At 28.7% G+C, this 60948-nt stretch overlaps 13 protein-coding genes across 19 annotated transcripts in view; 7 read left to right on the forward strand and 6 right to left on the reverse strand.

Annotated features, from left to right (window-relative positions):
- Positions 1-313, reverse strand: part of LOC123300207 (uncharacterized protein K02A2.6-like) — a 4819-nt gene extending 4506 nt beyond the window's left edge. The window contains exon 1 of the mRNA XM_044882734.1: positions 20-313. Within this exon, the coding sequence (XP_044738669.1) occupies positions 20-266 (247 nt within the window). The 5' untranslated portion in view covers positions 267-313. The remainder of the gene's footprint in view (positions 1-19) is intronic.
- Positions 314-3050: 2737 nt separating this feature from the next.
- On the forward strand, positions 3051-6267 carry LOC123301072 (retinol-binding protein pinta-like). The gene is made up of 5 exons (XM_044883801.1): positions 3051-3183; positions 3595-3766; positions 4144-4393; positions 5284-5497; positions 6023-6267. The coding sequence occupies exons 1-5, from the start codon at positions 3051-3053 to the stop codon at positions 6172-6174; spliced, it is 921 nt and encodes a 306-aa protein (XP_044739736.1). The 3' UTR covers positions 6175-6267.
- Positions 6268-12401: 6134 nt separating this feature from the next.
- On the forward strand, positions 12402-13872 carry LOC123300281 (glycine-rich cell wall structural protein-like). Of its 3 annotated transcripts, none has more exons than XM_044882827.1 (3): positions 12402-12539; positions 12948-13263; positions 13644-13872. In XM_044882827.1, exons 1-3 carry the CDS (start codon positions 12531-12533, stop codon positions 13715-13717), a joined length of 399 nt encoding a protein of 132 aa, XP_044738762.1. In that variant the 5' UTR covers positions 12402-12530; the 3' UTR covers positions 13718-13872. The 3 variants fall into 3 exon arrangements, with proteins under 3 accessions (XP_044738762.1, XP_044738763.1, XP_044738764.1); XM_044882828.1 differs by having other exon boundaries at positions 12948-13260; XM_044882829.1 differs by having other exon boundaries at positions 12948-13248.
- A 94-nt stretch (positions 13873-13966) lies between these two features.
- On the forward strand, positions 13967-19271 carry LOC123301073 (putative uncharacterized protein DDB_G0286901). The gene is made up of 4 exons (XM_044883802.1): positions 13967-13997; positions 16030-16409; positions 16527-18872; positions 18972-19271. The coding sequence occupies exons 1-4, from the start codon at positions 13967-13969 to the stop codon at positions 19269-19271; spliced, it is 3057 nt and encodes a 1018-aa protein (XP_044739737.1).
- A 747-nt stretch (positions 19272-20018) lies between these two features.
- On the forward strand, positions 20019-21215 carry LOC123300643 (glycine-rich cell wall structural protein 1.8-like). Its single transcript, XM_044883241.1, has 2 exons — positions 20019-20080; positions 20159-21215. Exons 1-2 carry the CDS (start codon positions 20066-20068, stop codon positions 21041-21043), a joined length of 900 nt encoding a protein of 299 aa, XP_044739176.1. The 5' UTR covers positions 20019-20065; the 3' UTR covers positions 21044-21215.
- A 1361-nt stretch (positions 21216-22576) lies between these two features.
- Positions 22577-24176, forward strand: LOC123300888. The gene is made up of 3 exons (XM_044883552.1): positions 22577-22624; positions 22991-23195; positions 23873-24176. Exons 1-3 carry the CDS (start codon positions 22601-22603, stop codon positions 24154-24156), a joined length of 513 nt encoding a protein of 170 aa, XP_044739487.1. The 5' UTR covers positions 22577-22600; the 3' UTR covers positions 24157-24176.
- An 802-nt stretch (positions 24177-24978) lies between these two features.
- Positions 24979-26767, reverse strand: LOC123300328 (uncharacterized protein PB18E9.04c-like). The gene is made up of 2 exons (XM_044882886.1): positions 26646-26767; positions 24979-25686 (listed from the first exon to the last, which is right to left on the reverse strand). The coding sequence occupies exons 1-2, from the start codon at positions 26661-26663 to the stop codon at positions 25012-25014; spliced, it is 693 nt and encodes a 230-aa protein (XP_044738821.1). The 5' UTR covers positions 26664-26767; the 3' UTR covers positions 24979-25011.
- Positions 26768-29332: 2565 nt separating this feature from the next.
- LOC123300895 lies at positions 29333-31257 on the reverse strand. Its single transcript, XM_044883559.1, has 2 exons — positions 31239-31257; positions 29333-29771 (listed from the first exon to the last, which is right to left on the reverse strand). The coding sequence occupies exons 1-2, from the start codon at positions 31242-31244 to the stop codon at positions 29397-29399; spliced, it is 381 nt and encodes a 126-aa protein (XP_044739494.1). The 5' UTR covers positions 31245-31257; the 3' UTR covers positions 29333-29396.
- A 5162-nt stretch (positions 31258-36419) lies between these two features.
- Positions 36420-39415, reverse strand: LOC123300072 (retinol dehydrogenase 13-like). Its single transcript, XM_044882545.1, has 7 exons — positions 39265-39415; positions 38539-38673; positions 38048-38213; positions 37723-37977; positions 37340-37508; positions 36811-37018; positions 36420-36567 (listed from the first exon to the last, which is right to left on the reverse strand). Exons 2-7 carry the CDS (start codon positions 38610-38612, stop codon positions 36468-36470), a joined length of 972 nt encoding a protein of 323 aa, XP_044738480.1. The 5' UTR covers positions 38613-38673; positions 39265-39415; the 3' UTR covers positions 36420-36467.
- Positions 39416-40022: 607 nt separating this feature from the next.
- LOC123299879 (eukaryotic translation elongation factor 1 epsilon-1) lies at positions 40023-41020 on the reverse strand. The gene is made up of 4 exons (XM_044882282.1): positions 40890-41020; positions 40636-40824; positions 40481-40576; positions 40023-40229 (listed from the first exon to the last, which is right to left on the reverse strand). Exons 1-4 carry the CDS (start codon positions 40971-40973, stop codon positions 40080-40082), a joined length of 519 nt encoding a protein of 172 aa, XP_044738217.1. The 5' UTR covers positions 40974-41020; the 3' UTR covers positions 40023-40079.
- Positions 41021-42035: 1015 nt separating this feature from the next.
- On the forward strand, positions 42036-52240 carry LOC123299878 (endoplasmic reticulum metallopeptidase 1-like). 5 transcript variants are annotated; one of them, XM_044882281.1, is made up of 12 exons: positions 42036-42136; positions 44055-44209; positions 46336-46681; positions 46874-47254; positions 48178-48480; positions 48663-48892; positions 48960-49140; positions 49468-49652; positions 50003-50158; positions 50225-50433; positions 51571-51689; positions 51749-52239. In XM_044882281.1, coding segments are annotated over exons 1-12 (2613 nt in total). In that variant the 5' UTR covers positions 42036-42135; the 3' UTR covers positions 52096-52239. The 5 variants fall into 5 exon arrangements, with proteins under 5 accessions (XP_044738216.1, XP_044738214.1, XP_044738211.1 ...); XM_044882279.1 differs by lacking the exon at positions 42036-42136 and adding an exon at positions 42546-42654; XM_044882276.1 differs by lacking the exon at positions 42036-42136 and having other exon boundaries at positions 43967-44209; positions 51749-52240.
- Positions 52241-53134: 894 nt separating this feature from the next.
- On the reverse strand, positions 53135-55341 carry LOC123299559 (ATP synthase subunit gamma, mitochondrial). The gene is made up of 5 exons (XM_044881788.1): positions 55219-55341; positions 54711-55019; positions 54311-54630; positions 53845-54142; positions 53135-53477 (listed from the first exon to the last, which is right to left on the reverse strand). The coding sequence occupies exons 2-4, from the start codon at positions 55009-55011 to the stop codon at positions 53876-53878; spliced, it is 888 nt and encodes a 295-aa protein (XP_044737723.1). The 5' UTR covers positions 55012-55019; positions 55219-55341; the 3' UTR covers positions 53135-53477; positions 53845-53875.
- A 398-nt stretch (positions 55342-55739) lies between these two features.
- On the forward strand, positions 55740-59871 carry LOC123301831 (elongation factor Tu, mitochondrial). Its single transcript, XM_044884743.1, has 5 exons — positions 55740-56194; positions 56293-56921; positions 57665-57893; positions 57973-58173; positions 59813-59871. Exons 1-4 carry the CDS (start codon positions 55828-55830, stop codon positions 58167-58169), a joined length of 1422 nt encoding a protein of 473 aa, XP_044740678.1. The 5' UTR covers positions 55740-55827; the 3' UTR covers positions 58170-58173; positions 59813-59871.
- Positions 59872-60948: the final 1077 nt, after the last annotated feature.

Raw genomic sequence — 60948 nt, forward strand, 5'->3', positions numbered from 1 at the left:
AAAGTTTGAGTTAATAGACTTATCTGTGAATTTTGTTGAAGAATTTGGTCTTGCATCACTGTCATTTGGTTTGCCGAAGTATTCAGTATGTGCGATGTAGCCGCCACTTGAGTCGAAATTGCTGCTATGTTGATTGCTGACGCAGCACTTGGTGTTGTGAACAAGTCATCCCGTGTTGGTGAAGGACCTGGTTGATTACCACCTTGACCACCTGGTAAAGGTTGCGGAGTGCCAGCAGTATCAGCACCTCTTCTTGTCGTTGGCATGGTGTTTTAATAAAATGTAAAGACAGATAGAAATATTTGACCAAATATGTAAAAAAAAATATATATATTAAATCTGTAAATAAATATTATTAATAAATAAAAGATATAATAGAGTTTGATTTAATTCCCAATTGACAAGATAACTTTAATGAAAGGAAATTACATGAAGCCTTTTTACTTGCTACCATGTGAAAATAAAATTAAAAATATAATAAAAAAATAATATTATTTAATAAATTTGAAAATCTGTGAAAATTATATTTTATGAAAATAAAATTTCAAAATATAATATAAAATTATATTACATAAAAGGATTTTATTAGAATGTGAAAATATATTTTAAAACTCAAAAATATGGAGAGATGCTGGGCCCTTGAATTAAGTAGATCGTTTTAGGCTGTCTATGCGTTCCTGAAATCCTGTCAATCAGGGAATGATCAAAAAAAAAAATATCATAAAAAGTTCAGTCTTATTTAATAACTTCAAAAATCTGAATTAAACAGTCTTACTATTATTACATCAAAAATACTATTACAAATATAAATACTATTATTACAAATAGTTTATTATCACTACATACAAAAAAAAATCTATCTTTATCACAATAGAAAATTTATTATCATTTTGAAAATAAACTCTCGTACAATACTTTAAGCATAATTCTGCCAATAAATATATATAAGTCTATTATTTTTTTTAAAATACCTCTATGAACATCAAATGTCAAATCAATTGAAAAATATGCGTAGTATTTTGAAAATTGAAGTGATAAACCGTACTTCCACTGTTTTCAAGAAAAATAAATAAAAATGTAGAAAATAATACATTCAAACAAAATGTCACCACAGTTAGTGATACTTTTTATGTTTAGAGGTATCAAAAATTAATTAACCTAAAAGGTTTGTACCACAGAACAGTGTATACTTTGGAAAAATATAAAAATATACAAAATATTAAATTACTGTGAATAAACCGTTAAATAATTCAAAATGGATTAACTGACACTCAAAAAATACTGCCATGAGGAGCATAGTGTCCATGTTTGGAAGGATCATGAAAGATTCTTCATAATACATTAAAACAATGGAAACAACAAATTTATCAAGTCAAGTTCAAAACACAGGCAACTTAGAAAACCCCTTTTTTTTTAAATTAATATTGATTTGCCCAAAGCAACAAAAACGACCCTAAATTAAAAAAAAAACATCATCTACATATAATTGTATAATTATTAAATTATATTATAATTACTATTTTGTATTAAAAAGAAAATATTACCTTGTCTTACATTATTTGATTCAAAAAATACCTGACTTTTTCCTTTTAAATAGATGAAACCACATAGCGGACCGTCTCCCAAACTTTAGGCAAATAAAAATCCAAACAAAATTTAATACATCTCAAGTTTAATGATGAGCAGTTGACTCGACAAAATTTCCATGCAAAAGAGAGTGGTTCTCTTCAAAAAATTTGCGATAACATCTCGCAAGAGAAGGTGAGAAGATAGTCTCATCCTTGTCTAACAAAATTTGTTTTTATATCCTTGTTTCGAAAACAGTCGCTTGGTTAAAAGAAAAAAATCAAGTACCCTTTATTAACAAAAAAAAAAATAATCTCAATGATTGAAGTAAGAGAGAGTACCCTTTAATAAATTTTAAAAAATCCAGAAATTAATTTTATCTCTAATTTTGATAAAACTCAGTATATAAGGTAATTTTGACCCAAAAAAAACAAAAATCGGCTGCATTTGACGACTGATCGATTAGTTTTTGAGATACGGACTAAAATCGATCCAAATATTGCGATATCTCAGAAACTCTGCACCCAATCATTAAATTAACCTAATTTTTATACTTTTTGGATCAAAATAACTCCATCCACCGAGTTTCATCCCCTTTTGAGACCCTCAGGGGATGAATTTCCAAAAATTCATCTTCCTTGTGCTCACTTACGTTACTTAAGATACGTGTGTACAAAATTTAGGATCAGTCAGCTTCCATTCTTGTATATATAGATTTTAGATTAATAATACAATTCTGATATTTTTAAATAAGGATTAAAATATATATTGACTTTGTTACGGATTGGTAATTCTTATTTTTTATTGATCTGATACAGATTAACTAGATCCGTGATTACTTTGGTTACAGTAACAACCAATTATCCTCAGAAAGTTGATTTCAAAAAAATATATTGATTATTCTTATTGTCCTTCCATGATTCATCATTATATGTAGGAACTAGATCCTAAAACCTCTTTATTTTAAAATTTATAAATATCCTGGTTTTGCATCTTCTGTTGTGGGCTTTCTTACCCATAGAGATTATACGAGAATATCGAAAAAAATTTATACACAAATGACTTTAAACTGATTATCCGTAGAATCCTGAAACTGTGATAACATCTAATTATGATACCTCCCTTTATAAACTTCATTATAAGTAGCGTTATAGAAAGTTTTTTCTAAAGAAACATATTGACTATCCCTGAATATTTTTGGATTAATTTGTGAAATTAAATTTCACAACTTCGGAAATAAGTAGAATAATGTTAAGAAAAGTACCTAGATGAATAGAATACTTTGAACAAAACCTAATTATCATATATTATTTAATTAATAAGCGAATTAATTAATTTTTGACCAAAAAAAATTCGGGTAATAAGATGGATTATGAAGGTCAATTAAAAAATTTTATAAATAAAAATAACATTGCCGGTTCAGTGCATATCAGAACAAGAATAGCTTTTAGTTTCTATATTTGTCTTTTTATAAGCATTAAGACATGGATAAAGCTTTAGAATCACAACGAACAAGTGTTTTAAAGTATTATAACAAAAGTGAAAAAGATGTTGAAAGTGACGTGAATATAGTTCTAGCATCTTTGGAAAAACAAGCGCATTTTCCAAAAATTAAAGGTATACTTTCTTAAAATAAATATTTTAACAATTCAATTTTTTTTTAATTTTAACTGCTATCGTTAAACTGAAATATAAAAAATTTGCACTTTTACAATTCGACATGAAAAGAGATGCATATAAGATCCTCTGAGTTCGTAAGGTCCGTTATTTGGAACTTAATTCTATTTGCAAAAATAATTAAATGCTGAAAATTATTTCTTCATAGAAATTTCTCCAAAATATTAAAAAAATTGTCAAACATTCTTAGAAATTAGTAACGCTTCTAAGCATGTTTTGAATTTTCATATTTTTATATTTTCTATAGTTTATATCTAGATTCTTAGTGCTCGTATAACCGTAATTCCGAAAATTTCAGTGCCCGATAGATTAAAAATGCATAACTGAAATACATAATTTTTTTATTTTTAGATGAAAATGAATTCAGAAAAAAAGTGGAAGCATTTCTCGTATTTAATAAATTTTCTATTGAAAAAACAAAAAAAAATTTAGATTTATGTTATATGTATCGAAATGTTTATCCAGATTATTTTGATAACTGGGATCCATGTAGTCCTGAAATGGAAAAAGCCTTCACAGAATAGTAATTATATATTTAATATTATATCTTCTCAACGCAAGTTCATCGTACAAACCTTTATTATTATACGAAAATCTCATGCGAATGGAATTTCTATCGTTGAGGGAGTAAGAATTGATAAAGAAATATTTGGGAAGAATTAATAAACTGCATACTTTGAAAGCAAAACGGATAGTTCTGCTTTATCGAATTTTTTTTAATGTATTTGTATCACCTATTTAATCCAGAAGTGCATTGTTCAAGCAGCGATACATCCACAGGAACAGCTTTTTTTCTCTTTCTAATACATCGTGTTCTTTTTCACTCCGATATAAATACCTTAAATATAGTAGCGAAAAGTAAACTTTAATAAAAATCTACTTTTAATTTATTGTTTTTAGTCGATGTGTACCACTTCCACAACTTACAAAGGACTTAAATCGTATCACGTACTTTGATTTAACAGATAAATTGGGTGACAATTTTGATTTATTTACGTATTTTAAAATATATGTAATGTCTCTTGAAAGTCGAATCCCATATGATCGAAACACAGGAGAAATTTGTATTATTGACAGTTCAAGAGCTAATTTGAACTTGTTCAAGCAAACAACACCAACTTTGCTAAAAAAATGTTTGGATGTTAATCTTGTAAGTATTAAAATCAAAAATTATAAACATATAACAGGTTGACTTTTTAAAAATTTTCTTCTCTTGTATTTCAAAAACGGAATGAAAAATCAAAAACATGAAAGCAACTCATTTTTAGAGGAAATGAAAATACAATATTCAGTTTTTTGTACAAGTCGTCAAACAGGGATCGAATTCGCTTTGTTAAATGGAACTACATTATTTTGTTGCAGATTGTTGTTCCTAGTCTCATAAAAGGGAACTTGCAACTTAAAAATATGACATTATTGAATTTAATCGAAAGAAAATAGGCTTAAAATTTATCGATAATTGTAGGTCAAAGTCATGGACACCGTCGAATGTCCTCTATTGCCCTTGAGCCTTTGACAACTTTTGGCTAAATCATTTTACTATTTAGCATGTTTTCTTTCGATTAAATGCAATAGTGACATATCCTTAAGTCGCATTTCTTCCGAAAGCTAAAGTTTTTCGAAAAGATGTATTGAACAATTGTTAGCTTATTTATGAGGATCAACTTTGTACTTTAAAGTGTTATTTTATCTCTTACGGTTTAGGATCTAAATTGGCTATTAAAGACACACGAAAAACTAAACCAATCTGATATCAGGACATGATGACCACCAACAAACCCTGTGACTTTTGTTTAAGTTATTTTCGTATTGGTTAACTACAAAACGAGATATTTAGATGTATAGATTAAAATGGTCCACCCTATATATAATGAGTCTGTTTAGTTTTCTGATTAAAGTATCTTAAGAATTAAGAATTTTTAAGCTATTTTTTCTTTTCTTCAAGAACTAACAAATCCTAGATGTTTCAGAATATTTGATCGAATTCCATTTTCTCTTTAACAAATTTTCAGTGTATATTCAATAATTTTCATTTTGCAGAAAGGTTATAGTCTACGGCTTGCTGGACTACATTTTCTACACCCACATCCAGCTGGAATGTTTATTATGGGCATATTAAAAGCTTTAATGAAGCCAAAATTATATGAACGCATTCATTTACATTATGACTTAGAATCATTACATAAATTCGTCCCAAAAGAATTGTTACCGAAAGATGTGGGTGGAGATTTACCTGAATTGCAAACACTAACAGGTATTTATTTCACTTATGATTTTCTTAAAAATTGTTTGTTGATATTTTGTCATTGAATAAAGTCAAGAATAAGACAATTGAATACATGAATACTAGGAATTAATAGAATAGAAAGTTGTAGCCGAGTGGTTTTTTGGAACCAGTGCCAATGAAAACTTTGCAATATTTATTTGAAATTCGATAAGAGAAGGAAGTGTAAAAAACTTTCATAAACATATTTTACTTCATTTAAAAACGTGTAACAACAGTAAACCGCCCCGAATTAATGTGTCGCCTCAATAATTTAAATTGAAATGCATTGTATTTCTCTTAGCAAAGATATATCCGAATTAAATACAAGCAAAACTACGAATTTCTGTATTATTAATATTTAAAAATTTTTTTCTAACGTTTCCATAATAAAATACATGCTAATTTTTAACACCTGATATAAAGTTTGCTTTTAACTGTGGGAAATTTTATTGCAAAATTCACTCGTATAAAATATGATTATTATTCAAATTTTTTTATTATTATATTTTTTAGATGAGTGGTATGATGTATTAAGAAAAAATCGTGATAATTTAATAGAACTGTCTAAAATGCGCACAGACGAATCAAAACGAATTGACAAATTAAATGATGATGAATATTTTGGATCAATGCATGGATCATTTAAAAAATTAGATGTTGACTAATATTTACACTCAAAAAGTATTATTTGTGGATTTATTTCAACTAATTACCGATGTATCGTTTCTTACACTAAACAGTAAAAAATTGTTTTTTTATATTTAATTATTATGTTAATAAATACATTAAATTTTTTTCTCTGGCGTGTTTGCATTTTTATGTTCACGGAACTGTTTGGGCTACAGTTTCTTCTCTTGACCTTCTAATGCTACTTATATTTAAGGTTAAACTAAATGTCTTTTCGCTTGACTAATTTTGGCACATACCTAAAGACGCGAGCTAACAACGAGTTGTGCGTGTGGAAGTTTTGCTAGTTATCATACAAGTAATAGTGATAATTCATATAGCCGCTAGAAGGTCCACCAAGAGTTACTTGTCTATTGTGCCTCCGAAAATGAATCCAGCTCTGTACCTTATAAACAACTAAATTTTGGTGTTAGTCTCACAAGGCCTGGAATACCTAAGCAAAATCAAAATTCATTGCCCAAAACCATCTATGCAAGATCTGGCTATAAGAAGATCCAATAGCATGACGTTTTCGAGATAGCAAAAATTTTCTATTTTGTTTACCATTCAGAAAGACCTTTTCATCGATTTGCTATTGTTTCGGACAGTTGTCAAAAAACTAATAAAAAAAAAACATATATCTTTTACCGTTATCAAAGAGCGCTTTTTGACAGTGATAGAACATATGTGATATGCCTTTGATTAAACAGTTTTTTGACTTTCTAAAATTCGAATAGTCTCGTTACTAACATTATAAATGCGAAGGGAACTTGGTGTGTCTGCTTGACTTTCACGTTAAATGAGCAAATCGATTTTGATGGAAATTTGTATGGACTTGAAGGTGTGAGATTTTCAGCCCTTTCGACAATATACTCTACTTGTCATTTTTTTACGTTTTCTATTGGCAATAACATCTACGGCAGACATTGAAGACTTACAATTTCCGTCGCTCGAACCTTGTAGATTCACTTATCCGAGCGCAAAAGAATCTCATTTTCCTATATTACCAAACTTACCTTTATTAATCCTTCAAACGGTTGACAAAATGAACCATAAAATTTTTACTGATACCTTCAGGATTTATATAACAAAAATAAAACTCAAATATTTATATAACAAAAAAATGAAATCATTTTTAATTTAAATCAATTTTTTACTACAAACTGCATAAAATTAGTTTAAGAAAAAAATCGGTTATGGTTATGTAAATATTATATAGATATTAAATAAACCTGTTATTAAACAAGTAAGAGACCTTGAACCAAGAGTTTGTATTGAATCTTTTTGTATTACTTTTTAATACAAATTGAGGGTCAATTAAGACATACTTGATTTTGGACTGTCTTTCAAATCAAGATAAAAACTATACTTTAATTTTTAATTAATGCAAATATATTAACACTCATGAAATATGCTTTGCATATCTTGTACATAAATGCTCTTTTTTATATATCTAATTTTTTACCATGCATATATGAAATATATCAAGGTATACTAAGTTTAGTCCCAAGTTTGTAAAGCTTAAAAATGTTGATGCTACGAAAGAAATTTTGGTATTGGTATAGGTGTTCATAAAATCACCTAAATAGTCCATTTCCCGTTGTCTGTCTGTCTATCTCTATGCCCGTCTTTGGACACGATAACTCAAAAACAAAAAGAAATTTATATCGTGTTCCGGTAAATTGGATCTTGGGTACGTAGAACCCATCTTGTAAACCGTTTGAGATAGGTCAAAAATTTAAACGTAAATGTTTCTTATAGAAAAATAAACAACTTTTGTTTGAAACATGTTTTCGTAAACATTACTATTAATCCGTGAGGGCGCAAAATAGGTTAAAACATTATAGCATGTGTTATGTGGGAATATCAGTTATTTGTGTGTGCGTTATATATGCGCGACTGTGTAAGTCTATCTAAGAGTGCCTATCTTTTTATACTTACTTGACGTAAAAAGAGCTTGCGTTATGAACACTCTCTATACATGGTATTTCAACAAGCCTCGATTTATAAGCCTTTATCAAGGCTAGCAAACCAATGCTTGGAAAATCCATGCTAGCTCATCCTCGATTCCATCGTCAACATCGGTAGCTCCTATATGGGTCAATCAACTTGTTTTAACTTGTGATTACGCCCTTAATAGCCTTAAATCCTAGATCCTGGTCAAAACACCCTTTAAAGAATCTTTATTATCGATTTGATAGAAGGTTATTTCCTAAGGTAGTTCCTCAAAAATATCTATTTTTAGGATGAAATTAATGTATCAAAAATCAACAAGTTCACTTGAAAAATGAGAAAACATTTTGAAACGATGAAATAAAACGATCTACTAGTATCCATAGTTTCAAATAGTTTGATCGAAAGCTATTGTCGTGAGTGTTCATTTAATGACAGTACAAACCTTAATTACAAAGCTATGTCTAATTATGTTGTTGTTTTATGATAATCTCTAATATTCCATGGAATTTTTTTGTACTTAAATAGGGTACAGAGTGGAGCAGAGAAATGTGAGATTTTGAAAATTTTGTCTAAATTATCTGGTAATGACCTTACAATTCATGATATAATAATAAGTAAAAATGCATAGGAAACCCCAGGATTACGCAGTGATAGCGTTGTTTCAAATCAATATTGAAAAAATCGTTCAAGTACTAGTGGCAAGACTCACGATCGTCTTCTTATTGAATGTAAAATTTACAAGGAAATAAAGTAAATTAACTGAATTTTCATACAAACATAATACAAATTACTTAAAAACACAATTAATCTTCTTCAGTAGGTACTTAACTTTCTTAAATGCTGTTTTACATAGTTAAGGTGCAAGAAAAAAGACAACTAGAAAAAAATAATTTGATTAGCTTACAGCGTTTCCAAAATGGTACAGTTCTCTGCTCCACGCTGTGTATACGAGACATATTAAAAACAAACTGATTAAAATAATGACCTAAATTTAAGATCAAAAATCATTTTTTTAATTATAATTGTTGAACTCAAAATATTTAATAAATAAACATTTGCACTCAGTAGTCACGTTTTTGTATATAAACATTCAACAACAAAAAAGTCGTTGTCGGCGATAAGAATACGGTCCTAGACTTCAATATTGAAGAGATTAAAAATGGTTGGTAGTATTTAAATAAAATACAATACTTACATCAACCTTAAAGGCTGTCGCACGATCCTAAAACTGAAAATTCTAGCAATTAGACCGTAATGTGATAACATGACCCATTTTCTCGCTTCTGCTTTCAAAGGGGCTGAAAAGTATATCAATTTTGACTAAAAATTCAAATATTGGCTAAATTTCAAACACCTTTGAGAAGAATGGTCTTATGGGGATCATCTAAAACTCTTTCGAATGCTTGCAGTTTATAATTTTTTATCTCATTTCATCGCTTAGTATTGTTCAAATTGAGGTATCAACATAAAAGTTAACTGCGCTACAGCACTGTATAGAAAACTATGCAAAACCCACCATACATAAAACACTCAAAGCTGCGTCTCAATTTGTGTTCAACTCCTTGAACCTGTTACCCTAAAATATTTCCAACCTGAATCAATTCAATAATGCAATAAAAATTAACGCAGTTTCCATGTAATTGAGAATAAACTACTGTAATGGATACTGTATTCGACCCCTCATTGAATACAGTATAATCTAACAATTTTCTTCAATTAGCAATTTAATGAAGGGTTCAAATAAATTTGAACCAAAGTTTCACTATCAAAATTTTCAATATTGAAAATAAAATTAAAATATTCTTAGAATAATCTTTTCGCATAAAATGTTTTCAACACATTTTATACACAATATTATTTATATAACTTCTTCCGGCCTTTCAAAGTAAACAAATCAATATAATTTTCTAATATTTACACATATTTAATAAATTTGTTTTAGTAAATTAATTAATTGATTTTGAATAGTAAATAAATGATTTTTGTTTGTCGATTAAGCCAAGTTTTAATTATTTTTCAACCTTAATTTTGTATAATACAAAAAGGCCAAGCCGATATTTTTAATTATAAAGATTAAACTTTTCCAATTTCTTATATCATTAAAGCACATTTATTTAAAATTATTTTTCACTTTTAATGGAAATCGTATGTGGAGTTCTTCACAAAACAGATCGCCAACCCAATCTTACATTTCAAATCGTCGATTGTGAAATTTTTTAAAATAATAAGGTTCATAAAACTCACACAAATTTTACAATTTTCAAAAAAAAAAACTGATTTTTGAATAATAAACAATTAAAAATCAATAAAAGGCAAAATTAATGTTCACGCATTGAGGAGTAACGCACAATTTAACATCTTGTTTTAGTTTTAGATTGAAATCCCAGAGAAAATGCATAACGCAATAGCTTGGAGAGCATTGCATCATCCAATATGAAGTTATACTTATATATTAAACAAAATTTATTAAATTCTAAATTAAAAACTTTTTTGATATAATTTTTAAATCAAATTATTGTCTAAGTGATTAAGGATAAGGACTTCTCTTTCGAAAAGAGAAAATTTTTAAAACTAAGGTATTTGCGGCATTCAAGGTCCGCTTAAATTAACAATGCCACATAAAGCATATAATTAGAATTGAGGAGACAAAATATACTTTTTCCGTCTTCCGAGGGGAAAATGTTATCTTTCATTTCGCTGCGCTGAACGAAGTTACCGCTTTCCGCCTCCATCGAGCAGAAAAATAGTATACGTACCACGGGAGCAAGAATTGAGTGTCTCAGATCAAATTTGTCTCCCGAAGCAAGAGCGAGATAATATACTATCCCTACACCTTTTGATTTAGTGCAAAGAAAATAATAGGCTAAAAAAGTTGAAACTTTTAAATATATCTGACTTTTATAAAACCCTTTACTTGAATCCTACTATACTGCGGTGGTTTAATAAAGCCCTATTAAACAAACCCATGCTTAAACACATCCCCGTTCGACGCTGACAAGATGGCGGCTCGATTGAATGTGGACTTATACCGTAATCTTTGAACCTTATTTATCTCAGGTACCTTAATTCCTATAAGAAATTCATTTTGAAATTTCAACACTTCATTTTGTCATTATCATTTCAAATAATTACTTAACGTCAATCCAAAAAATGCTTCGAATACTTGGAAGAAAAGATAATTGATTGTTATTTGGCTAGAAGTTATTATGTGATACTCAAATATCTTAGGTAAAAAGAACAGCGTGTGGTTTCTATATGGGAAAGGCAATTCGCAATCCGTTAGATTATTTAAATAAGTACTAATATCATTCGTTAAATTGCTTTGCTTTAAATTGATTCAATTCTCAAAATTTTCAAAGTCACATTTAATTCGGTGATAAAAAAAATTGTTTATTATTATGATTTTTTAGACATCATTTCGAATTATTTATGAAAGATACATAATTTGTAATGTTATCAAATTCGTTGTATGGTGGTCATTTCCATTGCAATGATAGGAATTCGTACCAAAAATAAATAAAACTCCCTTATGCAAAACGGAGAAAATTTCCAAAATAAACAAAAGCGTGTTTTTTAGTTTTTTTAAACTATTATTTATTTTGTAAATTTTTGTTTTTAAGACTATTATTTATTTATCAAAAATTCAGTAAAAATATGGCGGGAGCGCAAATAAATGTATATATTTTCAGATATGGAAATCATTATTCCTGAAAATCCTAATTAGGATAATCAAATAAACTGACAAAGTTGCTATGTAAACTACTGGACTTGTTTCTTTCTATCAGATTTTATTCGCTCTAAACACTCTCGGGTTTTTGATTTTTTTAAATATTTATTTTATTTTTTAAATTATTTACTTATTTTGAAACAAGTTTCGTAACTACAAAATTATAATAAATTCATCAGGCGCTGAATCATTTTTTTAAATAAATATGTCATGATCACTCTTTGATTACTGTTTATATCTAAATATGGTGGAAGCGATGAGAAGTAAAAATTAATTTAGTTTTACACAATTTCCACATTGTTTATATTATGTTTCATGTCATTATAGTTTTTTGCCATGCTACTAACATATGGCCTGTGATTTGCATCCTCATAAATATCGGGAAGTAATTTTCAAATAACAAGATTTGTACCTAATGGACAGTCTGAATATAGAATCACTTATAATAATCCTTTAGAATCACAATCGTATAACGTTTGTTTCAAACTTGATTAATATTCATTAGTAATAATAATAAATTGATTATTTGGAGATTACAAATCATAACATATGACTGAATTTATTCTGTTAATTTCTAATATATAAAGACACAAATTTATGCTTTAATTATTATTAATAATAATCTGCTAAGTGTAAAATTAGTTGAGTAAAATTAATAGTTTTCATTACATTATGTTTAAAGTAAGTATATAAATTTATTATTATCATTTTTAATAACTTTTTTTTCAACAATAAATAAATAATTACAATGTATAAATAAATTTTAAATCACATAATTTTTTTAAACCATGAAAATATTAAACGGTTGTGCAGTCCTCCACCAAATTAGCAAAGAGTAACATTCATAGTAAGAGTAATCACTAGCTAATTCTTACTGATGATGACTACATGGTAGTCGAAATACGTATTTATAAAATACAAAAAACTGATCTAGGAAATTGGGGCAAAAATCGATAATATTTATATTATTTATTTGCATTTTGGCACATTATTTATTTATTTGGTTTTCTAAAATTTACCATTCTACCATACCAGATTCTGCCTGAAAATGAAAAAACATCGCTTCTTAAACATCGTTTATTTTTTCAGCTTACTGTAGTCTGTGTTATATTAGCATTAGCTGTAATGAGTGAAGGATATGTTAAATCAAACCGTGGTCACGATAACGATGGTGGTCAAAATTCACAGTATCCTAGACAACAAGAAGGCTTAAACGGAGGCCAATTCAACCAAGGTAGTCATGGCAGTGGCTCACAATACCCAAGACCACAAGAAGGTTTAGGGGGTGGACACCAAGGACATGGTGGTGGCTCTCAATATCCAAGACCACAAGAAGGTTTAAATAGTGGATTCCAACAAGGTCATGGTTTTGGTTCACAAGGATCACAAGGTGGTTTTGGAGGTAGTGGTAATTTATGCACTTATTAAAATTGTTGTATTTTATACGCTAAGTTAGAGAGTGGTTGCGATAGGCTACTTTAATAATTCACTCAAAATAATAGCTAGACCTAATAGACAAAATAATTTTATTTATCAATAAATCATCCTTTTATACGTCTTTTGTGAAAAATTATCGATTCGATTCTTTGTACGGTTTAGGAAAACTTAACTATCAAAGTCAGTGTTTCAAAGTTTCTCATTTTTATGTTCTTAATTTTGGTATGATTTTAAAGCTTAAAACTCTTCAAATTTGATATGCTATGCATAATTTATCTGAACAAGAATTTTTAGAGATATATTTCATTCTATTCATGTTTCTAAATTTTTGTTTCGTTAATCAAACAGGTGGTGGACATGGACAACATGGAGGAAACCAATATGGAAACGATCAAGGTGGTTACAAGCGACATGGATATTAATAATTTAATAATTCTTCTTTGTGTTAACATTTCTTTTAAAATAAATTTTTTCTATTAATCCGTTTGTTACTTTCGATTTCTGACCTATTAATAGTGTACCTATTTAATTTATCTCTGTTTTTAAGTTTAATTTCATTTTTTATTTGTATCTTATATATTATAACTCTAGCAAGTTTTTTTCTATCCTACCCATATATTCCTTATTCCTTCATCAAATTCCATGATATTTCTCTCATTTTCAAGCTTATAATGGCTAGATTTGACGAAAAATATACTCACGGTCTAAAAATGTACCGCTTAGGGAAAAACACGCTAAACAAAAAAATAGGAATATAATGGAAGCATTGTAAAACTGAAGTGCTTCTTTCTTCCCATCGCTTCCACCAAATTATGATATACGTATCAACTCTTTATGTTTCTTTATAAAATACTTTTGACTAATCCATTCATTCAAACTGAAAAGGATAAAATAATTTTTAAAAAGTTCATTTTAATTTTAATATAAAATTTGATATTGAAAGCGTGGGGTTCTCTTCTTGCATTCTCAGTCTAACTTTCAAATATTGGGAATTCCACTATTTTTAACATTAAATTTTATATTACAATCAGAATTAGATATTGAATTATTTTATACTTCCAGTTGTTTTTGTTAAATCATTAATCAGTACATTCGAATTTATCTTGAATCGATACTTTTACATAATACAATTATTTTTTCACAGGTAACCAACTTTTTTTAACGACGAAATGTCCGTTTTTATGGATGTATTGTAATAAATTTGAATATCATAAAAAAACAACAACATTTCCTAGATACGAACCTCCACCTGAAACAACTACAATGCATATCATATTCAGAGAATAGAAAATTCTTCGACCACCTAAGTGGTCAGCTAGGGGAATTTAAGGCCCACACGATCATATTGTACCTAAATTTTTCATGATTAATAAAACTCTGACTAAGATTTTTAACCATCTTATAAGATGTAGAGTTTTAGTTAACCTCGAAATCAATGAACTATTAATAATAATAATAATTGGGTTCAATAATGATGCGGTAATTTTATTTAAATTAAATTTTAACACAAGTACTTACAACTTCGTTATGCATCCATAATTTTAGATCTCCAAATAAGTTTATATAATTAATTACGGTTTATAATTAATTATAAATATCAATAAGTAATTAAATATTATTTAGATATTAATTAAATACTGATTAATTTATTACTATAAAAGTAAATAAAATTTGTTAACATCCCTTATTATTAGTTTTTTATTCTTTGATAGTTTTAACTCAAATGTGTTTAAAGAAAAATTTCGTTGTAAGTGTGTTATTTTAATTGTTTAAAGTTTTTTTAATTGTTTTAGTGAACAAATTAAATATTTTAAATGAATATTTCTCAAACCTATCGCAGAAAATTATATGTTCCAAAAAAGCCTTCTATACTTGCGAGTTCAAACTTTCTGTAATTTTTCAATATCATTACGGCCCAAAAACTACGTAAATCATATTCATTAACACGTAAGATTAAAGTGCTTCAAGATGTTGTCCAACGTCAACAATTTTTTGGGTTTCGATGTGAATGCTTTCGAAAATTTTACTATGAAAAAAAAAATAGTCAAATTTTTTTTTCGAATTTTTAGTTTTTTAAGGAACCTTTGCAAAACAAAAATATGTAAACAATTAATTATCTTTTTGAATAAAAAAATCTTTGTCTACGATGATTTGAACACCAATTTCAAGAAAAAGATTTTCGCTGGAAATTAGTTCAAATCAAATTTTTTCGTGGGAAACAAAATTTTCTTTTCAAAGGTGCTCGTTTCAAAAATTAAAACACAATTTTTTTGCCGACTGTAAACATCATTTTCTAAGATAATTTCAAAAACTTTATATTCAAAATATATATAAATTTTAAAATTTGTTTTTTGTACAATATTACTTTTGATGTGTTATACCAGTTGCCAAAATAACAAAAATAAAAATGGTATTTGTAAAAAAATTTGCGTACTACTTTGTATTTTGATTTTTTATCTCCTTATTGGACTGTGATAACTATTAAATCTCTCAATTCTTTTTCAGTGTGTATACATCATTAATTTAATATATTTGACAAGTTTTGGAAAACCGCACAGAACTAACATAATTCAATTTGGACCAAATTTCCATGCTACAGGAGGATTTAGTGATATTCATTTTATTACAAATAAGTTTAACAATGGAAATCAAAATTTTAATTCAAATTATCAAAAATTTAATCAACATTCGTTGCAAAATATTGGAAATTTTGGCAACAAAAATCTGTTTGCAGGAGAAATATCACCAAATAATAATGGACACAAAATAAATGGAACATTTCAATATACCAGTGTAAAACATATTTTCGTAAACACTTGCGCTTGCGTTTCTTCTAACGGAACAAATAACAGTAATCCAGTTGATAGGACTGATGGAAATCGTAATGATTTAGAATCTTCAAATATACGTGCAAATAATGGAAAATCCAATGATTCTTCTATCAGTAATCCAGAAAATAAAATTCCCGATAACTTTTTTGGTATACCCAATTTAATGTCGGACTTTACGAATAACAATACTGATTCAAACAAAGTTGGCATAATAGGAAATATCAATGAAATGAATATCGATCAAGGTAATCAGATTAAATCAAACATTGAACAATCGCAAGAAGTTTCAAGCAATTCTCAAATAAATAACAATACAAAAAGTATTGAAACAGAATTTTCAGAATTTATGAATAATGATAATTTTATATCAAATTCAACAAATTTTGCAAACGAAATTCAGAACGATATTAATCAAATACCATTTGGGACTGAAAATTCAAATGAGATTAATAATCAATTTTCAAACTCGTCTTCTATTACTAATAACTCTTCTATAAATGAGTTTTCTTCTATGAATGATATTAACAGAGTCTCCGACAGTGGTTCTAAAGTAAATAATGAAATAAATTTAGGAAAAGAAATTGAAAATGATATTGATCAAATGTTAGTTTTGAATGAAAATAATGATTTCCCGAATACAAATTTGATGAATTCTACATTATCAATAGATAAAAATTATTCAACTAGCATTAATCCAGAAATAGGAACGATATATTCTGATAATAATACCACTGAACAGAGTCTAGGAAATCAAATTGAAAATGATATTGATGAAATGCTTTCTATGAATACGACAAATAATTTTCCAAACACAATGAATTTTATAACTTCAGCTGATGAAGTTATGAATAACGAAAATAGGTCCCTTGAATCTTCAGAAAATATTCCAAAAGACAATATGTTGCCTGATTCCATGCAACAAAGTATTTCAGATACGACTTTTAATACCAATGAAGATATACTGCAATCTCCAGGAAATGTTCCATTAGACAATACGATGCCTGATTCCATGCAAGAAAGTGTTTCAGATACGACTCTGAATACCAATGAGAATATACCACAATCTTCAGGAAATATTTCAGAAGACAATATGGTACCTAGCTCTATGCAAGGCAATATTTCATATAACTCTCTGAATGTCGGTGGTCAGGCTAATAAAAATGTGCCTCAATCATCAGTAAATGTCCCACAAGACAATATGATGCCAAATTCTTTACAAGGAAATGTTCCAGTTATACCCTCGAACACTGTTAGTCAGACTAATGAAAATATACAGCAACCGTCAGGAAATTTTTCACAAGATAATGACATGACACTAATATCTAGGCAAGAAAATGTTTCAGATTCAAATCCGAATATCGATAATGGACTGGTTTCTCCGAATTCAGGAAGTATGCCACAGATTAATTTAGCACAAAATCCCATGCAAGTGCAAGACAATGTGACACATACCGCTATGGACGACAGCATTTTAGATATACCTATGAATACCAATAGCCAAGATAATAAAGACATTTCCCAATCTTCAGAAAATGTTTCACGAGACAATATGAAGCTAAAATCAATGCTGGGAACTGTTGCAAGCATTCCAAATATTGATGGTCAGGCTAATAAAGTTGTACCCCAATCTTCGATAAATGTTCCTCAAGATAGTAAGATGCAAGAAAATGTTCCAAATATTGATAGAGGAATTTCTCAAACTTCAGGAAATGCTCAAGAGGATAATGTTACACCTAACTTTATGCAAGGAAACGTTCCGAATGTATCTCCAAATATCGATAACCCAAAAAATGGAATCGTATCTGCAACATCAGGAAGCATATCACAGACTAATACAGCATATAATCCCATCCAAGAAAATTTCACCAACGTACCTCCAAATGAAGATTTATCTATGCCGTCGCAAGACGTACAACAAAACAACATGGTTGAAAATAAACCTCTGAATAGTAGTAGTCTGATTAACACTAATTTACCTCAACCATCAGAAACTACTCCGCAAGACAATAAATCACCGAATACTACGCAAGGAAATTTCCCCAATATATCTCCAAATATTAGTAATCAAAAAAATAGACGTATCTCTCCTTCTTCAGAAATGTCACAAAATAATATTCCTTCGAATTCTATGACAGATATTGCATCAGATGTAACTCGAATAAATAATGATGAGAGAAAAGATAATAGTTTGCCTCAAAATAGTTTACAAAACAATTTTAGTTCTATTTTTATCCCAGCTGTATCTTCTAATACTGAGAATACTAGTAATATACCATCTCAAAATTTTCCCGCAAACGGTATCAATATTTCTCAAGAAAATACACCTTTACAAAAAAACAGCACATCACCAACTCGAATGGGTACAAATCCTTATGCAAACATGGGAGGTAGTTTTATAAATACTAACCAAAATAATTTGCAAAATTATAATAATCAAGCCTCAGATAACACCACATGGAGCTCGAATAATATCCAAACTAATTTAGGTCAAAATTTTATGTCTAATATAGGATTAAATAATAACATTGAACAAACCAACTCAACAAGCGTTAATTTAGACCGTACAGAGCAAAATATTCCTAATAGTTTGGAAAGTGATAACATTTCACAAATTCTGAATAATAATGTTGACACCCAAAATAGTCTAAATTTAAATAAACAACTTGAAATAAGCTCTACTGGATCAAATAATTTAAGTAATTTACAATTACCAACTAATAGTCAAAATCTATCAAATAAAAAATTTGTAATTAACAGTGGATTAAAATTTAATTTAGATAATAAGTTACAATGGAACGTCACAAATACTGGAAATCTTTCAAAAAATTCTAACATCTCATTACAGCTTGTGAAACAATCAGAATTTCAAAATTCAGAAAACGTTATTAATTCTCCCAAAATTGAAAATTCTGAAGGTGGTAATAGAAGAGAAATTAATATTAATTTAGGTTTTGGATTAACTAAGCATAGTAATATTCAATCCAATAATGGTAATAATTTAAATAATGGACAAATAAACTTTGGTGGTAAACTAAAAGGGAAGTTTGAAATCGATGAAGATATTTATAGAAATGATAATAATGTTCAAGAAGGGATAAACATTCTAGCTAATGTCAATATTAAAAAGAGAGGCCGTGCTTCTTAATTTTATAAACAAATAAATATTGATTTAGTATACCTTTATACACCTACATTTTTTTTTTTTTTACCCGACTACCCAAGTATAGAAGATACGTACAAAATACTTTTGAAAAAGTATTTGAAATACAAGATGCAAAATACTTTTGAAAAATGAATTTGAAATATAAAGTTTCAATGGTATTTTTTGTTTTAAAGAGTAAATTTTTCGAAAAGAAAGGTAAAGCATTTTGCACAAATGTTGCAAGTGCAAAATTCATTCCAATTTCTTAAAACAGTGATCTTGCATTAATAGGGTTCATTCAAAGAGAATTTGCCTAAAACGTTTAAAAATCTCCCATTTTTATTTTGTTGTATTATTTTTGGTATCCATATTTGTTTCGTTTTCGGAACAAAATAAATTCTTAGCACTTTTCTCCTAAGAATTTTGTTCATTATATCCCCTATCACTATATTATCCGTGTGCGATTATTACAAGACACACGAAATGCAAGGTTTAATTATCGAACTAACTCTATTCAAATCGTCTTCAACAAATTGGAAGAGGAAGTTTCCAGAAACAACTATTTGACAGTCAGTATTGTTATTTGTTTATATAAATAATAATAAATGATAATACCTGATATCAAGATAAAAAATATTTTCAAAACAAGTCTTAAATTATAGAAAAACTTGAATATTTACTTTTTTCAAATTTACAAACCAATAAATTAAAGGCAAAAAAACAGAAAAAAGAAATATATAAATAGAGCCATAAGAAATTTAATTGCACAATCAATTCGAAGATTGAAAGTGATCAACATGAAGTTCTTATTGGTAAGTTGTGTAAAAATTTTCATAAAATCTTTTATAAGAAAAATTAAATTAAATTATTTTTCCAAAATTCAATTCTAGTGTGTCGGTTTCATTGCGGCATTGGTTACTCTACCAATGACTGTGAAGTCAGAAAATCTTGTAGCTAACTCTGGTGTACCATTGGTCCCAGCTGGAAGTATTGGATCTGATGGAGCTCACCTTAGTGGATTCGGTGGTGGCATTGGAGTTGGAAAAGATGGTGCTTATGCTGGTACCAGTCATACAGGACAACATCATGGCCGTCCCTACCGTAGTGCAGAAAATCTTGTAGCTAACTCTGGTGTACCATTAGTCCCAGCTGGAAGTATTGGATCAGATGGCGCACATCTTAGTGGATTTGGTGGTGGTATTGGAGTTGGAAAAGATGGTGCTTATGCTGGTAGCAGTCATACAGGACAACATCATGGCCGTCCCTACCGTAGTGCAGAAAATCTTGTAGCTAACTCTGGTGTACCATTAGTCCCAGCTGGAAGTATTGGATCAGATGGCGCACATCTTAGTGGATTTGGTGGTGGTATTGGAGTTGGAAAAGATGGTGCTTATGCTGGTACCAGTCATACAGGACAACATCATGGCCGTCCCTACCGTAGTGCAGAAAATCTTGTAGCTAACTCTGGTGTACCATTGGTCCCAGCAGGAAGTATTGGATCAGATGGAGCACATCTTAGTGGATTCGGTGGTGGCATTGGAGTTGGAAAAGATGGTGCTTATGCTGGTACCAGTCATACAGGACAACACCATGGACGTCCCTACCGTAGTGCAGAAAATCTTGTAGCTAACTCTGGCGTACCATTAGTCCCAGCTGGAAGTATTGGATCAGATGGAGCACATCTTAGTGGATTCGGTGGTGGTATTGGAGTTGGAAAAGATGGTGCTTATGCTGGTAGCAGTCATACAGGACAACATCATGGACGTCCATACTAAAGAATGGCCACGGCAGGTTAAGAGTTGAGCTATATTCTGCTTATGTTAAGCATTTTTAAAAGTCAAAATTTTATGTTCACATCGTAAATTTAATATATTTTATTATAAATTTGTATTTTAAAGTAGAATTCAATATATATTTTTTATTAAAACGAGATACAGAGTCAATTTATTCCCCTGGTTTTTTAATTTTTTTGCTAAGATTATGGAATTGACCATCTGTCAATTGGGTATGTCAATTCTTTGTGAGTGAATATGAAGTAGAATGAATTTATGATGTTAAACTGGGTAAACTAATAAACTTATACCTTGTTCCACCACTTTGTAGATTAAAGTATTATTACTTCATGAAGTCTGTTCCCAAAATGTTAATATTTTTGACCCAATATCGGTATTAATCAATATATTGACCGGCTGAAAAGCAAAGATATTGAAAAAATAACAGTGATGAAAAAATGTAAAATGTTCTAAATCCTTCCTTAATTAGGCCCAACATGTCAGTAAAGTTAATGAAAAACGGCAATTCATTGAATATATTCGAAATTGAATGTCTTTTAAATTTAGGGAAAACTAAAAAATTCAATAATGTGTTGTTGTTGTTTACAGTTTTGTTTATTTTTTGATAACAATTTTAATAACTCGTTTTAAATTAATATTTATCACACTTATTATGAATACTATTTAGTAGATAAAGTATGCAAATCTGTATGCAAATCAAATAGAAAGAAGGGTCCTCAGGTGTATTTCATAGTAATCACAATAAACTTCTAGGGCTTTCGAATTGATATTGTTCATTTTTATTATGGAATAAAATTGTTAAGTTTTGTAGATATAACCATGATTATTGAATAGCATTCTTACTCCAAAGCATGAATTTTACTTATTCACGAAGTCTCTTAATCAGAAATGATCGATCTCTCATGAACGTAGAAATTACCGAGTTAAGAAGTCCCACATTTCTGCCTTGAAAATGAAAGTCGCATAGCAGCTACCGTAGATATGTAGGTAATCATTTACATGAAATAAGAAATCACTTTTAAATGAAAATATTATGAACGCATAGCTCTTGTTACTTCCAATAAAGCAGAGGAATAAACTGTATCAATTGTGAATTTAAGTAGAAAAAACAAAAATTCATAAATTATTTTTATCTTAAATATGAGAAATTTAGGTACAAAACTTACATATTTAGAGCTTGAAGTTAAAGTGTTTAAAGGAACGGACGATTAATTACTTAATTATTGCAAGAATAACTACAATATTATTGTAATGGAAGATTATGTGGCGAATTTACGATTTTTGCAACTTTAAAATATATCCGTTATAAATCGATATATCTGTTAAGCGAAAATAAAGCTTCAATTCTTATTTTATCTATTCTACGGCAATTTAAAATGGTATTTTTGAGGCATACATCTGATGTACCTAGATGTCTTGTTGTAGGGATAATTGCGTTATGTAAAATAGCTTTAGTTATCTATTCAATTTTTGTTATTTTAATTTTAATTTGTGTAATTTTAACGAAACAAAAATAATTTTGTTAAAACTTTTAAAATTATGACATCATTTAAAACAATGAAGGTAAGTTTTACAATGATACTTTTAATAACTTTTGTTATATTAACACATTATATCACTTAACATATGAGAGTGAGACTATACACTTCAAACGAAAAAATTGCACAAAAGGGGCGTCCCGCTTCTGTGAATTTTTTTCTTCTCTTTCTATTTGTTGAAATGTAGTAGTTAAGTTTAAAGTATTATTTATTCTCAAAATAAAAAAAAATTTATTTATTTTTGAATGCTCCGACTGACCTTAACTTCTTAAGAAGCCGATTATAGTTTTACTATTCAAATTATTTTAAGCATTACATAATAAATACAATTATTAGCAATTCGGAAAAGATTAAATAATTCACTAAAAACAAGTTTTTCATTAATTTGTAGATTTATTTTTTAATAATATTTTGCATAATTTATAATGATATTAATTGTGCTGTTGTTCAACTGGAGAAAAGACATTCTATTGGAGATGATTCAGTATTGTCACCAGGTGACATTGGCAATGATCATAATATTCTACTTGATTCAAGGTCGGCATTATCACAACAAATACCTACAAACCAGTATGGATCCTTATACGGCAATTCATGTAAGTAAGGGAAAACAATAGTTGGATTTGATGTGTGTCAACAAAATGGCAAGGCTCGGCGGGATTATTTATATTGCGACGTCGGATTAACGCTAATATGCCACATTGTCCATACACATCGAATAAGGTTTCTATTCTAATATGAGTAATATGAGACGATTAATTTAAGGCCATCACTGTTTCATTGATGCGTTTCATGAAGCACGATAACGTTATGATGAATGTAATTAGGAAAATGTAGTTTACTACTTTAATTATTCCATAGAAATGAAATAACAAACAATAAAAATGCGATCATCATTAAAAAACCAATGCAGTCATGTAACATAAGGCAGAAAAAACAAATTCTAAGCGAATTCCCTCAGGGATTGAAAATTTTTTTCTTAAAATCGAATATATATTTTTAGTTTTCCAAGAATTTCGGAAACTAAGCGCCTAGAGAAAAAATCACACGGGTACTTTTTTGCTTAAAAAATTTTGTACTTTGCGAGGTTTTATTTGCAAAATGGTCGTTTATAGATATTCTAATTTGTTCAAGCCCCTTTAGAAAAGACACAAATCTCACCCAATCATCAAAAGCTCCCTACCAATCGTGATATCCTTCCCAATAAAAAAGCAAAGAGTTCTTTTTTATCTAATCTTCTTTTTCGTTTACCAATGTTTTATTAAATTTACAGATCTAGGCGGAACAGATTTAAATACACATTATCAACCTGTTTTTATCCCACCTTCGCAGCAATATTCATCAGTAGTTCAACCACCATCATCTGGTTATGGTTATTACCAGCAGATACAATATCCTCGATTGGAACCATTTCCAGTAGGAGGACAATTAACACAATTCCAACGTCCAAAAATAACTATCCCTTATCACGTGGATGGATTTGGTATTCCACCTCCAGGATACATTCAATATCCCTACGCATTATATGAACCACGTCCCCAACAGATATATATTTAAAAAATAAGAATAAAGTATATTGTTTATAACTGAAATACTAAATTAAAATAAAATTACCACGTATTCTTTGCAAGTCAAAAAAATATTTTTACTATGAACAGAAAATATAAAATTACTATTAAAATGGTCAAAAACAACAAGGAAAAATACTGATGTTCTGACATTAGGTAAAATTTGCCATAAATATCTCACATTAAAATCTGCAATTGCAGTGCCATTTCATCCGTGTGTCAGTCATTAATGAGCTCATGCCAATTTTTGAATTAAATATTGATAGTCCCAATCTCATTGAAATTAAATTTAGTACAACAGCAATAAAAACCAAGTTTTCAAGGACATTCCCAAAAAAGGGCATTTCCTTTGTTTTAACAGAATGTCCAATGTTTTCATACACTCTTTTTTTGGGAACGTTATTAAGAGCATCAATAAAGGAAGGTCGAATGCTCCAATAATGATGATACTTGAGAATAGAAAACGGAGTATGAAAAAATTTTATTTGAGAATTCTTTCTAATGAAATATGAAAATTTGTTTGTATATTTATTACTTTTCAAGACAAAATCGATCTTCGTATAATTCTGAAACGTGATACCTTGCTTATATTTTGTTTGATATAAGCTATATTTCATAACAAGAAATTAATTATTTTCTATAGAAATATATTCTACGGGTGAAGTTGCGGGTAAAAACTGGTACTCAATATAAATATAAAAGTAAGAAAGGTATTTTTTTTATATCATTTATTGTCACATTTTTTGGTTCAGTTTTCTTTTATTTACAACATAAAATACAAAAGGTACACAAAATAATATTAAATTACAAATAAGAACACAACATTTTTACTTTCTTATAGAATTTACCAAACAGAACTGCTAGAGCCTAAATTTGACCAACCGCTATTTCCTAAATTTGACCATCCACTTCCTCCATGTGTTGAGTAACTTAAACCGCTTGTTGATAATCCGCTTAAATCTAAGCTGCTGCTACCTAAACTGCCAACAGTTGACAAACTGCTGCCACCAAGATTTGAATAACTTAATCCACTTAAACCAGATGACAATCCGGTGGAGCTCAATGAAGATAATCCACCGAGGTTACTGTATGAGAGACTAGATGAAGCAACATTAGATACAGATCCAACTGATCCAGTAGAAGCTTTGTTAACGTAATACACTTTAGCATCTTTCAATGGAACATAGTAGTATTTTTCACTTTGAACTGATGGTACTTGGTATGTAATGTGAGCTGTGGCTGGTTCTTGTGAGACAACGTTTTTCTTGACATATTGATATGTTGTGACTGGTACAGCATCTACGACAGTTTTCACTACGGGTTTTGTGTAATGGACAGTTTGAACATTTGTGGTAGTTGATGGGGCTGTGTAAACTGGTGGTTGTAGGTATGTGGTGGATGGAATTGGTACTCCATATGATGTGGCTAATGGTCCTGTTGATACTGCTGATGGAGCTGTATACAAAGGATCACCTGGCAGACGTGATGCAATGGCACATCCAACCAAAGCAATGATTACCTGTAAAAATTACAAATATAAAACGATAAATACAAATATGCCATAGTCAAATAATGCAAAACGATCAGAAAAAAAGTTAGTTTGGTTGTTTCTTGATACCAATAGTACAATATTCTAAAAGTTCCAAACTATTGGAGGCAAGTCGGAGGTATATAGCCTTTAAAAGGGATTTTGCTTATATTTTCTTCATATACATACTTAAGTGGAAGAATTTAGCAAACAGAAATAGTCATTTTCCTTGTAGGAATCGATTTGTTTAGGAAATTTGGCAATTTTTTATATTTATATGGAACTTAACTTTATTAGAGATGGCTTAAACTATACATTATTTCGGAATAATTAAAAGAATCCTCGCTTTTCCCAAGACCTTTTGATATCACTTGTGTGAACTAATTTTATTGTGTTTCTTCCAGTAACCAACCCCCTTTGCTGGACTATCTCACTTATCCACCCATGCATAACACTCGAAAATTTGTTTCTTTTAATTAGGAAACCAATTATTTTGGTTTTTAAACCGAAATCGTCCAGTAAAGCGGTGCAGAAGAACTTTTGGTTACAACTTTTAGTCTGTTGTTCCTGGCATTGTCAGCAGAGATGTATTCTCAAAAGTAAGTGTTTCACTAATTTATCGGAAGGTAAAACCTTTGTTTATTCTACTACAAGTTACAAGTTAAATTTACAACATTTAAAAAACCCCCGACAAATACGGCAAATTTATACTTTAAATCAGCATCTAGTCGGTCTAAATTTGGACTATTTTTGATTATATTTTTTCCAATAAATCGATTAGAAATTAGATTCAAATCCCGTTTTAAAATAATTTAGAGACTTTTTTCATATATCTGATATCTCTGAATACATAAACTTCAGAGTAGGTAACAGATAAAAATATTGTTTAAAAACTAAAAAAATTTTAAAAAGTCTGGAGTCTAAAAATTTAAATAAAAAAATGTACTTACAAATAACTTTCCAAACATTGTTAACACACACTCTATAACAAGTGATCAGCTCAAGGAAGTAGTAACGGAGAAATGACAATCCAAAAATGATGAGAAGTTCTATTTATATAAGGAAAATTTTTGACAAAGAATGTTGTTTAATATGTAATAAATTTAAAACCCGGATACTGATTGGTTGTCATCTAAAACGCTTATTATTTGTGTATATTATGATGATACTTACTACAAGAGTATTATATTATTTGCTAATTCAAAATATGAAAATATTTAGATACCGAAAAATCCCATTTACTTCTTTTACAAAAAAAATAGTGATAATAGGATGAAATCTTGAAATATAATTTATGTTAAATACCTTTAATAATAAGTCAATATCTATTTTAAGTAAAAGTGCTTTACTATAATTTAAACAAAAAAATATGTTTTAAACACCAAGTATTTAAAAATTTTAGTTTTAATAAGAAGCTATATTTACAGTAGCTTCATTTTTTATTTTTTGTAAAACTTAAGTAGGTATGCAAGGATTGGATAATACTAGGGATTTCAATAGAACTTTATAAATATATTTTTTGATTAACAAAGTTTCCAAAAAACACAAAAAAAATCCTAGGTCACCGAGCTTTTTATTATCATTTTATCGTTCAAAGTTGGCTGAAAAAATGATGAATCATATAGCTTATGCTTTTCAATTGGATATTTCCTTAACAAAAAATCTTGAGAGTGAAAAACTATCTGAAATATTTAGACAATCTTGTAGTTTATAATAATACCATAAAAATATAAGGTGTTGATATAAACACAAAATTTTAATTTAATTGCAAAAATTTGGATCTTCGAAAAAAAAAATTTCGATAGTTCGAAACTTTTAATAGTTTTAATAATTTAATTATTAAAACTATTAAAAGTTTCCAAAAGAGTGGGACAGCAAAATAAATTTTTTTTTATAACTTATTTTTGAGATATATGTGTAAATTATTAAACACCTTGCAAACTTAATTATGCAAATATACTTGATTTGAACATTTTACTGCCATTTTTTAATTATTAAGTAATAATATTTTTTCTTTTGTAATTTATATTCAATAAAAAAAAAATTTTTGGATCTCATTAATTATTAGATAAGTTTGGTTGTATGTGTTAACATCTGTAGATTACTGGATAGCTAAATCGACGGTTTCATGTCGACTTAGTTATATTTCTAATTTTTCTAATAATATCTTTAGCTGACGAAGGGCAGTAAGGATTTTTTTTTTTAATGATTTTAGAGACAGGTATAGGGCATAGTTTATGTTAATAGAACCTCGATTCAGGATTTTTGGGAGAACCAAGAAATTTTTCACAAACGTTCCTTAAATGGCGTAAGTATGCACTTTGAAGAGATTTTTGGAACTATTTTCTATGAAACTTGGTGAATTTGTAAATAAAAAAAAAAAATGATAGGTAATTTTATGAGCTCTTGGCTTTCAAAAAATTCATTCTTCAAGGGGGTAAAAATATGTGATGAAAGTTTGTATGAATATATGAAAAATTGTCATTTTTTAAATACTTGTATTTTGTTAAAATTAAAGTTGCCCAGCGAAATGGGTGGTTAGCTGCTAGTTGTTTCTAAAGTATTAATCTTGATTATGTTGATTGAAGAATATTAAATTATAATCTTGGAAAATGAAACGCCCAATTCAATTTTTCGATTTCTGGTCATCGTAATATAAAAAAAAATGCAGAAAGATTTTAACTCTCGAATGGGTTGATTAATAAAATATGATTTTTTTTTCGTAAAATTGTTATAGGGTTCATTATTGAAGTTGAATGACTGCAAAAAATCCTATAAACTTATCACCTTCTTCTAATAAATAAATTAATGATTAAAATCAAAAATTATTATTAATTATATTCAACATAAAATATGACAACCTTTTTTGAATATTAATTACTCAAAATTCATAAGTTATAAAAATATTACACCTCCAAAACCAGTTTTATTTTGAAGATTCATCTGTTCAACTTCAATCAAGGATGTGTCGGAATTAGTATCATTTATAACGATTCTTATTTATATTTGTTCTTAATAAACCGTTAGAATAAAAAAAGTCTTGAAACAAGGGTCACTTGGATCTCTATTAACCACGATAAATTCGATGAGATTGTGGGATGGAATGAAATACTTCTGCCTTAAAAGATCTAAAACGACCTTGCAAAATTAAAAGTAAAGAAAGTAAATCACAAAAAAATTTAAACAAATTATTTTTTTATGAAACATAGATTTAAGTGTCATTATTTGTCATTAGATTGAGCAATTACGAAATATTAAAAGAGAGATAGTTCTCAAAGTGGGACTTTCTTTTACCTGTAGCGTAAGCTCTTAGCTTAGAACATTCGAAAATTTCCCTTTTCGACTAAAACATCAAAGGCACCAAAAATTATTGATGTCATTAAACGGTAGCAACAGCTGCAAAACCTTTCCGATTAAAACAACCTTTTTGCGGACACTCGCCGAAATTCGATAAACTAGTTGAATTTGGATAAGTATATACTTTGTGCAGGCAAAAAATCAAAATTACCATTTTTCTAAAAAGAAACTTAGCCAAACTAATGTGCTTAGAAAGGAAAATAACATGGGGAAAAAAATTCTCAAAATACTATTTTCAAATTGTTTTTTATTTTTTTATTTGATGTAGTTCAAACTCCAGGTACTTAAAAAATACAAATTTTCTGATAAAATTTACATAAATAAAATTGTTTCCCGACTAAGAATTATCCTCTCCATCCAGGTCGGGCATATCCACCAGTATCACCACCACCATAAGATCCTGGCCATGAGCCGTAACTATTCCAATCATTAACTGATGGTAAATTTAAACTGCTTTGACCAATTGGTATACCATATTGTGTATAACTACCAGGTATGTAATTTCCATAACTGTTACTAGATCCATAACGCCATCCGCTATATGTATTTCTAAAAAGACTTTCAGCTGTATCCAAATCACCCCCGTTTGTTAATGGTGAAATAAATTGACTTAATTTTGATGGTGAATTAACATTTAATAAGGTATCCGGTTGTCCATTTGGAATGAAAAGTGATTTTGAAAGTACTATTAATGATGAAAGAATAAAAAATACTAATTCCTGTAAAAAAAAAATCAAATTTTAATTTTATTAAAACTTTGCAAGTATTCGTTATACGATTAAAATATTGGGAGATAATTCCTAAAATTTTTAATATAAAAAAGGGTATAAAAAGTCGTGCTCATATTTTCCCCTAATTAGGTGCATCTTTTATTTTGTGGGTACTTTATTTTATTACAATGTCTTAAAAATCGGTAAAATTCATGATATTTCAATACTAAAAAGAAGAAAGATTTTCAACCCTCCATTCCTTTTGGAAAGGGAATCTCCAAATATCGAATTCAATCAATGGCACCACTGCTTTAATAACATCGATCTACCTAGTAAACATGTTAAACTTAGGGTGATTTGAACTAACTCTAAAGGTGATTGCTTAAGGTACAAAAGTATTAAGAAAAAAAATATATTTGTGGACATTCCCAAAACCTTTCAAATAGTATGATCAAACTAAATAAAAAGAAGATTTATAACGTAAACCTGCCCTCTGCACATTGACCTTCGATACAGTGTATAAGTTTATATTTTGATGGAAAATATGACTAAAAATGAACTATTATTTACGTAAATTGGGAAGAAAATGAATGGGAAAACCAAAGGTTACAAAAATTACAAAGTGAAACAATGTATTATCTTGACTGTATATTGTGATCTTCCTAATTTTATAAATAAATAAAAAATTTTTAAAAACTTAAAACTATAATTTTTTGTAATGTGTTATATGATTGAAGCTAAAGGACGCGATAATTCAGTAAGGTTTGAATTTTGAAGTTTCTGCAAAGAAATTTTGCCCAATCGATCAATTGATTAATTAAAATTAATTTCTTGGTAAAAAATTGAAATCAACTCTAGTCCGTTATCAAAGTATCTAATACTCCTAATACTCCAAAGTACCTATTTCGAATTTGATTCGTACTTATAATTTTGCTTAAAAGTGCTAAAAGCCAAAATTATAAATGAAATATTTAAATTTTTTTAGTTTTTTACTAAGAAAATTATTCTAATTAATACAAGCCCAAATCTGCCTATTAGTACAAGCATAGGGGTTTCCAAAACCAAACAAGGTTAACTTTGTGGAAACATATACCTACTGTTTAACGAGTGAAATCATACAAAAAATTTACATCTGAAGTGAAAGTGGAACATAAATATTTTGGACCTTTTCTGTTCACATAAAATTCTATTGCAAATATTTCCGAAAAATTTTAATTCATTGTCTCATTGTTTACAATTGAATTATCTACTTCTGGAGAACGCAATTGACCCGACTTCCATTCTAAGAATTTCCACTTTTTTACGTCAAGAATTATGCTAGTTAACACAAATGCGAATTTGTCTATTATTTATAATTTTACTACATTATTCAACTTTGCAAAATTTTACATAAAAAACTTTCAGAAAAATGTGCTTAATTTTTAAGATAAACAAATTACTACAAATTAGAAAGAAAAGCTAAAAATATTTATTTACCTTCATGGTATTGTTTTGAATATTGAAACAATGATGAAATTTGATTATTTACCGTTAGATATTGAGAACGAAAACAGAGAACAAACTAAAACAGGTAACCCTTTAAACTAACTCGAAATGGAAGATGCAATGAATATTTATTTATATAGGTCTTATATATACAAGAAGTAATACAGAACACTACAAAACTTATGGGCCCAATTAATTTTATTATATCTTACAAGTGAAACGAGAATTGTTCGAAATAGTAAATCTCTTTTCTGGGTATCAAGATAAATAAAGATAGAAGGAGTTAGGCAACAGGTAACTTGGCAAGAACAGGCAGTTCGAAACCTTCTATACGTATCCATTAGTGGATCAGTAGATTACGAAACGAAAAGAGTTCAAGAAAAAAGAAGAAATCAATCTTCGCCCTTGTGGAAATAAATCTGTTCTGGAACTTAGAATATTTAGTTTGAAATTCAGAAAAAGAATATTTGAAGTAAAACTATCTCTGAGAAAGTCTGGCAATATCAAAAAAATTATTAATCAATTATTTAATGGCAGAAACTGGTAATAGATTGAGACTCTTTCGGAAGAAATATTCTGAGTTCTCCTAGAAGATTTTTTCAGAATTAATCAGAGATCATAAATATTCTGAGTTCCAGAACAGATTTATTTCCACAAGGGCGTTCTAACAAATTCTCAGTTAAGATCCTAGTTCTACAAAAATAAATTAGATCATTGACTGAAGGTAATTTGTTTAAACTAACGGCAGGTACATATCCTGACGCAGAAAATTCTTAGTTTCCAAATTTAATGTAGGCTTGCCGAAAGTGAGGTGAAATAGAGAAAGCGAGGCAATGGGTAGGGAGAGTAGTCCAAAAAAACTAAATTTTACGAGAACTTGACTTATCATTTTGGGACATACTGTATGCATTACACAATATTTGTATTATACATACACAAAATTTAATTATTCAAGTAAACATACACCGGACAATAACGAATTCAAGGGAATTATAATAACAATTTATTAACCATGTTCGTTTAAATCATTAAACTCTTTAAATAAACTAGAATTTAATTTAACTTCATTTTTATAAATTTAAATATATTGATCAAAATAACGTATTTCGAATGGAATATATTTCAATGAAACAAATTGGAATATTTCAATTTTGTTTACTTCCCGGCGCCAACACCATCAAAAATTATTCCTGCAAGTCCCGCAACATTGTGAAAATTATTAAAATTAAATATAATAATCAAAATTGGTTATAACAACATGTGAACTATAGAGACCATTATAAACAGTTAACTCTGTTATTTGCAATTTCACTTTCTAAGATAAATTTGCTAAATTTTCAAAATTTTATACTATGAAAAATATGAAAAATACTATGGAACTATGAAAAATACTGCATAAGAGTGTTCCCGACGACAATTTACTTATCTGCAGATCATGATCATCTAATAGTCATGACCTAAAACCTTTTGCTGCAGATAAGCCAGTTTTTCTTTTCCATTTGCCTCATGGGAGGAAGGTAAACGTTACTGTTTTACACGGAAATTACGGCCCCCTTTGTTCTCTTCATGCTACACCAATGAATATTAACTAAGATTAAATTATTTAATAACATCTAAACTTTATTAGAGGAAATCAATATTTATTATATGTATCATAAAATGTTTATAGAAATGCAGCAAAACAAAATTTTATGAATACCTTTAAGTAAAAACATTCCAAACTTTGAAATTCTACATTATTTTAACTTTTTTTTTTTCTAACGTTTAAAAAGATAAAATAATTCTTTGAAAATAACGGACAAACACATTGAATGCAATGATCTGCCCCACCACAAATTGTCAAAACATTCATGAACAATTATTTTGATGCCTCGATTATCTGGCATAACTAAAACATTTCCCCTCATTCATAATTTGGAACATCCTAACCAACTTGATTTTACTGACTTTTACTTAGAAATTTTACTGTATAGCAAAGAGGCAAATAAAGAACAAATTTAGGAAGGTCAATCTCAATTTAAGAGTAACTGGTTGGGTGGTGAATTGTGAAATATATATAATTTTATAGGATGTATTGTTAAAAGTATATCCAAATGAATTTTGGTTCGGCTAAAAATATGTATTTTAAAAACTTTTCTTTTTCATAATAAAAAATCGTTGTATCATGACATGTTTCACATTACCCATGCATTATCAAACTAAGATACATATAGATAACTATATAGCATTGATCTGCGCTTCCACCAATATCAATAAAACTAAAATGAAGTGATAATTAAATAAAGGCTAAACATAACTACTCCAAGGATGTTGGAGTAGTTATTTCTTCTTCTTTCAGGCTATGTTTGCCTTAGCCTTTATGTAGATCCCGAATTTAGAATATGATTTTAAACTCCTACCTCCAGTCCCGACAAATTTCAAAATTCTTTCAAAGCAAATTGTGTTATATTTTGAAACTTTTAGGTATTCAAGTTTTTTTGTGAACAAAACATCTTAGAAATTGACGGCAACTGTTTCACAAAATGTGAAACAGTGTAAACAGTGACATTTACGAAAAAATGTTTCAAACAAAAGTTGTTCATTTTTTTTACAAGGAATATTTTTTATATTTAAAATTTTGTTCTATATTTATTGGTTTAGAAAATGAAGCCTACGGACCCAAAACCCGATTGACCTATGTTGCTCATTTACGAACTAAGCCTCACTTTGTATGTTCTGAGCACGCTATAAAAACTTCAGCTTGATATCTCTTTTGGTTTTTGAGTTATCATGTTGACAGACAATCGGAAATGGACTCTTTAGGTGATAGTATGAACACCTAAACCAAAATTTTTTTCGTAGCAACTTTATTTTTAAGCGTTAGAAACTTGGGATTAAACTTAGTATACCTTGATATAGGTATATTACACATATACTGGGTATAAAAACTTAACATTCAAATTTACACCTACAAAAACTTTGGTTCCTAACTTCAATATCTTAGCTACTAAATAAAGCACAATTTATTCACTTTGATACGTTGAATTGTTTTTTTTTTTTTTTTTATTATTCAAATTTAAAAAAATATTACTCTTATTGAAAACCCTATAGGAAAATATTGTATGACACAAATGCATTGATATTTTTTATGCATCTGGCATAAAAATAGGCCCTCTACCAAATATAAGTATACATATTTTTATAGACATTTCAACCTTGATATACCTTTTCAAAGGTTCAATGTTCTAATCAATTGAAACCAGATTCTTATATTTAAGAATATATCTATTTTATTCAGAGGGGAAGTCATACTCATATAATGCAGGAATTATTATTATACTTACATTTATTATGAATATCCAATGCCCGATGTGATTTTCTCTCTCCATAGCCAGAGCTATCTTTAATCTATTGAGGAGGCTTGAGCACTTTAAGCTCGCAAAGCCCCTTTGCTATAAAAATCGGTGGGAACCTTTTCTTGGTCGAGTCAATTTTCAATCCACGAAGAGCCCTTGAACCGCTATTTAATAAATTTTATATACTTATTAAAAACGGAAAAACTAGTTTAATTATTTACAATCATAGCTAGCCCAAAAATATAATTATGCTAAAAGCAGAATAATCAGGGTTTAAATTTTTCAAGAAACAAAAATTAATAATTTTACAATCACCGTATCAAAAATTCTATAAATCGTAAGGCTCAAATTTTTTTTCAATTTAAGAGGAAAAAGCATATGGGAACTTCAAAGTTTGTTTTCGAGTTTATAATTTTGCTAAATATAAGTTATTTTAAACAGAATTAAAAGATCAAATTTTTTTCAAGGTAACCTCTCTAAAATATCCCGGGTATAGTTGAAAATATTCTTTTATACAGGGTGTTCAGGAGGAATATTAAATAATTTAGGTAGGTACAATAAGTTTCTCAAACGACGTGATTGGATTGTCGATTATTCAAAGCGTTTCCACTAAATTATATTATGCATGTGTATGAATATTAACGGTTTCTATGACATCCATTTATATCCTGATAGGAAAGTTTTCTAACTTTCCCTGAAAACAGAAACAAAAATTTTGGATATCCTTCTATTTCATTTCAATAAATGCAATGCACATTTCTGTGAGCAAATTTTTTATTTCAACATAGTTAATTAAGTTAAGTAGCCTTACAATCTAGAAGCATGATACGTCATTCAACAATCACCATTGTAGGTACAATTGATTTTTGTGGAAATGGATAGGTACAATTGGTTTTTGTGGAAAACTCACTGTTTAGTAATAAGTTTTTCCGTCTTGATTTTTGGATGACAAAGTTATTAAGAGGTTACTTTCGCCACCAATATTAATTAAAAAAATTTTATCTATCGTAAAAAAACTGAAAATTAGTTTTTCGAAATATTCAAGTTTCTGTTTTTGCAATAAATAATAAACTGAAAAAAGTACTCGTAGAAAAATTTGTTCTTAAAGCATCAAGTATATATGTTGATTTAAGACAATAGCTTTAATTTTTATTAAGTCAAATACTTATTTTATTGAATTGAGGAGGTCTTTCCGACGCCAATGTCAATATAAAAAAAAATGGACACTTTACTTCTAGCCAGTGAAAGGGCTACCTTAATGATTTCATCACAGTTTAGAAACATAAGCAAATCTGATTCGACAAAGCGAGTGCATTCAATCATACCGTAGCCAGTTTTACTAATTACATGAATAATTTAATGTTAATTAATTATATGTTAATTTTATGTTAATTAATTTTTGCTGTTTAAAAACTACCACACGTGAGCCCCTTTGTAACATCGAACCTCTAGGCACATGTCTAGTTTGCCTCAGGGATAATACGCCTCTTGTATGTGGATACATATGCTTGTTGGTCTATCGCGTCGTTCATTCTTTTGTCAATAATTGATACTCGATAATATTTATAACCGAAAAAAGAGAGCGATCAATTTTTTATCAAGAAGCTGTAAGAAAAGGGCTTTAGAGAGAGAAGAACGTTGAAAATATTCATCATTAGCAAAGTTGTAGAAAATAAAATTATTGGAATCTACAATTAAGACTGTATTGTCATTTTATTTTTCCTGTATATGAAACAATTATTTCGTTTTATTTTCTATGAAGACAAAAACAAAAATTTACTAGTGAATATTTTCTGTCAAAGGTTTCAGATTAATTAAAACAATTTTATTCGCTGTTTAATATAATAAAATTTATTGCTAATTAATTATACAAAAATATAAAATACTATTGGCTCAAACGTGTCCATTTTTCACTTACAAGCCATAACCATTTCGCTGTAACATCGTCTTTAGCTTGTGGAGCAACTTCTTTTTCAGCAACATCGCTGAAAACAAAACATAATAATAAAAATTTAGATTAATCTATACAAATTAAAACACAATAAGCTTTCCTTCTATTGAACTTTCAAGCGTTCCTATTTTATAATATCCAATTACAGAATATTGTGAGAAAAGTGAAAAAAATTTAACAGGTGTTAGAGTAAACCAAATTAGAAAAAAAGAGTATATACGATTAATGGGATTGGAAATTATTGTTTAAATGCAATTTTTACTTCATACCAACTTACCTAAAGTATTTGCCAGTAACTTTTTCTAAAGACGGATCTAGTGCAGCATACAGAGTTGTTTGTGCCCCCTGAATTGGAGTTTTGAAAAGTAACCAGGAAAAAGGTTTGTAGAAAAATGCTACCAATGAATTTTTTAACATATCAATATGGCGTATAAGTTCTGTATCAACAACGCCGGGATGAACTGCGTTTACAGTTACACCTGTTCCTGAAAATAGAGATAGTATTTCTAATTACATATCAACACGGTATTTATCTATCTCCCCTTTCTGAATCTCCCCTTTACTCTAATTTCCACCATAAAGTGGGGTTATATGTCTCTATATTCTTATAGAATACGAACATTAAAGATATTTCTCAAAAAATGCCAAATTCTAAACAGATTGGAGATAAACCTTGATTGCACTTAAGTCAAATAAATTTTTTCACCTTAAATATATCTTTGACAAGTAGCCTGGCTTATATTTAGAGAAGAAAGGGGAAAGAATCATATTTTTACCAGCGTACTTTTAACATATACGATGCTTACCTTCTAATCGTTTTGCCAATTCCATTGTAAACAGAATATTCGCCAATTTGCTTTGATTGTACGCTTGTCCTGGATCATAACTTTTATCGCTATTTAAATCTTCTATGTTAATTTTACCAGACACATGGGCTCGACTTGATAGGTTTACAATACGGCTTGGAGATGATTTCTATACAACATAACTATTAAAATACTAAAGTATCTCACCCCGAAAGTATCTTGTGAAACAGTTGCTATGTTCTTTTTATCATCGAAATGTCGAATTGACGCCAAATTATACCCAATATACTAAAAATATAGATAACGCATACTACGACTTCAAGTTAAGGCCAATTCGACACTTTAACGGAATTCAAAGAGCACAGCTCATGAATGAAAATTACCTTTAACGTGTCAAGTAATAAGTTCGTTAATAGAAAATGTCCTAAATGATTGACACCTAATTGCAATTCAAAACCTTCTGTGGTCTGTAATTTTGGACAACGCATCACTCCAGCATTATTTATTAAAATATCTAAACGATTATGCTCAGTATTAAATCGTTTTACAAATTCATGAATAGACTTAATGGATGCTAAATCACATGGTCTGCAATAAACGTACTTATTTTTGCTTTCAAGTACAATTTCTTTACGAGCCTGCAATTATATGAACTTTATTTTTAACAAAATCATATCTTGTTCTTTCCAATTGAAATAATATACTTGCTTCTTCACATTTTTCCATATCGCGGCATGCCATCACAATTTTACCACCTCTCTTTGCTAACTCACGGGCAGTTTCTTTTCCGATACCAGTGTTTGCACCAGTAATAATAACCACTTTATCATCAATACGATTTTTATTTTCATATCTTGGGCCGCCCATATAATCTCTAAAATTTATATTTGCATTTAGCTAAATTTTTATAGAATTAAAAAAATTTCTGGATTTGAATAACAGCAAAATATGTAGATGCTAGGCCATGACTATTTTTTATAATCGTAAAAATTTCTGCCAATTTCGGATAATTTCTTTTTTCCGAACTGAATTGGAACTGAAACGAACTGATTCGTTTTTGTTTCGGGCAAAATATAAAAAACTAATGTAATGAAATCAATGACAAATATCAGGTCGAAACAAAAATTAAATACAAATTTATAGCACGAAGACACATCTAAAATTAAGGGCCCTAAATAAAATATAAATGCGTTACCTACTTTATTATGAATGATATTCCTATAGCAGTCCCAACCGCACTTGCCGCTACAATCGATTTGTGAGGTTTCCACATTTTTGCGTTTTTGGATAATATAAGTATAAGCGTATATTATTTGGGTGGAATTCGATATTATCTGAAAAACGCAAATTATATTATTTGGATAATATAAGTATAAGCGTATATTATTTGGGTGAAATTCGATATTATCTGAAAAACGCAAATTATTTAAATAACAAGGGCAAAGTTATCATTCTTTTTATGCGATAAATTTATATAGACCTAAAGCCGATTGTAAGTATACTTTTAACAAGACACAAGCCGTGCAAGATTTTTTACAAAACTTGTAAACTTGTATTCTTGGGTACAAACAAAACTTTTTGTGAGTATTGTTTCACCCATAGGTTAATGGTTTTATCAAGATCTAAATAGAGCCAACTGTGGCAGCCCTACATGATCTTTTTGAGTAAATGGTTTTTATTTTATCAGTTTATTCCCCATTAAAACATCATTTGATAAGTGAAAAATTAACATTTAAAAAAATTATATTCAAATAATAATGCCCCATGAGCGCAGCTAAATGAATCGAATCATTGATAAAAACTGATATTATTTGTAGCCAAACTTTCAACTAGTTTTTAAAATGAAATCTTATTTACTTCTGAATTTCATATTTAATCAACTTTTTGGAATAAAATTAGAAATGAAAGATATTTGGCATACCTACCTACATTAAAAGTATTTGAAAACAAATTCGTACGATAAATTCAAAAATGTGATTTTGACATCTATTGTTAACCTTACTTTAATTACCATAGCATAGGATGTCTTTTTAATTTCAGAATTTTACCGGGGGCGGTCGGATTTTAACACTCAAATCTATACTATGAAAATTAATAATTACAGAAAGAACATTAATTCTATTCCGATAATCTTTTTTTTAACCAGGGAAGTTTTCGTTAAGAACATTAATTTCATAGATATCGGACAAATTAGGGCTATCACTTTGCTTAATGGTTAATATAATTTTACACTTTATTTATATATTATTGGGAAATAACGCTAAAGTTGTGTAATTTTTGCTATTTGAAACCTATTTCAGTTAATGTAATTTGTGGCGGAGAGACAATAATATAATCCATAAATTTTATGAAGGACTTCGAAAGAGTATTGCATATACTAACTTTTAGTCAATAGACCTTTTCATTTAAAAAAGTGATTACCTTTTGTTTCGGACAGTTTGTTATCTCTGTCCAACTTATTACTGTCCTGTCTGTACGAAACAATAATGAATCGTAATTGAAATGAAAAGGTCTATTTTAGTCTAGGATTAGTAAAAAATGTTGATTAATTTCTAGTTTCATAATTAAAAATTGTTTTAAGAACTTACATATAGAAAATTTATAGAAGGTTCACCGTTAAGGACAAATACAATATGTTGATTGGCTTTTAAGAAAAAAAATTGCAAAATCATATTTTGGTCGCCATTAATATGGAATTCGTTTATTCATGTATAAAATAAATATTACAAATTAAAAAAATTCAGTGAGATAGTACTGCTGTACTTAATAAATAATTAGTATTAAAATTTATAAGTTGTAAATCTTGTCGAATTGAAATATCTTGTTGGATATTATCAAACCATCGGGATACGTTTAGATATTGAGCCTTTTCGTATGGATTTAAATTTTTCTAAAAAAAAATATTTCGTTCATGATATATTATAATTATTCTTTGTATGCAGAACAAAGCTAGTGCCATGGCAGCAAACTTAGTGGCTCCATTATATATTTTTCTGTAGTTAAAAAGAATAAAAAGTTAGATTTTTAATTTATAGAAAAAGTGGTCACGCTTTTATACATCGTGTAATATACTGAATAAACATAGAGATATAACTTTGCGTTGGCGTTAGATCTGTTCTGCATTTAAAAAAAATTCATTACCATAACACTATTTAATGCGTAATATAGAATAATATCCCCGATTGTTAATCGTGTGCTGACAATATATGTTCTGGCTTCGAGTATTATATTTAATTCCTTAAACAAAAAATTGAGAAATAAGATCTGTTCATTTTACGAAGCTTACTATTATTTACCGGAAGAATATTTTTAATCAATGAAACATTTTGCTTTAACGTTGTATTACTGTAATCTATCCATTGCTCTATTTCCAAGTATTCAATTGGATTTTCATACTTGTATAAAGTATTCGTTTGCCTTAAAGCCGATAGAATAATACTCACTAAGCCAACGATACTTTCTGTTCCTGATGTTTGTACCACAGTCTGAAACATGTTAGTTAATTACTTATCTGGAATGTTAACATATGCATATGTATATGTATAAATACATTATTTTTATTTAAAGATAATTTTCCAATTGGAACTTTCAATAGTTTTAGCACTTTCTTTGCGTATTCCAATTCTGCAGCCATTGTAATCAAATTTAAAGCTCTGCAATTGAAATATAATTTATGGTTATGTTTTGAAGTTTAAGGTTATGTTTTATTATTTAAAGTTTTGGTTGCGTTCACGTTGAACATTATTTTGGGTGGCATCAACTTTTGTTAAAACTGAACTGCCTCCTCCACATTAATCCATCTTTATCAGCTAATTCTTTCTTAACTTAAATCATGGCTAAATCTCAGGCCATGAAACCTTTTCCAAAAGCAAAACAGCTTCAGATAAGATTCAAAACCATACTTTTTAATCTTATCCTGGATTTCTGAATCTGATCCTGGATGGCAATTACATATAATTTATTTGTTAGGTATAATCATTAATTTAGCTGCTTTTATATTTTTTCATGTGCCGGATGAACCGAAATTTCAACCGTTTCTTGATCGAAACCAAAACTGCAGCCGAAAACTTTTGGTCAATGATTTTCTAGTTTAAAATTTAAACTTTGGTTGGACACTATTTTCTAATGGTAAACACACAGGAAAATTTTCAAAAGTAATTTAGTTCTTTGTATGATATTTATAACAATCAATTTACTTATTTACCTCTACCAATTACGCATTGATAACTATGTTCGAATAACTTATTGATTGATTTAAATTCATAAAATTGTGCATGAAATATTGAAATCATAATAACCTAAACATGAAAAAAATTTTGAACAGACGTATTTCTACTACCATGTAGTCATCATCAGTAAGAATTAGCTAGTCGTGATTACTCTTATTATGAATGTTACTCTTTGTTATTATTATGAATGTTACAAAAAACTGATATAGGAAATTGGGGCAAAAATCGAAATTTATTTCGAAATATCCTAGAGTTCTCATTTATTATCTTTGATAATATTTATATAATAATTTAGGTTTTATTATACTTATTATACAGTCAATTATTGTAATAAGTAATTTTTATCGTTTGACTACCATTATAAATTTACCAATTACAATTATGAATATATAAAGTCTTTAATAGTTTTGAATTATTAATATTCTAAGTGTACACGTCACGTATCAAATCATAATGATACAAAATACTGATTTTTATATATACCGGTGTCTTTAAAATTTTAAACGTGTTTTTATTGCTGATTAGATAAAATTTTGAGTGATAGCAGCCACATTTCATTACAATATTAGTATGTATATTACGTACTACCTGATTTTTTATTATACCTAATAGATTACTAAATAATTCTACACAAAAGTGTGGTTAAGAGAGAAATAATTGTTTACAAATACTAAAATAATATTTCCAATGAAACAAAAAATGAATTTCCAAAATTAAGTTGTATTTACTTTAAAATTACGATAACATAGAAAAAACCAAATGAATCACAACCTACGCAAAATATGGTTGAAATACCTAAAAATTGTAATTATGCATGAAAAATGAAACAATATTCACCACCTTTGATTTGTTTATTTTATAAAATTTCTTTTTTTACCTTACTCTTGTAAATATTTGCCAAAAATTATTATTTGCCTATCATCAAATCACGACTATTTATAAAGACGTGTAAAATCTCTGTTTATCTCATTATATACCATTCTTGATATTAGTTAATATTCATGTTAATTAGTTTATGATAGTTAATATTAATGAAAAAGTTCTAATTTATTAGTAGTTCTACATTTATAACTATTTTCAAAATAAGTAAGTTTTATTAAATATTGGTTTTTATTACTAACAATAAATATATTTAGAAACGGCGATACAAGGAGCCACTCTTCTTAATTTTTTAAAAAATTTTTAATTTGAATTGTGAATAATTCATGTGTTTGGACAAAAGTTTATTTACACTCAGAAACTTGCCTACAGCAAGAAGAAAAAATACTAGCTCCTTGAAAAACCAACTGAGAATTTTCATAGTTAACAGTTATAGAAAATTTTACAATGTATAAACTTCGAAGAAGATTATTTTTAATTAGAAATGAAATACTTTTCTATACAAGAAAATGAATATTTTAATTACAATAGTTCTTTGGTATTAATTTCACGTTACATGTTTATTTTTAGGTTTTCTTCTTTAAGACGACTGTAAAAGGGGCCTATGCTATACAACAAACACATATATTACGCATATGTGACTATACGTCTCGTTTTGAGCGCGACTGTCCCCGATACGCCGTCTCGGTAACCCAGAGAAAAGCTTCAGAACGTAGAATTATCCTTTTTTTCAGTAAAGCGTCTCAGCAAACGGTTTATAATTCATTTAAATATACTCTTTATAGGTCGATAAGTGTTTGTAAAACGCTACACATGTAGTAGGTTAATAGGAAAGCTACGCTTTAATGGGGTCTCCAGATTCCTAAAACTTGATCTGGTTCTGATCATATAAAATTAGTTATTTAATTGTAACACTATCATTGTCACCGTAATGTCCCGTTTTTAGTAAAATTGAAAATGGTGACAATAATAACTCCATGGAATTCTATAAAATGGTTAATAATCAATCAATACTACAGTCATATATACGCTTATTTTGTCATTTTCTGACCCCTAAACTACTACTACCTATGCAAAAAATTAAGTCGATCCTTGCTCTATGAAAAATTAAAACAAATCTATCCCACAGGAACCATACATTTTAAGGGGGTAAAAAGTAGTCTATGTGCTATTCCAGACAATAATCTATGTCTTTGTCAAATTTAATCAAAATCCGTTCGGTTATTTTTGCGTGGAAGAGTAACAAACATCCAACCATTCATTCATACATCCAAACTTTCACAATTATAATCTATATATCAGACTTATACCAGGTGATTTACGCACATATTAATTTCACTAAAATAAATCTAATTTTTATCATAACAATGTTTTTTATAATCATAAATATACTTATCTTAAACTATTGGTATTGCAATATTTTTTATCTCGAAAGTTAAAAGTTCTATTTTAAATAAAATTCAAATTATATTTAATCATCATTTAAATAAATGTATCGATTTAGTAGGGACATATTTATTTAAAAAAATTAGCAATTTATGTTCCATAATATTATAAATTGTTAATAATGAATTCAAATAATCAAATTGATTATACTTTAACTTCAGTGGATGAAAATGACAAAAAACAACGAAAACGGATTAGTATACATGGCGTTCCAATATATGCAGCAGTTTTATTATTATTATCGTTAATTGTCTTGTTAATATGGGCAGTTGTTATGGATCGAAAACTGCCAACACAAATTAAAATTGCTGAAGAGGTATGTGTTATTTCATGTACGAATGCTGTATTTAATAATGGTTGCATGCATAATTGATCTATTGTCAGAAGTAGCAAATTTAACAAATTCAAACTACGAAAAATTATCACGATTTCTTGAACATTATAGACAATATTATTACATAAGTGACATTCATGATGTTTGGAATGTTTAGATTAAAGAAAATACTTTATTGATTATTTTATGGGTGATAATACAATTAAATTTATAAAAAATTGGGAAAAATTGCTACCGCTTTGTGACGAGGATTGAAAGGCCGAGAAAAATTTCCCCTTATTTTTTTTTTTTATTATAAGCCATGTTAGTTGCCGCGTGTAACGCGACGGTAAGCAACTATGGCTTCTGTTCGGTTGCTGGAACCAAACGCGTTTGTCAGTAGGGCTGCTTTTAGTCAATCTAACAAAATTAAATACGTATTTTTCTTAGCATAATTATAATTTCTAACTTAAAATAGAGATTCCTATTAAAGAAAAAAAAACTAACTCGTTTTTAGTTATGCTAAACAGGCTGATTAGCCTTGTTTGGCATAAAATAGCATCTGCTCTTTCTGTTATTTTGGCACCCTCATACATTATTTAACAAATGCTAAATTAACAGAATATGCGGACGATTTTTTATAATGAGCATTAAACCGCCTATTTTTACTGCACAAACCCGTTTTCAGAATTTTATGTTAAATAATTTAATAATTTCATTGGGGTAGATGAAAATAGATAATCTCATTTATTCTGTTGATTATTATAATGCAAGGGACTAACTTTTGATCGAAATTAAATTTCATAACGAATAAATTATCTAATCTTTAGCATGTTAGACTTTGAGAAAATCCATTTTGATGTGATGTATTAAAATATTTTTGTAAAAAAAAATCAAGGGCTTTCCTAATCAGTTTTGATAACCAAAATTATATAAGTACCGATAATTGTATGATAATACAATTTTTTATTAACTTATAAATAAATTATGAATGAATCATTGGTAATAAGTAATTAAACACAAAAAATAAATAATTCCAAAAAAGTGATTAATAAGCTATTTTAGATTCAACGAAAACGATGGTGCTTATTAAAAAACGATGCGATGTAGTAATTACAATGTAATTCTTTGTGGCTCATGATTGTTACGTTCCTTTTAAAATGATGAATTTAACTATATAAGACTTACTTACAGCTTGAGTCCTACATTGGATCGATTTTTAATCAGCAACATCGTTTTCACTGGGTCTAAATTAGCGCATTAATCACATTTTTTCATTAAAATTTTTTATTTGTGAGATTTCTCCTTATAATACTGTGATATGTAGCGACTTTATTTACAATTATTACGATCGAATGATTCATTCATAATTTTAAAGTTTGCTTATACACCCATAAAAAAATTGTTTTATCATGCAATTATAGGTACCTATATAATTTTATTAACAATTAATACCTTTATAATTTTATTTATTCATTAAAACCTATATAACTTTGTTAATGAATTAACACTTTCTTGATATACACAGATTTTTCGTTGCAATGAATGTTATTTTCGTTATTTTTAAAAACAATCTAACGTGTGGTTCTGGAGATATTGATCTCGCAGAGCTCAAATAATACCTACTTTATACGAATATAAATTCGTTTCAAAACATATTCCAAAAATCCAAAAAATTGTTCTCATAGAAAAATGTTTTCCGCGGGCTAGTCCAAAAAAAAAAAAAAATATTTAAAATATATAAATATCAAAAATCATATCTATTAATATTATTTCCTTAGGAATTTTTTTTGTCTTTTCGAATTCTACGTGCTTTGAAACACAATAAACCCACGATTTTGTAGAGAAAATGGTTAACTTTTTTTCTGGCTCATTTACAATACCTCTCTTCTATTATCACAACAATTAAAATCGGAAGCTAATATATTAAAAAAATTCGCGACCCTCTGTACTGGCCTTTCTTGAAAGAATTTTAAAATCTTTATTTCACGAAACCTCACGAGTGTAATTAAATTTTTTTTTCCACATAATCTTTTACATAACAAAGAGGGGGTGGAGGGGATTCTTTTGAAATAGTTTTTTAAGATTTTATAAAATTTCTAATTGTTTTATTTTATTATTTTCTAAAGAAAGACTACCCGAATCATTTTATTGGAGAAAGATCACAACAACATTTAAAACAGCTAACGGATATTGGCCCACGAGTGGTGGGTAGCTATGAAAATGAAGAATTAGCTGTTAAATTTCTACAACAAGAAATAGGATTTATAAAGCAATTGGCTCATCCAAATCATGAAATTGAAGTTGATACTCAAGTGGTATCTGGTTCATATTATTTAGCATTCAAACCGTATGGTGTAACAAATGTGTACTCCAATGTTCAAAATGTGGTTGTACGCTTGAGCCCAAAAGGAAAAAATGTTAATAGTAGTTTGTTGTTGAATAGTCATTTTGATTCTGTGCCAACAAGTCCAGGTAAAATAAAATTATTTTTAAACAATCTAGCGATCTGGTGCGGCTTCGTAAGCTATTAATTAGGATTTACTATTCATATAAACCCATCGGGTCGGTGGCAATGCTCTTTCTTAAAGTAATCAAAGGAACCACGCGTAAAATTAATTCCCAGAAAAAAATTAAGAACAATATTTGAGGAGTGCCATTTTTTAGGTGCAACCGATGCTGGAATTAGTATCACAACTATGTTAGAAGTTTTACGAGTGCTCTCAAGTTCATCGCAAACTTTACAACACAATGTAATATTTTTATTTAATGGAGCTGAAGAGAATCCTCTTCAAGCATCTCATGGTTTTATCACACAACATAAATGGGCACCAGAAGTACGTGCTTTTATAAATATGGAAGGTGTTGGTGGGGGTGGTAAAGAAGTTGTTTTTCAAGCAGGGCCTGGACATCCTTGGATGTTACGATATTACTCATCGGTAGCACCACATCCACGTGCACAGGTTGTTGCTGAAGAATTATTTCAGAGTAATGTGATACCAAGTGATACTGATTTTCGTATTTTTAGAGATTTTGGACATGTTCCAGGTAATTTGATAAATAATTTTAAAATAAACAACGTGTAACTTATAAAGATATAGAGAAATTTTAAATTTTGCGTCTTTAGATTATTTTGTAATTGTTTCAAAGAATTATACCAAAAACTTACAATTAATTACAACTGAAATCGATTGTAAACGCATGCGTCATATAATCCATAATTGACATTATTCAGCCAGCAAGACGACACACAACTTAAAAAACCAAAAATGATAATAATAAGACGTAGATGTTATGAATAGAACTTTTCATTTCAATTACGATTTATTATTGTTTCGTACAGGCAGTAATAAGTTGGAAAGAGATACAAGATATTTGTTATTCATTTTATCACATAAGTTTTTTAACAAACTATCCGAAACAAAACGTAATCACTTTTTAAAATGAAAAGGTCTATGGTAAAGACAATAAAGAATACAATCTCATATCAGGATTGCTATGGAAAATACGATGTAATAAAAACACGAAGATTAAAAATAAATGGTATCACATAATCTATTATGTAACACGAACACTAAAGAAAAAAAGTGTCTCTAAAAAACACGTCTTCATAAAACACGAACATTAAAAAAAGTAGCAATTTAGGCTCTTTTCAACCTACTTGGGGCTAATTTTCTGGCAACCCTGTCTCATAAAGGTCTCATATGGCTGTTTAGCGCTCGTATAGCGGAGGGTATGGTCCGAACTGAACTGTATGTATAATTATAATATGTAGTTGCTGAAGAAGTTTCAATAACGAGACGTAACGTCTTACTGGATCAAATATATATTATGATTTGACATTCCTAGGTCAACTTTCCTGTGATTCAATATGTTTATATATATTAATCTTTAAATTTTCTCTATATCTCTAAGTAACTATACAATTTTCTATTGGACTTATATGTTTAAAGTTTTTTTTTCACTTCTAGGCGTTGATGTTGCATTTGTCAAACGTGGTTACGTTTACCATACAAAATATGATAATTTTGAAAACGTTGAAAATGGATCATATCAACACATTGGTGATAATATTTTAGCTTTAACAAGAGCTATAGCAAATTCTGATGAGTTAAAGGATCCTCAACAACACGATTCTGGTCATTTAGTATTTTATGACTTCTTTGGATTAACTCTAATTATTTACAGCTATATATGTGGAATAATATTAAATTTATTTATTGTTATATTAAGCTTATATACTTGTTTCGCTTATATTCGCGGTATAACTAAAGGTAATATATGGCAATTCAAGCATTTATTTATCAGGTGACGGGTTGAAAAGTATTTTTTTTAAATCTGATTTATTAAAATATAATTGAATCAGAAATTTCCAATTAATTTATGCTTTTTTCCGATATTAATTTTTTTTTTTTTTTTTGAATTTTTAAAAACTGCGATCCCCATAAAATATAAGTTTCAGATAAAATTGCCCTCAAACAATTGGGTTTGTCTATGGGTGCACAATTCGCTGGTTGGATTGTTGGTATTTTGTTATGTATTTTAATTGGATTATTTTTGGACACAATTAACCAAGCAATGTCATGGTACTCACGACCATGGTTAGTTATTCCATTATTCAGTTTACCAACATTAATCGGATGCTCAGCGTTTTTGTTACTGTTAGGTGAACGCAATAAAAAAGAGGTGCTTATTTTTTGTTTAACTATTTTGTAGCAAAATTTAGAAGTTTCACAAATACATTATTTTACAGAACGTTATAGGACTAAATGTTCAAGTTCACATACATATCTTGGCAACTATTTCGCTTTGGAATATTGTTTTATTTATTGGAACATGTGCAGGAATAAGAGCTACACATCTTATAACATTTACTTTAATATTTCCAAACATAGCACTCTTGTTTATAAGTCACACAAAAATACGACAATCAGGTTAGTCTTGAATACTTTTTTATTACACTTCCTATATTTAATTGATATCAGTTGATCTTATTAATCGGCGATTCAAACGCATTTCGGATTTGTCATACGATAACTATAGAAACTTTGAAAAAGTCTTAGGAACTCTGAATTTCTCAACGATTTTAGACTGCCTAATTGAGAGTTATGCAGACTTATTCAGCCTGACCCAGACAGTGCAAAAACGTTTAGAAATTCAGAGCTCCTAAGACTTTTTCAGAGTTTCTAAGATTTTTCAAGACTTATCCTTTCTTCGAATATTTTTTCCACATAGAACTAATTGGCATTTATCCGTTTCAGTTCATTCTTGGTTGTACCTGTACCTTTTCTGTATACTTATACCAGTGGTTTATAATATATATGAATCTTTAACATTGGTTGAATTCTTCATACCAATATCTGGAAGAGTAGGAGCAAATCAAGTTGTTGATATTAAAATTGGTGTTATAACAGCAGCTGCAACAATTCTCGTTACATCTTTAATTGTAAGAATATTTGAATATTTTCTTTTACTCGAAATAACCATTCGCGTTATAAAAAAAAATTTAATTTAAATTGGATGGATGACTATAATAACTAATTTGAAAGTTAAATTAAAAATTGTCACTTTTTAAGTATCTCTTTGTTTAATTGGGAGTTTTAAACATTCATTTTTTACGTAGTAGTAGTATATATATTATAAAACATGGTCTTATAAGATTGAAATTTCTAACAAACCGACCATGGGTCATGTACATAAGTTTTTCAAATGTGTAATTTCTGATTCATGTAAAAAAAGTTAGGAACCTATAATGAAAATTGACTTTAATCTTACGTCTTGTTTTTAATATTCCAGGTACCATTAATCTGTGCAGTGCATTCGGGAACAAAATTATTAATCGGATTATTGTCGTTGAATTTAGTAATCATATTTGCTGTATGGGTATCTCCTCTTGGGTTTCCATACGATGTAGCTCCAGAACATCAAATGCCTGAACGATATTGGGTCTATGTAAGTAATTTTATTATTAGTCTTATTCAAAATTGTGATTAAATCAAACAAAAAAATTTCCCTTAGCATACCGAGCGTGTTAGGCATGATGAACGTGGAAAAGCAATTGAAGAAGATGCTGGATATTTCATATTAAATATGGATAGAAATTCACCACAAATGATTACTGATTATGTTGAGGAATTTCAGCTTAAATCAGTATCTGTCGGTTCTTTTTGTGATAAATGGTTATTCTGTGGTGTACCAGTTTCCAATCCACGAATGAATTCAGTAGTGTAAGTATTTCATTTATTTATAGCTTACTAAGCTTTTTTGTTATTTACGCCTCTTTCAGCTTAAGTTTACGTCTGCTTTCAAATGACCCAGTATGTATTATTTTATGTTTTTTATTATTTGTAAAACAAACTACATAATACTGAACCATAATATCCTACAATGAAGAAATATCAAACATATTTTATCTTTCAGACAACGGTTGGGAAAAGATAAAAGATGTATCTATTAATACAATAGTTTTTTAATTAATTGGCAAAAAAAAAATACCGAATCTTAATTTAAAATGAAAGTGAAATTATTTAGTTTCGGTGGAATTTTTGGATTCTGTAAGCAGACAAATGTATTTTTAATGACCTTTTCACATTCAATATATTTAGTAACTTTGTCTAAACTAGGGATGGGCTACCAAGAAGCTTTGGGATATACTTAAACACTTAAAATATGGAATTTCTAAAATTGAATAAGGCCTAAAATGATGAGTTATTAATAAAATGAAATGAAGCATTTCAATCTTATGACGGAGTACAGATATAAAGAGAAATGCTGAAAAGATTTTCCTAAATTCATATCAAGATTGTTTTCTACTCGAGAGAATAATATTAGCAAAGGAACAATTTAAAATTCCGCGTTTTTTTCTGTAATTTACAATCGCAATCATTACTAAATTGGCTGCAAAAACTATCATTCAAACTCAGCATTAATAGTCAGACACATAAACACCACAATCTACGACATGTTTAGTCAAATTTTCAGAAATATGTTGGTTTTGGTACTTGGTCCTCTTCTTTAATATGCTTCAAATATAGCTTATAAATCAAATTGCGAAAAACAGAAAATTATTATTCTCTATTATGTGAAGGACTGGATGTCTTTTTTCTTACTTAAAACTAAAGTACCAGTAAATTGTGCAAGTCTAAAAAAATGATCTGAGACTCGGCTGAACTTCTAAATTCTATCCGGTCACGAAATTTAAACTTTTTTCCGATTAACTCATGTTGTTTTTTTTATATCTGTGCTCCTTATATCATATTTGCTAAATACTTAAATGTGCTTACCAGCAATCTATTATCCTATGCCATACATTTTTTAAAGGTAAGTATTGAATTTGAGAGTGAATTTAATTATTCTTCTTTAAGTAGTGCGACCACTTGGATTCCTACAACAGCTCCTATTTTCCATCGACAAACCAATTTAATTTTGAAAGATCAACGTTTGCTGAAAGTCAATGTTCGGAGACTCAGTTTCATCGCAAGAGGTACTGTTTTTGAACAAACATAAATACCTATTAATCTACAATTTAAATTTTTTGTCTAGGTCCTGATAGAATGGCATTATTTATATCACCTAAACCGGGATCAAAACTAATTGGTTGGAGTTTCTTAGATGAAATTCCACCTAGCGGTCCTCTATGGAATGATCGTCCTACATATTTTGTTATATATGGTCGAGGTAAAGAAACAAGAAATGATGATTGGGTATTCCATTTGGATATTGAAGTACCACAAGGCACAACTGATCCCATACTTGATATTACTTTAACGGGTCATTTAACCCACGACGATAAACTACAAACACCAGCTTATAAAATATTTTTAAGTAAATTCCCAAAATGGACACAAACAATTGCATGGATATCCAGTTATAAATCATGGGTTTTTTAAATTAACAGAATCTCTCTACTTATATTGGAGAAGGACATACAGGAGTCTTATATATGTTTCTGTTTTATTTATTATTGCTAAATGTCGGACATGACCACATAATTCAGTACAAAATAAGCAATTAAGAATTTTTTAAGAAATTTCAATTCTTACATTTGAATTATTTTCTCAATTAAGTGATCACATCTGACAATATTTAGTAATTTTAAAACAAAAAAATAAAAGTGTGTTCATTTCCAATAATACTTACCTAACTTGATATAGATAATTTGTTATATTTTGATTAAAATTATTTTTTTAATAAACCAACAAAGTTTTATATAAATATAAAAATTATTTATTTTTTACTCCGACGACGAGGGTTTTGTGTTTAAAGGTATGTATAAATATAAGTTCATCTGTTCCCCCATAACTTTTAAACTACTTATCACAAATAAGATATCGTTGAAAGCGTCTTAAGACTTGTTCAATTGATCATCCACTAATTATAGGCTTAAAAAAATATTCTAATTTACTACGACAGTGAATAAGAGCGTGATTTTTTAGTCGCCAGAGATTTAGTTTTTGAACTTTTTTTTTATTAATGAATCGGAAATTTTCAATTGAAGTTTATTGAAATTCATTTGCGATTATTTTAATCAGAATTAATCAATCTGGAAAATGATTTTCTACCAGAGTTAATACTCGAAAAGGCAACTTATGTTTATGATCATCAAAAAAAAAATAAACATCTGCAAATATTATAAAATTTCACCAACGATGAAGCAAATCGATATAAATGATGAATAAAAAATTTCGTGTGTACTCCCCTGATGATTTTTTATTTATTTATCATTACTTTCATTTAAGGATTTATATTATTATTTTGTTGTATTTTATCTTTGTGATATAAGATTCAGTTTCGAAATTACCTTTAACAAAGCCAATTCAAAAGAAAAAGGTAAATTTAAATAATTTTATATTAATTTTACTATACAACGGCGACGTGTTTTAATATAAACAAAATGAAGAATGTTAAGGATTTAATAATAAAAAAACCTTCATTTTATAATAATTCTTTCATTATATCTGCACAAACAAATCTCCATTGAACATATTACATTTTTTGAACGATTATTGTAAATTATTATTAATTAATTATATTTTACAAAATTTTTAAAATAATAAAAGTAAAACCATTAAAAATTAAAGAAGTGAAATATAAAGTTTTCATTCAGCATAATGATGGTAAATTCTAGTGATTTCGGATGCAATGTAAAACCTAGATGTCTCTTCTTTATTTTTTCAAATTTTATTCATAAAATGTAAGTTACATATTACGATAGTGAATATTACTCTAAGATCCATAGTTATCCCATGACATCCGTGGGTTCGAAAGTAAACTGTAACAAAATAATTTTTGGCAATTTTGAGACCATTTCATGGTTGCATTTATAACAAAATTCACTTAAGGTTGGTTATATCAAGCAAAGATTAGAATAGAGAAGCTAGGCATCGAAACAACGCTCTTAAAGTTAGGTACGTATACTTCAAGATTGAGTGGCCTAGGGCTAAAGAAAGCTGAATCAAATGTAATCAAATATACATTGGTCCCCGGATAGAGGTTACTATACTTGTAAATTTTCTTAAAATGCAAAATAAGGAAATTTACAAGTATAGTTACCTCAATACGGGGACACACTGTATATACATCCGATGAATTCAGTAGATTAAGTTTTGTAGAAAAAGAATTAAAACCAGATAGTTTACCTTGAATGTCTATTCATTTCTATGAAGGAAATTATTCCAAAGCCGCAGCACCAGAGATAATTTCAATAAGTTCACGAGTAATGACAGCTTGTCGAGTACGATTGAATGTTAATGTAAGTTTTTCAATCATTTCTCCGGCATTTTTGCTAGCATTGTCCATAGCTGTCATACGTGATGATTGTTCACTGCATGCGCCTTCTTTCAATGCATAGTATAATAATGCAGCCAATGAGAATTCCATGTAACTTTGTAAAACTTCATCATCAATGGAATCATAAACAGCCAATTTAGGTGCAGCCTAGAATTAAACAGGAATTATAATTATTAGCAGTTGAAATTTACAAAAATTAAAAACCCCGCAACAAATTTTTCGGATAAATTAATTCGGAAAGTGTAAAGGAAATTATACCATAACCCAATATTTTAAGTCCCAAAAAAGTATGTTTAAACTAAAAAAAATACGTACTGAAACTGCTCCCAAACTGTACAATGGCAAATCTTGGGTGATGTATGATACAACAGATTTAAAACGATTGTAAATAATTTTACCAGAGTTAAACTCATATCCACAAGTTAAAATTGAATCTGTAAGTTTGCAAGCATCAAGGAATGTTGGTGGTTTACGTCCAACTTCATTTGCCACAACAATAATATTTTTCGCAAATTGTCTTTGTAAAATTGCACGTGATTTGTCACCAACGCAAATCACTTTAGTGTTTTCACCATTTTCAGCTAAGTCGTTACGAATGATTTTAACGACATTTGTATGAACAGCACCGCAAAGTCCTAAAATTAATATATATGTCAATACAAATTTGGAAAAATATCAGTTACTTTTATCGCTGACAAATTTGTAGGTAATCTACCTCTGTCGGATGTCATAGCAATCAAAAGACGTTGTGGTGGACCTTCTGGTGGTGCAATTTCAGCTTTTTCATAAAATTGTTTGGCTCCTTCACCAATAGGTCTTGCTTTTCTCAAGTCTTTCTCAGCTCGACTGTACTTAGCGGCTGACACCATCTTCATGGATTGTGTAATCTTACGGATATTCGTTACTGATTTCAATCGAAGTTGAATGGATTTTAATGTGGCCATACCACGTTGGGGTTGAATTTGTGATGCATTATTGCATACATTTGGGACAATACTACCAAAACGCCCCAACATTTTTGTACCTGATTAAAATAAATGACAGAAATTAAATTCGTGTAAACGTCCAATTCTTACATAACACGTTCGCAATTTTTTAGGTAATATCGAAATGCAAAACAAGAATTTTAATAATTTATAAACATGTATCACATAACACTTAAACTATTTTTATAATTAATTTAATGACTACAATAGTTTTAACAAAATTTAAGTCACACAAACCTTATAAAACTTCCCGTCCCAAATCAAATGACCTATGGATGTATGGATGAAGCAGTAGAGCCCGTAGTACTTCTCTCTATTATAACATATTCATTAATCAATGTTTTCTTTCCTTCTCTTTCTCTTTTAAATCTTATTATGAGTAAGTGAGATATCGTATTTTGCATAACTACTTTTATTTCATATATACATAGTCGAGTGAATTCACATTAACAAAGTGTAGAAATTTTTTCTCCTAGGCACGACTTTGAGGAAATCTTTAGCATTTTCATTTTAATATTGAAATAAACAAAATTTAAGTTTTAAAAAAATTGCTTCAAAGAACCGTAATTTAGCCATAATTTTGTTCCACCCGTTATCTTTTTCAAAAAAAAAAACCTCATCCCCAATGAGAAGTAAGGTAATAGAGGGATGATTAAGTGTTAAATGGTTCAAAAGTTTCATTAAAATCTAATCAAGAGACATTCCGAACAATTTTGTAAAAGTACACTCGACTAATCACCATAGAGAAGATTCGACCCGGCTTGACTATAATATATTTGTCAAACGCTAGAGGGTAACGTAATAGCTAGAAACGTGATTTAATTTATATAAAAACAAAATAAAATAATGAATAGTTCAATAAGAAATCGTTTATTAAATCAATGTCGAAATTTTATGTTTCGACAAAAAGCTGAAAATGTACAAATGTCAGTTGCCATGCCATTTAAAATGCGGTTATCTCAATTTCATAAACTACACAGAGGATATTCCTCTTCTGAAACTTGTAAACATGCGGGAAATTTAAATTTTATTCGACATTTAGCAAATAAAGCTGTAGATAATTCCAATCATTGTAATATAGGTACAATAGGACATGTGGATCATGGTAAAACAACGCTCACAGCTGCAATTACAAAAATTCTTTCGAGAGATGGCCTAAGTAATTTTGTATCGTATGATGAAATTGATAAAGCACCCGAAGAAAAAGCCAGAGGCAGGTACATCATTATTTATATGTATATGAAGCTGCTAATCTTACACGAGATTTTTAGCATGAATACAATTTTCAATTATTTCATTTTTTAATGGCAGGGATAACGATAAATGCTGCTCACATTGGATATCGCACATCAAAACGCCATTATGCTCATACAGATTGTCCTGGCCATGCAGACTACGTAAAAAATATGATCTCTGGTGCATCACAAATGGATGGTGCAATATTAGTTGTAGCAGCTACCGATGGACAAATGCCTCAAACTAGAGAACATTTACTGTTAGCCAAACAAGTGGGAATTGAAAAAATTGTTGTTTTTGTAAATAAAGCAGATCAAGTGGACAATGAAGTTCTTGAATTAGTTGAAATCGAAATCCGTGAACTTCTCTCTGATTTTGGATTCGATGGTGTCGCTACGCCTTTTATTTATGGTTCAGCTTTATTAGCTTTAAATGGAGATAATTCTGATATTGGAGAAAAATCAATCAGAAAATTGTTGAATGTTATTGATGAATATATCCCAACACCGACTAGGGATTTAAAATCACCTTTTATGTTACCAATTGATAATGCCTTTACAATACCTGGTCGTGGCACAGTTATTATTGGAACTTTGAAACGAGGAATTATTAAACGTAATGACGAATGTGAACTTTTAGGATTTGATGAACAAATTAAAACTTCAGTTTCTGATGTTCAAGTGTTTAAGAAATCAGTACCAGAGGTAAAATAACTGTTAATTTTTATAAATTGAGTCAATTAAATGAGGTTTTTACATCACTTATGATTGTATTTTACAAAAAAAAGTTTTATTTTATGATATATACATTCGAACTATTACCAGAAAAGAGAGGCAATATACAGGGTGTTCTGTTATTGATAGCAGAAAATTGTACCACTAAATTAAGCTTGTCAAGACAAATGGAAAAGCTCCATACCAAATTTCCATTTGAGGTCTGATGCGGAAGATGTGACTATGGGAAAATAGAAAGATTTATGAATTCACAGATCTATCAAATTCATTAAATTAGTAGGTGTCAATTTAGAATATAGAGGGGACTATCATAAAACAATAATTGATTGTAAATTGATTGCATTGGGTAGTGAAAAATTATCACTTTAAATGCAAAATAACACAGCTCTGAACTGAAGAAACGACTTTTTTTCCTTTACATTTGAATGTGTCATATTGCCATTAAATATCACTTAAAATGACATTAAACTAATAAATCTCGCAATGACATTAAAAAAGCTGAATCTTGATAACTTTAGTAGCTTTTTCGCATGACAATTGACAGGTACACAGATATGGGACGTGTTTCGTCAATCTTCAGTCTCATCAATGTGTAAACGGGTTTTATTTTTACGGTATAGTGAGGTACTTTACATTTAAGCAATTTAAAATATCTAATTAAATAACGAATAACGATAGCAGACTAATTGGATCATTTCCTTTAATTATTACAGGCAGTCGCAGGTGATAATATTGGCGTTTTAATTCGGAGTATTAAAAGACAAGTCGTACAGAGAGGTATGATTTTATGTGCAGCGGGATCTGAACGTACAAGTAATCATTTTGTAGCAAAAGTATATTTCTTAACTCGTGGAGAAGGTGGAAGATCAAAACCTATTACGAATAAATATATTCAACAACTATTTAGTCACACATGGAACATACTCTGTCGAGTAGATCTCAGTAATTATCTTTTATAAAGTTTCTGCTTTCAAATTTTCAAATATGATATCAAATTAAATGTTTGTAATAATTTTTTTAGGCCCCGAAATGAAAATGTTGATGCCTGGTGAGCATGGAGAAGTATATGTTACACTTTTAAAGAAAATGGTCATGTCAAATGGACAACCATTTACAATTCGTGAAAATAATGTTACCGTTGCAACAGGTATTATTACACAGACTTTAGATAGCGTAAATATTTCAACAAATTTAGCGAAAGTACATTTACCGTATTGAAAGAGTAAGTTAAATCATAATTATGTATTATATTGTATAAAATGTTAAGTTATGTAATAAATTTTTTTAAATAAGTTTAAGTGATATTTGAGGGAATTATTTATTTGTAATTGGAGATATTAAGGCTATAGATGAAACAAAATATCTGGCAAGATTTATGACAAATTCATTATGCTATTATCTAACTTTTATACTATATATCATCCCTGTATATAAAAAAAATTGTTCGACGTGAAGTCTTAAAGAAGGATGGAACAAATTATGTATAATAAATGGATAAAACGTGTTCTTAAACATGTAATGTTTAAAAATAATATATTCAACCAATCTAATAAATGAATAAGACAAAATTTTTAGTTTTAAATAATGACTTCATTCAGGTTAACTCATGATTTATTAAATTAGGGTTTTTTGGATGACACATAAAACACTAGACGTATTTTAAAACCATGTTAGGAAAATGAATGCTTTATCGTTTCATTTGACGGGGGAATTCATCATCAGCTTAAGTTCTGAATCAATAAATATTGATACCAAACAAATATATTGATTGCCATTTAATACGTAGCTAAATACAGACTTAGATCGTTAAGCGAGTTTTGTTTGCAATTAAATAAATCCCACAAAATCAATTATAAAAGCAAAAATAAAAAAAAACTAATTAAAAAAATTAATTTATTCATGTAGATATAAATGGTCTTAAATAGTAAATGACTATTTCTGATTTATTATTTTAACAACAAATATTATAACGAGTTTTGTCAGTTATGTCCTAATCGTGTATTAAAATCTAGATTAAAATTTTATTAAAAAACGATACATTAATATTTCGGTAAAAAATATTCAACTGATTAAATTAAAAATAATTAATAAATAATTTTTTTCTCAGTATTATTATTTCAACATTGTTCGCCTAAAATGCGTGGACTAAATATTTTAAAAGTTGTAATTGAATATTTTAATTTTTTTTACAAGTCATTTTTTGAATAATGTGATATTAAATTATTGTAACCAGCCTTCGAAACTTTTATAAAGTTTTGTAAGTATATTTTCCATATTAACATCGTTTTTTGAGTGATTTTCATAATGATTATTATTAATATCGTCATACATTTTTTCGCCAGTATGTTCTATATCATGTTCATCATTCTTTTTGATTTTTTTATCCACATTATCAGAATATTCTCCTTTAAGTTCAAGAGTTGAAATTGAATGTTCAAATTCTTTAGGAGTAATTTTGATTTTATCTTTTTTTATCTGTGAATCATCGTGATTCGTCTCTTGATTCTCATTTAAGTGTGTAGTCATTGTCTCACTTTTATTATGCTTTTTATAAGTTTCAACTCCATAATAATCTGGTTTTTTGTTCATTTTTATGTTTCCATTGATACTTTCAATTTCGTCGCGGTACTTAATATTTCCTTCTATATTACCATCTAAATTTCCAATCAAGGATTCTCCGGTGTATTGCTGATCTTTATCATCAATTGAATCGTCAACTATTATAAGACCCAGATTACTTTTTGGATTTGTTTTTTCGTTATTCTTTTCAAGTTTCCTATTTTGAGGAACCTCTCGATTTATTACAATATCACTTGATTCTGGAATAATATCTAAATATTTGGTTATTTTTGCGTTCGTAGTTTCATCGTGATGGGGATTTTCGTGCGCACTTTGTTCGTATGTATAATGAATATTGGAAGAAGACCCTTTTTCATTTGGCTCCAAGAGAACAGCTTGATCGTCAAACATAGATTCCATACCTTCTATATTTTCTGCAAAAAATTTTTTACGTGCAACGAAATCTTTATATCCGACTTTATCTCTGGTGAAATCTCGATTCAGTGTTTCAAGAGTTGATCGTTTTTCTTGTTCATGGTTTGATAATGAATCTTTTTCTAGCACAGGAAGTGGATTTGTTGGTTGTGAGTAGGTAATTGACATGAAGTTTATTAACAATGCAAAAAACATAGGATAATATTTCATTATGCTGAAAAAGAAGTTTTAGATTAACTTTTGGTAAATAGTTCGTTAGTTCGCAACATAGAAAAATATTTTTACAGTCTGCCATTGATTTGAATAAAAGGCAAGACTTTCAATATAAACTAAAAATTTATATAGCTCCAAAAAAATTTGTAATTGATTTATAATATTGATGAGGGGCAGATAAAGTTAAGGTGCTCCTATTTTCTACTTTTTAGTGCAATAAAAACTTGTCCCTAAAAAGTATATTTTATTTATTTCCCCCATTCTCTTAAACTCTAATGATATTTTCTATGTCAGGCAAAATCACAAACTAGTGATTTAATAGAACAAACTGAATTAACTAAAAAAAATCACATTATATTACCTAAATATTAAGGTAAATTTGAGTGTAGCAAATTATTAATTTATTTCACAAAAAAAAGTTTATTTTTTTTCTTTAAAAGTTTTAATTCCACAGATTTTTAATTAATAAGAAAACACATTCCAAAACACCGTCGCGCGCTTTGAATTAAATTGTAAAAATTTGCTCACAGAGAGTATTGATGCATTTAGACTGTACGGTAACAAAATCAATAAACTAATTTTGATGATTAAAGAGTAAGTATTTCTATATTTATGTGGCTTCCAAATATAATTTTGATTACGTTGTGCAGTGATAAAAATTATTAAATAGTTGCAATTTAATATTATATTATACCTACATTGTTTAAAAATAAGAGAAAAAAAAACCGCATTCTTTCTTTTAAAAATTACGATTTACACTAATCAAACATTAAATAAATACCACAATACT

The sequence above is a fragment of the Chrysoperla carnea genome, chromosome 5 (genome assembly GCF_905475395.1).
Source record: "Chrysoperla carnea chromosome 5, inChrCarn1.1, whole genome shotgun sequence".
Classification (NCBI taxonomy): domain Eukaryota; kingdom Metazoa; phylum Arthropoda; class Insecta; order Neuroptera; family Chrysopidae; genus Chrysoperla; species Chrysoperla carnea.

Excerpts from the sequence above, each read along its gene's own strand:
- LOC123299559 (XM_044881788.1), bottom strand. The coding sequence starts at position 55,011 with ATGTTGGGGCGTTTTGGTAGTATTGTCCCAAATGTATGCAATAATGCA. Across the intron at positions 54,631-54,710 it reads TGCTATGACATCCGACAGAG|GACTTTGCGGTGCTGTTCAT; the intron begins GTAGATTACCTA and ends TATTAATTTTAG. Across the intron at positions 54,143-54,310 it reads ACAGTTTGGGAGCAGTTTCA|GCTGCACCTAAATTGGCTGT; the intron begins GTACGTATTTTT and ends GTTTAATTCTAG.
- LOC123301831 (XM_044884743.1), top strand. The coding sequence starts at position 55,828 with ATGAATAGTTCAATAAGAAATCGTTTATTAAATCAATGTCGAAATTTT. Across the intron at positions 56,922-57,664 it reads TTAAGAAATCAGTACCAGAG|GCAGTCGCAGGTGATAATAT; the intron begins GTAAAATAACTG and ends TAATTATTACAG. Across the intron at positions 57,894-57,972 it reads ACTCTGTCGAGTAGATCTCA|GCCCCGAAATGAAAATGTTG; the intron begins GTAATTATCTTT and ends TAATTTTTTTAG.
- LOC123301072 (XM_044883801.1), top strand. The coding sequence starts at position 3,051 with ATGGATAAAGCTTTAGAATCACAACGAACAAGTGTTTTAAAGTATTAT. Across the intron at positions 3,184-3,594 it reads GCATTTTCCAAAAATTAAAG|ATGAAAATGAATTCAGAAAA; the intron begins GTATACTTTCTT and ends TTTTATTTTTAG. Across the intron at positions 4,394-5,283 it reads AATGTTTGGATGTTAATCTT|AAAGGTTATAGTCTACGGCT; the intron begins GTAAGTATTAAA and ends TTCATTTTGCAG.
- LOC123301073 (XM_044883802.1), top strand. The coding sequence starts at position 13,967 with ATGGCTAGATTTGACGAAAAATATACTCACG. Across the intron at positions 16,410-16,526 it reads ACATTGAACAATCGCAAGAA|AACGATATTAATCAAATACC; the intron begins GTTTCAAGCAAT and ends AACGAAATTCAG. Across the intron at positions 18,873-18,971 it reads ATCTATCAAATAAAAAATTT|CTTGTGAAACAATCAGAATT; the intron begins GTAATTAACAGT and ends ATCTCATTACAG.
- LOC123300888 (XM_044883552.1), top strand. The coding sequence starts at position 22,601 with ATGACATCATTTAAAACAATGAAG. Across the intron at positions 22,625-22,990 it reads CATCATTTAAAACAATGAAG|ATTTATTTTTTAATAATATT; the intron begins GTAAGTTTTACA and ends ATTAATTTGTAG. Across the intron at positions 23,196-23,872 it reads ATCCTTATACGGCAATTCAT|ATCTAGGCGGAACAGATTTA; the intron begins GTAAGTAAGGGA and ends TTAAATTTACAG.
- LOC123300281 (XM_044882827.1), top strand. Across the intron at positions 13,264-13,643 it reads ACAAGGTGGTTTTGGAGGTA|GTGGTGGACATGGACAACAT; the intron begins GTGGTAATTTAT and ends TTAATCAAACAG.
- LOC123299879 (XM_044882282.1), bottom strand. The coding sequence starts at position 40,973 with ATGGCTGCAGAATTGGAATACGCAAAGAAAGTGCTAAAACTATTGAAA. Across the intron at positions 40,825-40,889 it reads TATCTTTAAATAAAAATAAT|ACTGTGGTACAAACATCAGG; the intron begins GTATTTATACAT and ends AACATGTTTCAG. Across the intron at positions 40,577-40,635 it reads TGATTAAAAATATTCTTCCG|GAATTAAATATAATACTCGA; the intron begins GTAAATAATAGT and ends TTTTTGTTTAAG.
- LOC123300072 (XM_044882545.1), bottom strand. The coding sequence starts at position 38,612 with ATGTGGAAACCTCACAAATCGATTGTAGCGGCAAGTGCGGTTGGGACT. Across the intron at positions 38,214-38,538 it reads GGAATATCATTCATAATAAA|AGATTATATGGGCGGCCCAA; the intron begins GTAGGTAACGCA and ends TATAAATTTTAG. Across the intron at positions 37,019-37,339 it reads ATTGGCAAAACGATTAGAAG|GAACAGGTGTAACTGTAAAC; the intron begins GTAAGCATCGTA and ends CTCTATTTTCAG.
- LOC123299878 (XM_044882276.1), top strand. The coding sequence starts at position 44,015 with ATGAATTCAAATAATCAAATTGATTATACTTTAACTTCAGTGGATGAA. Across the intron at positions 49,141-49,467 it reads CACAAAAATACGACAATCAG|TTCATTCTTGGTTGTACCTG; the intron begins GTTAGTCTTGAA and ends TATCCGTTTCAG. Across the intron at positions 50,434-51,570 it reads CCACGAATGAATTCAGTAGT|TAGTGCGACCACTTGGATTC; the intron begins GTAAGTATTTCA and ends TTCTTCTTTAAG.